A 63,709-nucleotide genomic window follows, 5' to 3' on the forward strand; every position below is an offset into this window, starting at 1 on the left:
AGTTGATGGTATACATCATCTCTGTTCTCTCCATGGTACGGGCCCCTTCGTTACACTGACGCACCACCTAACACACACACACACACACACACACACACACACACACACACACACACACACACACACACACACACACACACACACACACACACACACACACACACACACACACACACACACAGCATGTGACTGTACTTACATGCAGGCTCACATACATAGACCAAAGGGAAACACAGGCTCTTCATGGAGCTCATGTTGAGATGGGCTTTGACATGGCATCAGTTTGGGTTTGACCCCCCAGTTGACCTCTTACCTTGCTGACTGATTGGAGGGCTTTCTTACAGGTCTCATACTGGGCAGAGTCCTTAGGAGCCTTCTGACAAATGACCTGGAACAGAGAGAGGGGTCAGGGGTCAGAGCAGATCACACACCCAGGAAAGAGTGTACTTTATCAAATGTAATAAAGTATTCTGTGTACACAGAGTATGATGAAGAAAGGCTGTGAGACAAGCTAGGGTTAACCACTTCGTTAATCTTGGGAGAGGCTTCTAGAACACATCTCTCTCACGCTAATGTCACGCACAAGTACACACACACATAGTGTGGTTGGAAGCAGTAAGTATCAACAAAACTTTCTCAGGACTCAAAAGCCCCCTACTTCATGGCCTAATATCCTGCCTTAAACCTCAGCCTCAAGGGAACATCTAAACTAGAGAACTAGAGAGAAGAGCAGAGAGATAGAACTGTAAGTGAAACCAACAACAACAAAGTAATTCTCCTTCCACAATAACTATAAATGAAGGCTAGTACAGTAGATGAAGGCTATTATAAATTAAGGCTACAGTAGTGTGTGTGTGTGTGTGTGTGTGTGTGTGTCTGTGTGTGTCTGTGTGTGTGTGTGTGTGTGTGTGTGTGTGTGTGTGTGTGTGTGTGTGTGTGTGTGTGTGTGTGTGTGTGTGTGTGTGTGTGTGTGTGTGTGTGTGTGTTGTGTGTGTGTGTGTGTGTGTGTGTGTGTGTGTGTGTGTGTGTGTGTGTGTGTGTGTGTGTGTGTGTGTGTGTGTGTGTGTGTGTGTGTGTGTGTGTGTGTGAGTGAGTGAGCTATAATAAAACGTATTAAAAGATTAGAGATCAGTAACACATGACAAGCTATTCCAGTTCAGCAAGACTGGAGGAGAGAGAGGAGAGGGGGAGAGAGAGGAGAGAGCAGTGGGAGGAGAGAGGAGAGGGAGGAGAGAGAGAGAGAGGAGGAGAGAGAGAGAGAGAGGGAGAGAGAGAGAGAGGAGACGGTGGAGAGAGAGGAGACGGTGGAGAGAGAGAGAGGAGAGAGGAGAGGGAGGAGAGAGGGTGAGAGAGAGAGGGAGGAAGAGAGGGAGAGAGGGGGAGAGAGGAGAGAGAGTAGAGAGAGGAGAGACAGAGATGAGATAGAGGAGAGGGAGGGGAGAGAGAGGAGAGGGGGAGAGAGAGGAGAGGGAGGGGAGAGAGAGAGAGGGGGAGGAGAGGGGGAGAGAGGAGAGAGAGGAGAGAGGAGAGAGAGGAGAGAGGGAGAGAGGAGAGAGAGAGAGGAGAGGAGAGGAAAGAGAGGAGAGGAGAGAGAGGAGAGGGAGGAGAGCGAGAGAGGAGAGAGAGAGCAGAGGGGGACTAACAGTGTGAGAACGAAAGTAATAGAAATAATAAACGCATGAGAGAATGAAGGGGGAGGGAGAAAGGAGGAAACAAGAGGCTGGTTTAGTGTAATCAATCTTCAGTGTTATGTAAGAGACAAAGTCCTTCAGAGAGTGAGAGTCATAAACAGACAAGGTGTGTGTGTATGTTCCTGCATGGTTATATACAGTACATTCAGACAGTATTCTGACCCCTCGACCTTTTCACACATTTTGTTACATTACAGCCTTATTCTAAAATGGATTATATTGCTTTTTTCCCCCTCCTCAATCTACACACAATACCTCATAATAACAAAGCAATAACCATGTTTTTTGAATTGTTCACCTCCCTGACCAAGGCCCTTCTCCCCTGATTTCTCTGTTTGGCCGGGTGGCCAGCTCTAGGAAGAGACTTGGTGGTTCCAAACTTCTTCCATTTAAGAATGATGGAGGACACTGTGTTCTTGGGGACCTTCAATGCTGCAGAAATGTTTTGGTACCCTTCCCCAGATCTGTGCCTCAACACAATCCTGTCTCAGAGCTCTACTGACAATTCCTTCTACCTCATGGCTTGGTTTTTGCTCTGACATGCACTGTCAACTGTGGGACCTCATATAGACAGGTGTGTGCCTTTACAAATCATGTCCAATAAAATTAATTTTACCACAGGTGAACTCCAATCAAGTTGTAGAAACATCTCAAGGATGATCAATGGAGACAGGATGGACCTGAGCTCAATTTAGAGTCTCATAGCAAAAGGTCTGAATACTTACATACATAAGGTATTTGTTTTATTATATTTAATATATTTGCAAAGTGTTCAGTATATGAGTGTCCAGTATATGAGTGTCCAGTATATGAGTGTCCAGTATATGAGTGTCCAGTATATGAGTGTCCAGTATATGAGTGTTCAGTATATGAGTGTCCAGTATATGAGTGTTCCGTATATGAGTGTTCAGTATATGAGTGTTCAGTATATGAGTGTTCAGTATATGAGTGTCCAGTATATGAGTGTGTTAGATGAGTGTCCAGTATATGAGCATTAGATGTGTCCAGTATACGAGTGTTAAATGAGTGTCCCATATACAAATGTTCAGTATACGAGTGTTAAATGAGTGTCCCAAAAATGAGTGTCCAGTATACGAGTGTTAAATGAGTGTCCCATAGATGAGTGTCCAGTATGAGTGCATTAAATGTGTCCAGCATATGAGTGTCCAGCATATGAGTGTGTTAGATGTGCGTCTAGTGTATGAGTGTCCAGTATATGAGTGTCCAGGATATGAGTGTCCAGGATATGAGTGTCCAGGATATGAGTGTCCAGTATATGAGTGTCCAGTATATGAGTGTCCAGTGTATGAGTGTCCAGTGTATGAGTGTCCAGTGTATGAGTGTCCAGTGTATGAGTGTCCAGTATATGAGTGCCCAGGATATGAGTGTCCAGTATATGAGTGCTGTCTTACGTCCATCAGCAGAGGCAGGCGTGTGACTCTCTGCATCGGCAGGATCAGGAAGGAAATCATTGGGAGGTTCCTGCAGTCTGGGTGGCCCTCAATACGAGTCAACACCTCCTTAAACACTGGACTCTTACTACTTCTGCGACACACAGACAGAGAGACATAGAGAGAGACAGGCAGACACAGTGAGACAGACAGAGAGACAGAGGTCAGTCAGTCACAGTTCAAAGTTGACTTGTGTGTGCACGCATGCATGCGTATACAGTGGGGCAAAAAATTATTTAGTCAGCCACCAATTGTGCAAGTTCTCCCACTTAAAAAGATGAGAGGCCTGTAATTTCCATCATAGGTACACTTCAACTATGACAGACAAAATGAGGAAATGAGGAAAAAAATCCAGAAAATCACAATGTAGGATTTTTAATGAATTTATTTGCAAATTATGGTGGAAAATAAGTATTTGGTCAAACAACAAACTACAAACAAGCAGGATTTCAAGCAGGATTTCTGGCTCTCACAGACCTGTAACTTCTTCTTTAAGAGGCTCCGCTGTCTTCCACTCGTTACCTGTATTAATGGCACCTGTTTGAACTTGTTATCAGTATAAAAGACACCTGTCCACAACCTCAAACAGTCACACTACAAACTCCAATATGACCAAGACCAAAGAGCTATCAAAGGACACCAGAAACAAAATTGTAGACCTGCACCAGGCTGGAAGACTGAATATGCAATAGGTAATCAGCTTGGTTTGAAGAAATCAACTGTGGGAGCAATTATTAGGAAATGAAAGACATACAAGACCACTGATAATCTTCCCCGATCTGGGGCTCCACGCAAGATCTCACCCCGTGGGGTCAAAATGATCACAAGAACGGTGAGCAAAAATCTCAGAATCACACGGGGGGACCTAGTGAATGACCTGCAGAGAGCTGTGACCAAAGTAACAAAGCCTACCATCAGTAACACACTACGCCGCCAGGGACTCAAATCCTGGGGTGCCAGACGTGTCCCCCTGCTTAAGCCAGTACATGTCCAAGGCCGTCTGAAGTTTGCTAGAGTGCATTTGGATGATCCAGAAGAAGATTGGGAGAATGTCATATGGTCAGATGAAACCAAAATATAACTTTTTGGTAAAAACTTTGGAGGACAAAGAATGCTGAGTTGCATCCAAAGAACACCATACCTACTGTGAAGCATGGGGGTGGAAACATCATGCTTTGGGGCTGTTTTTCTGCAAAGGGACCAGGACGACTGATCCATGTAAAGGAAAGAATGAATGGGGCCATGTATTGTGAGATTTTGAGTGAAAACCTCCTTCCATCAGCAAGGGCATTGAAGATGAAACGTGGCTGGGTCTTTCAGCATGACAATGATCCCAAACACACCACCCGGGCAACGAAGGAGTGGCTTCGTAAGAAGCATTTCAAGGTCCTGGAGTGGCCTAGCCAGTCTCCAGATCTCAACCCCATAGAAAATCTTTGGAGGGAGTTGAAAGTCTGTGTTGCCCAGCAACAGCCCCAAAACATCACTGCTCTAGAGGAGATCTGCATGGAGGAATGGGCCAAAATACCAGCAACAGTGTGTGAAAACCGTGTGAAGACTTACAGAAAACGTTTGACCTCTGTCATTGCCAACAAAGGGTATATAACAAAGTATTGAGATAAACTTTTGTTATTGACCAAATACTTATTTTCCACCATAATTTGCAAATCAATTCATAAAAAATCCTACAATGTGATTTTCTGGATGTTTTCTCTCATTTTGTCTGTCATAGTTGAAGTGTACCTATGATGAAAATTACAGGCCGCTCTCATCTTTTTAAGTGGGAGAACTTGCACAATTGGTGGCTGACTAAATACTTTTTTGCCCCACTGTATATATATATATATATATATATATATAAAAACAATGCCCCACTGTATGTATATATGTATGTATGTATGTATATATATATATATATATATATATATATATGATGTGTGTGTGTGTGTGTGTACACTCACACTAGCTTCTGTAGGGTCCTCTGCTGATAAACCTCATTGGAGCAGTAGGTGATGTAGGGGTCAAAGTTGGACTGGGCGTGTCTGAACACGACGTCACTGATGTCATCTATAACAATGTTCTGCTGGTGTATATCCTCTAACTCTTTAAAGAACCTAACGAGGGAGAGGGAGAGGGACAGAGAGAGACAGAGACAGAAAGGGAGAGTGATAAAGTGGAAGATGGAGGCGGGGAGAGATCGAGATTGAGTTTTGATAAGGCTTTGTGCAATCAAAGAGGTTTATTCTCATGTACACAGAGATCAGTGGGAAATCAACAAGCACACTAGACCAGGGTTGTCAAACTCATTCCATGAAGGGCCTAATGTCTGCTGGTTTTTGTTTTTTCCTTTCAATTAAGACCTAGACCACCAGGTGAGGGGAGCTCCTTACTAATTAATCAATCAAGTCCACTGGAGGAGTGAAAACCTGCAGACACTCTGTAGAATGAGTTGGATTCCTGATCTAGAGCAATGCTTTACAAACAGGTTTTTTTTAAGGAACTCAGTCCAGCTTTAAACTTACTCTTGAAAGTTGTAATAGTAGAATGCATGGCAAAATGTATAGAATTGCACAAAATTTTGCTTCAAAACTGAAAAATGTTATCTGGATGATCTGCCTGTTTTAGTCATCTCATACACTCTCACAAACACAAACACACGCACAAAGGCAGGAAGTGTCTCTGACACCTGTCCCAGCCTCACCATATCATCACAGGAGAGAAACTCCCGGACTGCCTAAATTAGCTCGGTGGAATCATTAGCAGGTAACACACAGGGCTTCCTCTTCCTGTCAGCCTGGGGCAGATGGCCTCTAACAGCAGACCTGGTTTCCACGGTGATACACAGGAAACTGTCATACAGCCACAGGAAGTTGACCTCAACCAGTTAGCCCTTGTTTCAACTCATCTGCAGATCCACCTACAGTGACCTACCCCAGCCGCTGACACATTTCACACACACGATAGGCATCTGAAATAATTTCACTATTCAAATAATCCCATGACATTTTATCGGATATCCAGATCATCGAAATACATGCAAAAACAAATAACTTGGTTTAAACTTGGGTACAGCCTGCCCTGCAGCCGGACCGGGGAGGGGGCCGGTCCGTGTGACACAAGGGAGGGGGCCGGTCCGTGTTCCAGAGGGGAGGGGGCCGGTCTGTGTGACACAAGGGAGGGGGCCGGTCTGTGTGACACAGGGGAGGGGGCCGGTCTGTGTGACACAAGTGAGGGGGCCGGTCTGTGTGACACAGGGGAGGGGCCGGTCCGTGTGCCACAGGGGAGGGGGCCGGTCTGTGTGACACAAGTGAGGGGGCCGGTCCGTGTGCCACAGGGGAGGGGGCCGGTCTGTGTGACACAAGTGAGGGGGCCGGTCTGTGTGACACAGGAGAGGGGGCCGGTCTGTGTGACACAGGAGAGGGGGCCGGTCTGTGTTCCAGAGGGGAGGGGGCCAGTCTGTGTGATACAGGGGAGGGGGCCGGTCTGTGTGACACAAGGGAGGGGGAGTAGCGCTGACTCGGACTAGTTAGACAAACTTGTAGATGCCAGAGGTTATCAAATCAAATCAAATTTTATTTGTCACATACACATGGTTAGCAGATGTTAATGCGAGTGTAGCGAAATGCTTGTGCTTCTAGTTCCGACAATGCAGTAATAACAAGTAATCTAGCTAACAATTCCAAAACTACTGTCTTGTACACAGTTTAAGGGGATAAAGAATATGTACATAAGGATATATGAATGAGTGATGGTACAGAGCAGCATAGGCAGGATACAGTAGATGGTATCGAGTACAGTATGTACAAATGAGATGAGTATGTAAACAAAGTGGCATAGTTTAAAGTGGCTAGTGATACATGTATTACATAAGGATACAGTCGATGATATAGAGTACAGTATATACGTATGCATATGAGATGAATAATGTAGGGTAAGTAACATTATATAAGGTAGCATTGTTTAAAGTGGCTAGTGATATATTTACATCATTTCCCATCAATTCCCATTATTAAAGTGGCTGGAGTTGAGTCAGTGTCAGTGTGTTGGCAGCAGCCACTCAGTGTTAGTGGTGGCTGTTTAACAGTCTGATGGCCTTGAGATAGAAGCTGTTTTTCAGTCTATCGGTCCCAGCTTTGATGCACCTGTACTGACCTCGCCTTCTGGATGATAGCGGGGTGAACAGGCAGTGGCTCGGGTGGTTGATGTCCTTGATGATCTTTATGGCCTTCCTGTGACATCGGGTGGTGTAGGTGTCCTGGAGGGCAGGTAGTTTGCCCCCGGTGATGCGTTGTGCAGACCTCACTACCCTCTGGAGAGCCTTACGGTTGAGGGCGGTGCAGTTGCCATACCAGGCGGTGATACAGCCCGCCAGGATGCTCTCGATTGTGCATCTGTAGAAGTTTGTGAGTGCTTTTGGTGACAAGCCGAATTTCTTCAGCCTCCTGAGGTTGAAGAGGCGCTGCTGCGCCTTCTTCACGATGCTGTCTGTGTGAGTGGACCAATTCAGTTTGTCTGTGATGTGTATGCCGAGGAACTTAAAACTTGCTACCCTCTCCACTACTGTTCCATCGATGTGGATAGGGGGGTGTTCCCTCTGCTGTTTCCTGAAGTCCACAATCATCTCCTTAGTTTTGTTAATGTTGAGTGTGAGGTTATTTTCCTGACACCACACTCCGAGGGCCCTCACCTCCTCCCTGTAGGCCGTCTCGTCGTTGTTGGTAATCAAGCCTACCACTGTTGTGTCGTCCGCAAACTTGATGATTGAGTTGGAGGCGTGCGTGGCCACGCAGTCGTGGGTGAACAGGGAGTACAGGAGAGGGCTCAGAACGCACCCTTGTGGGGCCCCAGTGTTGAGGATCAGCGGGGAGGAGATGTTGTTGCCTACCCTCACCACCTGGGGGCGGCCCGTCAGGAAGTCCAGTACCCAGTTGCACAGGGCGGGGTCGAGACCCAGGGTCTCGAGCTTGATGACGAGCTTGGAGGGTACTATGGTGTTGAATGCCGAGCTGTAGTCGATGAACAGCATTCTCACATAGGTATTCCTCTTGTCCAGATGGGTTAGGGCAGTGTGCAGTGTGGTTGAGATTGCATCGTCTGTGGACCTATTTGGGCGGTAAGCAAATTGGAGTGGGTCTAGGGTGTCAGGTAGGGTGGAGGTGATATGGTCCTTGACTAGTCTCTCAAAGCACTTCATGATGACGGATGTGAGTGCTACGGGGCGGTAGTCGTTTAGCTCAGTTACCTTAGCTTTCTTGGGAACAGGAACAATGGTGGCCCTCTTGAAGCATGTGGGAACAGCAGACTGGTATAGGGATTGATTGAATATGTCCGTAAACACACCGGCCAGCTGGTCTGCGCATGCTCTGAGGGCGCGGCTGGGGATGCCGTCTGGGCCTGCAGCCTTGCGAGGGTTAACACGTTTAAATGTCTTACTCACCTCGGCTGCAGTGAAGGAGAGACTGCATGTTTTCGTTGCAGGCCGTGTCAGTGGCACTGTATTGTCCTCAAAGCGGGCAAAAAAGTTATTTAGTCTGCCTGGGAGCAAGACATCCTGGTCCGTGACTGGGCTGGATTTCTTCCTGTAGTCCGTGATTGACTGTAGACCCTGTCACATGCCTCTTGTGTCTGAGCCGTTGAATTGAGATTCTACTTTGTCTCTGTACTGGCGCTTAGCTTGTTTGATAGCCTTGCGGAGGGAATAGCTGCACTGTTTGTATTCGGTCATGTTACCAGACACCTTGCCCTGATTAAAAGCAGTGGTTCGCGCTTTCAGTTTCACACGAATGCTGCCATCAATCCACGGTTTCTGGTTAGGGAATGTTTTAATCGTTGCTATGGGAACGACATCTTCAACGCACGTTCTAATGAACTCGCACACCGAATCAGCGTATTCGTCAATGATGTTATCTGACGCAATACGAAACATCTCCCAGTCCACGTGATGGAAGCAGTCTTGGAGTGTGGAGTCAGCTTGGTCGGACCAGCGTTGGACAGACCTCAGCGTGGGAGCCTCTTGTTTTAGTTTCTGTCTGTAGGCAGGGATCAACAAAATGGAGTCGTGGTCAGCTTTTCCGAAAGGGGGGCGGGGCAGGGCCTTATATGCGTTGCGGAAGTTAGAGTAACAATGATCCAAGGTCTTTCCACCCCTGGTTGCGCAATCGATATGCTGATAAAATTTAGGGAGTCTTGTTTTCAGATTAGCCTTGTTAAAATCCCCAGCTACAATGAATGCAGCCTCCGGATAAATCGTTTCCAGTTTGCAGAGAGTTAAATAAAGTTCGTTCAGAGCCATCGATGTGTCTGCTTGTGGGGGGATATATACGGCTGTGATTATAATCGAAGAGAATTCTCTTGGTAGATAATGCGGTCTACATTTGATTGTGAGGAATTCTAAATCAGGTGAACAGAAGGATTTGAGTTCCTGTATGTTTCTTTCATCACACCATGTCACGTTGGCCATGAGGCATACGCCCCCGCCCCTCTTATTAATCATCCCATCTGGTTGTGCCGGTCTGCTTGCTAAGACAGCCGGCTAGCAAGGCTAGTTCTGCTCTCCCCGTCCTCGTCTACAACAAGGCTAGCTTAGGCTGTGTTGCTGTGCTCCCCGTCCTCGTCTACAACAAGGCTAGTTCAGGCTGTGTTGCTGCGCTCCCCGTCCTCGTCTACAAGGCTAGTTCAGGCTGTGTTGCTGCGCTCCCCGTCCTCGTCTACAACAAGGCTAGTTCAGGCTGTGTTGCTGCGCTCCCCGTCCTCGTCTACAACAAGGCTAGTTCAGGCTGTGTTGCTGCGCTCCCCGTCCTCGTCTACAACAAGGCTAGTTCAGGCTGTGTTGCTGCGCTCCCCGTCCTCGTCAACAACAAGGCTAGTTCAGGCTGTGTTGCTGCGCTCCCAGTCCTAGTCTACAACAAGGCTAGTTCAGGCTGTGTTGCTGCGCTCCCCGTCCTCGTCTACAACAAGGCTAGTTCAGGCTGTGTTTCTGTGCTCCCTGTCCTCGTCTACAACAAGGCCAGTTCAGGCTGTGTTGCTGTGCTCCCCGTCCTCGTCTACAACAAGGCTAGTTCAGGCTGTGTTGCTGCACTACCCGTCCTCGTCTACAACAAGGCTAGTTCAGGCTGTGTTGCTGCGCTCCCCATCCTCGTCTACAACAAGGCTAGTTCAGGCTGTGTTGCTGCGCTCCCAGTCCTCGTCTACAACAAGGTTAGTTCAGGCTGTGTTGCTGCGCTCCCAGTCCTCGTCTACAACAAGGCTAGTTCAGGCTGTGTTGCTGCGCTCCCAGTCCTCGTATACAACAAGGCTAATTCAGGCTGTGTTGCTGCGCTCCCCGTCCTCATCTACAACAAGGCTAGTTCAGGCTGTGTTGCTGTGCTCCCCGTCCTCGTCTACAACAAGGCTAGTTCAGGCTGTGTTGCTGTGCTCCCCGTCCTCGTCTACAACAAGGCTAGTTCAGGCTGTGTTGCTGCGCTCCCCGTCCTCGTCTACAACAACTCCATTTAGATGAAACAACAGTCTACCTGTTGGTGGGTGTTGTCTAGTCCTTCTCATTAAGGTAATGTCATTCTGTCATTTTAATTCCATTTTGCATTGATTACAAACATCCCAGTTCACCTGCTGGGCTGTGGAGCCTCTGACTGTAGTGCCACTTTGATTGGCCGACAACAACAAGCTCCACGCGTGTGGAGGCTATGTATGGTACGTATTTTTATTGGGCCGCATGGAAAAAAAATAAATAACACAAAAAAAGACATTCAAAAGTTTGTTGTTTTATTAAATTAAGAATTTCAAATGTCATGGTATGTTGTAATTGATAAAATAGACCTATAATATACATTTCTTCAGAAAAAGTAGTCGACTAATCGAATACTAACGTCCGTTCAGATATTGGAATAAAGAAACATCTGAATAACCACAGCCATCCCTATACGCCTCTCTAACACAGCCATCCCTATACGCCTCTCTAACACAGCCATCCCTATACGCCTCTCTAACACAGCCATCCCTATACGCCTCTCTAACACAGCCATCCCTATACGCCTCTCTAACACAGCCATCCCTATACGCCTCTCTAACACAGCCATCCCTATACGCCTCTCTAACACAGCCATCCCTATACGCCTCTCTAACACAGCCATCCCTATACGCCTCTCTAACACAGCCATCCCTATACGCCTCTCTAACACAGCCATCCCTATACGCCTCTCTAACACAGCCATCCCTATACGCCTCTCTAACACAGCCATCCCTATACGCCTCTCTAACACAGCCATCCCTATACGCCTCTCTAACACAGCCATCCCTATACGCCTCTAACACAGCCATCCCTATACGCCTCTCTAACACAGCCATCCCTATACGCCTCTCTAACACAGCCATCCCTATACGCCTCTCTAACACAGCCATCCCTATACGCCTCTCTAACACAGCCATCCCTATACGCCTCTCTAACACAGCCATCCCTATACGCCTCTCTAACACAGCCATCCCTATACGCCTCTCTAACACAGCCATCCCTATACGCCTCTCTAACACAGCCTTCCCTATACGCCTCTCTAACACAGCCATCCCTATACGCCTCTCTAACACAGCCATCCCTATACGCCTCTCTAACACAGCCATCCCTATACGCCTCTCTAACACAGCCATCCCTATATAACACAGCCATCCCTATACGCCTCTCTAACACAGCCATCCCTATACGCCTCTCTAACACAGCCATCCCTATACGCCTCTCTAACACAGCCATCCCTATACGCCTCTCTAACACAGCCATCCCTATACGCCATCCCTATACGCCTCTCTAACACAGCCATCCCTATACGCCTCTCTAACACAGCCATCCCTATACGCCTCTCTAACACAGCCATCCCTATACGCCTCTCTAACACAGCCATCCCTATACGCCTCTCTAACACAGCCATCCCTATACGCCTCTCTAACACAGCCATCCCTATACGCCTCTCTAACACAGCCATCCCTATACGCCTCTCTAACACAGTATTCTGAGACCTGACTATTTCTAGCAAACATTGCTATGGTGGAAATGATGACGACCCTCATCAGGATAAAACCCAGGCACTATAACCCTTCCCAAACCCAGGCACTATAACCCTTCCCTAAACCCAGGCACTATAACCCTTCCCTAAACCCAGGCACTATAACCCTTCCCTAAACCCAGGCACTATAACCCTTCCCTAAACCCAGGCACTATAACCCTTCCCTAAACCCAGGCACTATAACCCTTCCCTAAACCCAGGCACTATAACCCTTCCCTAAACCCAGGCACTATAACCCTTCCCTAAACCCAGGCACTATAACCCTTCCCTAAACCCAGGCACTATAACCCTTCCCTAAACCCAGGCACTATAACCCTTCCCTAAACCCAGGCACTATAACCCTTCCCTAAACCCAGGCACTATAACCCTTCCCTAAACCCAGGCACTATAACCCTTCCCTAAACCCAGGCACTATAACCCTTCCCTAAACCCAGGCACTATAACCCTTCCCTAAACCCAGGCACTATAACCCTTCCCTAAACCCAGGCACTATAACCATTCCCTAAAGCCAGGCACTATAACCCTTCCCTAAAGCTGTCCTCTGCCCCACACTCTTCTCAATTTACATCAACAACATAGCTCAGGCCGTAGAAAGCTCTCTCATCCATTTATATGCAGATGATACAGTCTTATAATCAGCTGGCGCCTCCCCGGATTTTGTGTTAAATGATCTACAACAAAGCTTTCTTAGTGTCCAACAAGCTTTCTCTACCCTTAACCTTGTTCTGAATACCTCCAAAACAAATCATGTGATGTGGTTTGGTAAGAAGAATGCCCCTCCTCCCACAGGTGTGATTACTACCTCTGAGGGTTTAGAGCTTGAGGTAGTCAGCAGGCAAGGGTGCTCTCGAGCGACTAGATGTTCTTTACCATTCGGGCCATTAGATTTTCCACCAATGCTCCTTATAGGACACATCATTGCACTCTATACTCCTCTGTAGACTGGCCATCTCTGTATACCCGTCACAAGACCCACTGGTTGATGCTTATTTATAAAACCCTGTTAGGCCTCACTCCCCCCTATCTGAGATATCTACTGCAGCCCTCATCCTCCACATACAACACCCGTTCTGCCAGTCACATTCTGTTAAAGGTCCCCAATCACAGACATCTCTGAATCGCTCCTCTTTTCAGTTCGCTGCAGCTTGCGACTGGAACGAGCTGCAACAAACACTCAAACTGGACAGTTTTATCTCAGGCTCTTCACTCAAAGACTCAATCATGGACACTCTTACTGACAGTTGTGGCTGCTTTGCGTGACGTATTGTTGTCTCTACCTTCTTGCCTTTTGTGCTGTTGTCTGTGCTCAATGTTTGTACCATGTTTTTTGCTGCTACCATGTTGTGTTGCTACCATGTTGTTGCCATGTTGTGTCGTTACCATGCTGTTGTCATTTTGAGGTGCTACCATGTTGCCATGTTGAGGTGCTACCATGTTGTTGCCATGTTGTGGTGCTACCATGTTGTTGCCATGTTGTGTTGCTACCATGTTGTTGCCATGTTGTGTTGCTACCATGTTGTTGCCATGTTGTGTTGCTACCATGTTGTTGTCAAGTTGTGTTGCTACCATGTTGTTGCCATGTTGAGTTGCTACCATGTTGTTGCCATGTTGTGTTGCTACCATGTTGTTGCCATGTGTTGCTACCATGTTGTTGCCATGTTGTGTTGCTACCATGTTGTTGTCAAGTTGTGTTGCTACCATGTTGTTGTCATGTTGAGTTGCTACCATGTTGTTGTCAAGTTGTGTTGCTACCATGTTGTTGCCATGTTGAGGTGCTACCATGTTGTTATCAAGTTGTGTTGCTACCATGTTGTTGTCAAGTTGTGTTGCTACCATGTTGTTGTCAAGTTGTGTTGCTACCATGTTGTTACCATGTTGAGTTGCTACCATGTTGTTGTCAAGTTGTGTTGCTACCATGTTGTTGCCATGTTGAGTTGCTACCATGTTGTTGCCATGTTGAGTTGCTACCATGTTGTTGCCAAGTTGTGTTGCTACCATGTTGTTGCCATGTTGAGTTGCTACCATGTTGTTGCCATGTTGAGTTGCTACCATGTTGTTGTCATGTTGAGTTGCTACCATGTTGTTGTCAAGTTGTGTTGCTACCATGTTGTTGCCATGTTGTGTTGCTACCATGTTGTTGCCATGTTGAGTTGCTACCATGTTGTTGTCAAGTTGTGTTGCTACCATGTTGTTGCCATGTTGTGTTGCTACCATGTTGTTGCCATGTTGAGTTGCTACCATGTTGTTGTCAAGTTGTGTTGCTACCATGTTGTTGCCTTGTTGAGTTGCTACCATGTTGTTGTCAAGTTGTGTTGCTACTAGGGCTGGGCGATATGATATATATTGTGTGACGATAGACGTTTTTCTATCGTTTCATATTATGCTCATATTGTTTATTTCATTGTGTTGCAAATCACACTCTTTATGGCAAAATGTTTAGTCAATTGGACAACGCTTTGCAACACAAACCAACGTGGAAGAGAGTGAGAGTGTCACGACATGGAGCTCCTACCTAAAAGAGGGGCTACTTCGGTCGCATGGACGTGGTTAAGGTTTGAAGTCTGACACCGACCAGAAAACCGTCCTCTGTAAAACATGCCGCAGGCCGGTCCAGACAACACGCTCAAACACCACTAACTCTTTTACCACCTACGCAGGAGTCATGTGGAACAGGCCGGTCCTGACAACAGGCTCAAACACCACTAACTCTTTTACCACCTACGCAAGAATCATGTGGAACAGGCCGGTCCCGACAACAGGCTCAAACATCACTAACTCTTTTACCACCTACGCAAGAATCATGTGGAACAGGCCGGTCCCGACAACAGGCTCAAACATCACAAACTATTTTACCACCTACGCAAGAATCATGTGGAACAGGCCGGTCCCGACAACACGCTCAAACACCACTAACTCTTTTACCACCTACACAAGAATCATGTGGAACAGGCCGGTCCCGACAACACGCTCAAACACCACTAACTCTTTTACCACCTACGCAGGAGTCATGTGGAACAGTACGGAGAGAGTCTACGGGTGAGACCCAAAAAAGTAGAGTCGAGTGCTCAAAACAAACCCCCGACTCAGACGTTGAAGAGGCTTTTGTCCTTGTCACAGTATATAGGAGGGTCAAAGAACCATGAAGATGGAAGGAGATATATGGCAAAGAACCATGAAGATGGAAGGAGATAACAGCTGCAGTTACAACTTACATCTGCAAAGACATGGCCCCAATTTACACGGTCCAGAAACAGGGGTTTCGTGAGATGGTCCTAACACTCGACCCAAGGTACCAAATGCAAATTGACATGTGTATTAATGGCAAAATAACATGAAAAACAGGCAAGCCCCCCTAAAATATATATATTTCAAGGCCTATATTTATTTTGTTTGAAACTTTAGTTGAAGTGTTTTACATTTACCTTTAGGTTCTATAGATTAACATTTTATATTTTGTTACATGCTTAATTTAACATTTGCACAGGTTCTAAACAAAATAAATAATCAAATATGAGTAAACACTTTTTAATTTGTTGAGTATAATTAAAACTGTAATAAGAAATAGGCCTTTACATAAACTATTTATTCATTGAATTTACAAACAAATGTGTATATCGTGATATGTATCGCTATCGGGGATCTCAAGTGGTGCAGCGGTCTAAGACACTGCATCCCAGTGCAAAAGCTGTCCCTCCTAAAGATGTCCCCTGTCCCTCCTAAAGATATCCCCTGCCCCTCCTAAAGCTGTCCCCTGCCCCTCCTAAAGCTGTCCCCTGCCCCTCCTAAAGATGTCCCCTGTCCCTCCTAAAGATATCCCCTGCCCCTCCTAAAGCTGTCCCCTGCCCCTCCTAAAGCTGTCCCCTGCCCCTCCTAAAGCTGTCCCCTGCCCCTCCTAAAGCTGTCCCCTGCCCCTCCTACTAAAGCTGTCCCCTGCCCCTCCTACTAAAGCTGTCCCCTGCCCCTCCTACTAAAGCTGTCCCCTGCCCATCCTACTAAAGCTGTCCCCTGCCCCTCCTACTAAAGCTGTCCCCTGCCCCCCCTACTAAAGCTGTCCCCTGCCCCTCTTACTAAAGCTGTCCCCTGCCCATCCTACTAAAGCTGTCCCCTGCCCCTCCTCCTAAAGATGTCCCCTGCCCCTCCTAAAGATGTCCCCTGCCCCTCCTAAAGATGTCCCCTGCCCCTCCTAAAGATGTCCCCTGCCCCTCCTAAAGATGTCCCCTGACCCTCCTAAAGATGTCCCCTGACCCTCCTAAAGATGTCCCCTGACCCTCCTAAAGATGTCCCCTGACCCTCCTAAAGATGTCCCCTGACCCTCCTAAAGATGTCCCCTGACCCTCCTAAAGATGTCCCCTGACCCCCCTAAAGCTGTCCCCTGCCCCACCTAAAGATGTCCCCTGCCCCTCCTAACGATGTCCCCCGTCATTCCTAAAGCTGTCCCCTGCCCCTCCTACTAAAGCTGTCCCCTGCCCCTCCTAAAGCTGTCCCCCGTCATTCCTAAAGCTGTCCCCTGACAACTGGCCTGCCAGGACACACCAGTTACCAGGTTCAGATCACACACACTGTACTGGAGGACACTGCTGCAGGGGACGGTCTGACTGACCCAGATAAACACCAATCAGAGAGGAGACTGTGCTGCAGGGGACGGTCTGACTGACCCAGATAAACACCAATCAGAGAGGAGACTGTGATGCAGGGGACGGTCTGACTGACCCAGATAAACACCAATCAGAGAGGAGACTGTGCTGCAGGGGACGGTCTGCCTGACCCAGATAAACACCAGTCAGAGAGAACACTGTGGTGAAGAACAGGGGGAAGGGGTGATGAGGGAAGAGGAAGGAGAGGAGAGGGTGGAGGACAAGGTTTCCACTGGAGCCAGAGAGAGAGAGAGCCCAGAACAGAGAAGAGCTCATGGTTAGAGGTCAATTTGTTTTGTTTGTTTGAGTGCATGGAGAAGAGACATTAATATTGTTCAACCAGAGAGAGAAGACTGGTGGATCGAGGCAGGTTTAAACATTCTGTTCAACCAGAGAGAAGACTGGTGGATCGAGGCAGGTTTAAACACCCTGTTCAACCAGAGAGAAGACTGGTGGATCGAGGCAGGTTTAAACATCCTGTTCAACCAGAGAGAGAAGACTGGTGGATTGAGGCAGGTTTAAACACCCTGTTCAACCAGAGAGAAGACTGATGGATCGAGGCAGGTTTAAACATCCTGTTCAACCAGAGAGAGAAGACTGGTGGATCGAGGCAGGTTTAAACATCCTGTTCAACCAGAGAGAGAAGACTGGAGGATCGAGGCAGGTTTAAACATCCTGTTCAACCAGAGAGAAGACTGGTGGATCGAGGCAGGTTTAAACATCCTGTTCAACCAGAGAGAAGACTGGTGGATCGAGGCAGGTTTAAACATCCTGTTCAACCAGAGAGAAGACTGGTGGATCGAGGCAGGTTTAAACATCCTGTTCAACCAGAGAGAGAAGACTGGTGGATCGAGGCAGGTTTAAACATCCTGTTCAACCAGAGAGAAGACTGGAGGATCGAGGCAGGTTTAAACATCCTGTTCAACCAGAGAGAGAAGACTGGTGGATCGAGGCAGGTTTAAACATCCTGTTCAACCAGAGAGAGAAGACTGGAGGATCGAGGCAGGTTTAAACATCCTGTTCAACCAGAGAGAAGACTGGTGGATCGAGGCAGGTTTAAACATCCTGTTCAACCAGAGAGAAGACTGGTGGATCGAGGCAGGTTTAAACATCCTGTTCAACCAGAGAGAAGACTGGTGGATCGAGGCAGGTTTAAACATCCTGTTCAACCAGAGAGAGAAGACTGGTGGATCGAGGCAGGTTTAAACATCCTGTTCAACCAGAGAGAGAAGACTGGTGGATCGAGGCAGGTTTAAACATCCTGTTCAACCAGAGAGAAGACTGGAGGATCGAGGCAGGTTTAAACATCCTGTTCAACCAGAGAGAGAAGACTGGTGGATCGAGGCAGGTTTAAACATCCTGTTCAACCAGAGAGAGAAGACTGGAGGATCGAGGCAGGTTTAAACATCCTGTTCAACCAGAGAGAAGACTGGTGGATCGAGGCAGGTTTAAACATCCTGTTCAACCAGAGAGAAGACTGGTGGATCGAGGCAGGTTTAAACATCCTGTTCAACCAGAGAGAAGACTGGTGGATCGAGGCAGGTTTAAACATCCTGTTCAACCAGAGAGAGAAGACTGGTGGATCGAGGCAGGTTTAAACATCCTGTTCAACCAGAGAGAGAAGACTGGTGGATCGAGGCAGGTTTAAACATCCTGTTCAACCAGAGAGAAGACTGGTGGATCGAGGCAGGTTTAAACATCCTGTTCAACCAGAGAGAAGACTGGTGGATCGAGGCAGGTTTAAACATCCTGTTCAACCAGAGAGAGAAGACTGGTGGATCGAGGCAGGTTTAAACATCCTGTTCAACCAGAGAGAAGACTGGTGGATCGAGGCAGGTTTAAACATCCTGTTCAACCAGAGAGAGAAGACTGGTGGATCGAGGCAGGTTTAAACATCCTGTTCAACCAGAGAGAGAAGACTGGTGGATCGAGGCAGGTTTAAACATCCTGTTCAACCAGAGAGAGAAGACTGGTGGATCGAGGCAGGTTTAAACATCCTGTTCAACCAGAGAGAGAAGACTGGTGGATCGAGGCAGGTTTAAACATCCTGTTCAACCAGAGAGAAGACTGGTGGATCGAGGCAGGTTTAAACATCCTGTTCAACCAGAGAGAAGACTGGTGGATCGAGGCAGGTTTAAACATCCTGTTCAACCAGAGAGAAGACGGGTGGATCGAGGCAGGTTTAAACATCCTGTTCAACCAGAGAGAAGACTGATGGATCGAGGCAGGTTTAAACATTCTGTTCAACCAGAGAGAAGACTGGTGGATCGAGGCAGGTTTAAACATCCTGTTCAACCAGAGAGAGAAGACTGGTGGATCGAGGCAGGTTTAAACATTCTGTTCAACCAGAGAGAGAAGACTGGTGGATCGAGGCAGGTTTAAACATCCTGTTCAACCAGAGAGAAGACTGGTGGATCGAGGCAGGTTTAAACATCCTGTTCAACCAGAGAGAGAAGACTGGTGGATTGAGGCAGGTTTAAACATCCTGTTCAACCAGAGAGAGAAGACTGGTGGATCGAGGCAGGTTTAAACATCCTGTTCAACCAGAGAGAAGACTGGTGGATTGAGGCAGGTTTAAACATCCTGTTCAACCAGAGAGAGAAGACTGGTGGATCGAGGCAGGTTTAAACATCCTGTTCAACCAGAGAGAAGACTGGTGGATCGAGGCAGGTTTAAACATCCTGTTCAACCAGAGAGAGAAGACTGGTGGATCGAGGCAGGTTTAAACATCCTGTTCAACCAGAGAGAAGACTGGTGGATTGAGGCAGGTTTAAACATCCTGTTCAACCAGAGAGAGAAGACTGGTGGATCGAGGCAGGTTTAAACATCCTGTTCAACCAGAGAGAAGACTGGTGGATTACTTTTGTTTCTCTCAGTCACCTTCCTCTAGACCAGGGGTGTCAAACTCATTCCATGAAGGGCCTAGTGTCTGCTAGTTTTTCCTTTCAATTAAGACCTAGACCACCAGGTGAGGGGAGTTCCTTACCAATTAGTGACATTAATTAATCAATCAAGTCCAATGGAGGAGTGAAAACCTGCAGGCACTCGGCCCTCCATAGAATGAGTTTGACACCTGTGCTCTAGATCCTTCAAACGCAACTCTGGACCACCAAGCCAGTTCCACTGCATTGTTTCATTGTTCCCCTCTAACAAGGGACTGATTTAGTCTTGGGACACCAGGTTTCCCTCTAATCAGGGACTGATTTAGGCCTGGGACACCAGGTTTCCCTCTAATCAGGGACTGATTTAGACCTGGGACACCAGGTTCCCCTCTAATCAGGGACTGATTTAGACCTGGGATACCAGGTGGGTGCAATTATCAGGTAGAACAGAGAAACAGCAGGCTTTGGACCTCGTAGGGTAACAGGTGAATACCCATGTTCCAGACACTCAACACACCTGACACGTGAGATATGCAGTTTTAATAAAGGTTCTGTACTGATGTACTCCAAATACTAATGTGGTGGGGTTACCTGTAGGGTGGGGTTACCTGTAGGGGTTACCTGTAGGGTGGGGTTACCTGTAGGGGTTACCTGTAGGGTGGGGTTACCTTTAGAGTGGGGTTACCTGTAGGGGTTACCTGTAGGGTGGGGCTACCTGTAGGGGTTACATGTAGGGGTTACCTGTAGGGTGGAGTTACCTGTAGGGGTTACCTGTAGGGTGGGGCTACCTGTAGGGGTTACCTGTAGGGTGGGGTTACCTGTAGGGTGGGGCTACCTGTAGGGGTTACCTGTAGGGTGGGGCTACCTGTAGGGTGGGGCTACCTGTAGGGTGGGGCTACCTGTAGGGTGGGGTTACCTGTAGGGGTTACCTGTAGGGTGGGGTTACCTGTAGGGGTTACCTGTCGGGTGGGGTTACCTGTAGGGTGGGGTTACCTGTAGGGTGGGGTTACCTGTAGGGTGGGGCTACCTGTAGGGGTTACATGTAGGGGTTACCTGTAGGGTGGGGTTACCTGTAGGGGATACCTGTAGGGGTTACCTGTAGGGTGGGGTTACCTGTAGGGTGGGGCTACCTGTAGGGTGGGGCTACCTGTAGGGGTTACCTGTAGGGTGGGGCTACCTGTAGGGGTTACCTGTAGGGTGGGGTTACCTGTCGGGTGGGGTTACCTGTAGGGTGGGGTTACCTGTAGGGGTTACCTGTAGGGTGGGGTTACCTGTAGGGTGGGGCTACCTGTAGGGTGGGGCTACCTGTAGGGGTTACCTGTAGGGTGGGGCTACCTGTCGGGTGGGGTTACCTGTCGGGTGGGGTTACCTGTCGGGTGGGGTTACCTGTAGGGGTTACCTGTAGGGTGGGGTTACCTGTCGGGTGGGGTTACCTGTCGGGTGGGGTTACCTGTAGGGTGGGGTTACCTGTAGGGTGGGGTTACCTGTAGGGTGGGGTTACCTGTAGAGTGGGGTTACCTGTAGGGGTTACCTGTAGGGTGGGGCTACCTGTCGGGTGGGGTTACCTGTAGGGGTTACCTGTAGGGTGGGGCTACCTGTCGGGTGGGGGTAGGGGTTACCTGTAGGGGTTACCTGTAGGGTGGGGCTACCTGTAGGGTGGGGTTACCTGTAGGGGTTACCTGTAGGGTGGGGTTACCTGTCGGGTGGGGTTACCTGTAGGGGTTACTTGTAGGGTGGGGCTACCTGTCAGGTGGGGTTACCTGTAGGGGTTACCTGTAGGGTGGGGCTACCTGTAGGGGTTACCTGTAGGGTGGGGCTACCTGTAGGGGTTACCTGTAGGGTGGGGCTACCTGTCGGGTGGGGTTACCTGTAGGGTGGGGTTACCTGTAGGGGTTACCTGTAGGGTGGGGTTACCTGTAGGGTGGGGCTACCTGTAGGGTGGGGCTACCTGTCGGGTGGGGTTACCTGTAGGGTGGGGTTACCTGTAGGGTGGGGTTACCTGTAGGGTGGGGCTACCTGTAGGGTTGGGCTACCTGTAGGGTGGGGCTACCTGTAGGGGTTACCTGTAGGGTGGGGTTACCTGTCGGGTGGGGTTACCTGTAGGGGTTACCTGTAGGGTGGGGTTACCTGTCGGGTGGGGGGGGGGGATTACCTGTCGTATGGGGGGAGGATTACCTGTCGTATGGGGGGGAGTTACCTGTCGGGTGAGGGGGGGGGTTACCTGTAGGGTGGGGGGGGTTTCCTGTCGTATGGGGGGGTTACCTGTCGGGTGGGGGAGGGGTTACCTGTCAGGTGGGGTTACCTTTAGGGTGGGGGTTACCTGTCGGGTGGGGGAGGGGTTACCTGTCGGGTGGGGTTACCTGTCAGGTGGGGGGGTTACCTGTCGTATTGGGGGGCGGGGGTTACCTGTGAGGTGGGGGAGGGGCTACCTGTGTCACACACAAGTTCGGACCTCAGGAATGAGAGGGGGATGGGAAGATCACACACACACAGAAACAGACATGCACACAGCTGCCAGCATGAGCTAACCCAGGAGACTGTCACAGACATGAACACACTGTTCCAGAGAAACAGAGGGTTGTGTGTGTTTATGAGAGAGCAGTCAGCCACAGCTCTCACACACACAGGTCACACACACACACACACAGGTCACACACACACAGGTCTCTCACACACACACACACACACACACACAGGTCTCTCACACACACACACAGGTCTCTCACACACACACACAGGTCTCTCACACACACACACACACACAGGTCTCTCACACACACACAGATCTCTCACACACACACAGGTCTCTTACACACAGGTTTGGGTTGTGGTGTATTAAGCCGGGCATGATGACAGGAAGAGGATCCAGGGGTCAAGGAACACACACACGGTCGGGTCGGGTCTGGTCTGGTCTGGTCTGGTCTGTCTGTCTGTCTGTCTGTCTGTGTTCTCCAGTTACATAAGCTGTGAGGACCATTGAACACAACCATGTTCAGCAGTCTCCATGCTCTAATGACAAACTTGCATCACCTCTAGTCCAGCCACACCGATGTTCTCTACAGAAAACTCACAATTGTATGCACACACAGACGCTCATAGATCACTGGGTGAAATCTAGTCAGGGAGGGCCACTGTTGACTCTCTCTGTTCAAACACACACAGCCCTGCCTCTGTTTTCAAGCCCACAGACTACACAGCATGTTTGTGCTCATAAAGGAACAGGGACTATGATACAGTGTGAAGTTTGTGTTCTGTTTGTAGTTTAGCTGCAGTTTCTCTCTCTCTTTCATTAGCTATGTGTCTGTCTGGAACATCAATTACAATACCTACAATACCCCTTTCTCTAGCTAAGGCAAGCGTACACTCTCACACACACACACACACACACACACACACACACACACACACACACACACACACACACACACACACACACACACACACAGGACCTACTTCTTGCTGGCCTCACACACGTCTGTGATGTTGGAGAAGAGGTGGTGGTGCTCGGTCTTGGTCATGGTGTCACTGAGCTCTGCTGAGTTCTGAAACATCCGGATCAGAACCTCCAGACTGTGGAGGTAGGAGTGTTCTGACGATATCAACTCAAATATGGCCTGACAGAGAGAACGAGAGAGAGAGAGAGAGAGAGAGACAGAGAGAGAGAGAGAGAGAGAGAGAGAGAGAGAGAGAGAGAGAGAGAGACAGAGAGACAGAGACAGAGAGAGAGACAGAGAGAGAGAGAGAGAGAGAGAGAGAGAGAGACAGAGAGACACAGAGAGAGACAGAGAGACAGAGAGAGAGAGAGAGACAGAGAGAGAGAGAGAGACAGAGAGAGAGAGAGAGACAGAGAGAGAGAGAGAGAGAGAGAGAGAGAGAGAGAGAGACAGAGAGAGAGAGAGAGACAGAGAGACAGAGAGAGAGAGAGAGAGACAGAGAGAGAGAGAGAGAGAGAGACAGAGAGAGAGAGTGAGAGAAAGAGAGAGAGAGACAGAGACAGAGAGAGAGACAGAGAGAGAGACAGAGAGAGAGACAGAGAGAGAGAGACAGAGAGAGAGAGAGAACACGATAGAGAGAGAACGAGAATGATAGAGAGAGAGACAGAACGAGAGAACGATAGAGAGAGAGAATAAGAGAACGATAGAGAGAGAGAATGAGAGAACGATAGAGAGAGAACGAGAGAACGATAGAGAGAGAGAACGAGAGAACGATAGAGAGAGAGAACGAGAGAACGATAGAGAGAGAACGAAAAAGAGAGAGAGAACGAGAGAACAAAAGAACGAGAGAGAACAAGAGAACAAAAGAACGAGAGAGAACAAGAGAACAAAAGAACGAGAGAGAGAGAGAACGAGAGAGAGAGAGAGTAATTACAGGGATGCTAACTGGTGAGGGCTCAAAAATGACACACTTTTTTTTGCACAGAAGCAAGTGAAAAATCTATGTAAACTGCCAGAAAATGTGGCTATTTTCAACTGGTATGATCAACATTGTGATACCAGGCCTAATATCAGGATATCAAGAAGTATCGTGACAGCACTGTGTCTTCCCTGCCATTGGGCTCGTTTTTCTCCTCTATGGCAGTGGTACTCAGAGGCTGAATGACAGAGAAGCCAAGTCCCATCTGGAGAGAATAAACATACCTATCCACTCCAATAACTAAACACATGTAACAACAGAAACCTCATCCCTGTCTGCTCACCTCATCCCTGTCTACACCCCAGCTCCTCATCCCTGTCTACAACCCAGCTCCTCATCCCGGTCTACACCCCAGCTCCTCATCCCTGTCTGCTCACTTCATCCCGGTCTACACCCCAGCTCCTCATCCCGGTCTACACCCCAGCTCCTCATCCCTGTCTGCTCACCTCATCCCGGTCTACACCCCAGCTCCTCATCCCTGTCTGCTCACCCCAGCTCCTCATCCCTGTCTGCTCACCTCATCCCGGTCTACACCCCAGCTCCTCATCCCTGTCTACTCACCTCATCCCTGTCTACACCCCAGCTCCTCCTCCCTGTCTACAACCCAGCTCCTCATCCCTGTCTACACCCCAGCTCCTCATCCCTGTCTGCTCACCCCAGCTCCTCATCCCTGTCTACACCCCAGCTCCTCATCCCTGTCTACACCCCAGCTCCTCATCCCTGTCTACAACCCAGCTCCTCATCCCAGTCTACAACCCAGCTCCTCATCCCAGTCTACACCCCAGCTCCTCCTCCCTGTCTACAACCCAGCTCCTCATTCCTGTCTGCTCACCCCAGCTCCTCATCCCTGTCTACACCCAAGCTCCTCATCCCTGTCTACACCCAAGCTCCTCATCCCTGTCTACACCCCAGCTCCTCATCCCTGTCTACAACCCAGCTCCTTATCCCTGTCTGCTCACCTCATCCCGGTCTACACCCCAGCTCCTCATCCCGGTCTACACCCCAGCTCCTTATCCCTGTCTGCTCACCTCATCCCGGTCTACACCCCAGCTCCTCATCCTGGTCTACACCCCAGCTCCTCATCCCTGTCTGCTCACCCCAGCTCCTCATCCCCGTCTGCTCACCTCATCCCTGTCTACACCCCAGCTCCTCATCCCGGTCTACTCACCTCATCCCGGTCTACAACCCAGCTCCTCATCCCTGTCTACACCCCAGCTCCTCATCCCTGTCTACACCCCAGCTCCTCATCCCTGTCTGCTCACCCTAGCTCCTCATCCCTGTCTACACCCCAGCTCCTCATCCCTGTCTACAACCCAGCTCCTCATCCCTATCTACACCCCAGCTCCTCATCCCTGTCTACAACCCAGCTCCTCATCCCTATCTACACCCCAGCTCCTCATCCCTGTCTGCTCACCCCAGCTCCTCATCCCTGTCTGCTCACCCCAGCTCCTCATCCCTGTCTGCTCACCCCAGCTCCTCATCCCTGTCTGCTCACCCCAGCTCCTCATCCCTGTCTGATCACCCCAGCTCCTCATCCCTGTCTGATCACCCCAGCTCCTCATCCCTGTCTGCTCACCCCAGCTCCTCATCCCTGTCTGCTCACCCCAGCTCCTCATCCCTGTCTACAACCCAGCTCCTCATCCCTGTCCACACCCCAGCTCCTCATCCCTGTCTACACCCCAGCTCCTCATCCCTGTCCACACCCCAGCTCCTCATCCCTGTCCACACCCCAGCTCCTCATCCCTGTCTACACCTCAGCTCCTCATCCCTGTCTACACCCCAGCTCCTCATCCCTGTCCACACCCCAGCTCCTCATACCTGTCTACACCCCAGCTCCTCATCCCTGTCCACACCCCAGCTCCTCATCCCTGTCTACAACCCAGCTCCTCATCCCGGTCTACACCCCAGCTCCTCATACCTGTCTACACCCCAGCTCCTCATCCCAGTCTGCTCACCTCATCCCTGTCTACACCCCAGCTCCTCATCCCTGTCTACACCCCAGCTCCTCATCCCTGTCTACACCCCAGCTCCTCATCCCTGTCCACACCCCAGCTCCTCATCCCTGTCTACACCCCAGCTCCTCATCATGGTCTACACCCCAGCTCCTCATCACGGCTAAATAACATTTTAAAACTGATGGAGATATGCAGAAAGAACAGAGAGAGAAGCCCCTGAGTGGGGTAATGGCTGGTTAGAGGATGAGGCTACTCACAGCTGGCACACATGATATTGGGTAAAACACTCATTCTGATGTGACATTTCTGCCATCACTCTGAACTCTGATATTCTATTAGTAGGACATGTAGACAATAATTATGTGCTCAGTCATTCATTTAGAGAGAGAAGGTAGTGATCACACCGGGAGAAGAGCTGTTCACACCTCTTATAGCTCCATTTTGATTTATTTTACCTTTATTTAACTAGGCAAGTCAGTTTCAGAACAAATTCTTATTTACAATGACAGCCTACCCCCGGCCAAACCCGGACGACGCTGGGCCAATTGTGCGCCGCCCTATGGGACTCCCAAATCGGTGATACTCTCCATCTGCACACTTCTCTAGACACGTATTTGCTGAGACATCCATGCTATGAATTCATATGTCCCTCAACATCAACTGGTTAACTTGTCTATGGTCCATATTTTCAAGCCCTCCCCTTTAAGAAGGGTTTACTGTTTGCTATGGAAAAGGTTACGGGGAGAGGAGTTTAGGCATGGTTTGTTAGAGTGCAACGGGGGGCTACAGTAAGTGACCTGTCTGTGTGTGTGTCTGTGTGTGTGCATGCATCCTAACCATTCTGGGTCCAGTCTGCTTGACCCTTTGTTGAAACTGTCTCTGTATGAAGGGGTCACACACACACACACTAAGGCTGTTGTTACCTCTTGTCTCTTCCGCTCCTCCTGGCTGAGTTTATCAGAAACACCACTCTTCTTTACCTGCAGGACAAACACAGGTTTCAGTAACAACATCAGGAAGAAAACACACACAAACACACACACACACACACACACACACACACACACACACACACACACACACACACACACACACACACACACACACACACACACACACACACACACACACACACTGGCTATATTTGCCAACTGTTAGCAAAACAAAACAGTCGCACAACTTTACGAATGAAAGGAATTGTTTAGAGGTGAGGCATACCTCTGTATCCATCACAGTGTAAACTCTCAGGTGTCTGCTTTTAGAGGAATTAGGGCTAATGTGTGTTCAGCTGTCTGTGGCAGCACACACACATTTTCTGTCTGTGAAAGCAGCAAGACAGACACACACTGTCCATGACTCCACCACAGGAGTAGTTCTCATAACAGACCTGTAGACCTGTATGAGCTGAATAAAGACCTGTAGGAGCTGAATAAAGACCTGTAGACCTGTAGGAGCTGAATAAAGACCTATAGACCTGTATGAGCTGAATAAAGACCTGTAGGAGCTGAATAAAGACCTGTAGACCTGTAGGAGCTGAATAAAGACCTGTAGGAGCTGAATAAAGACCTGTAGACCTGTAGGAGCTGAATAAAGACCTGTAGACCTGCAGGAGCTGAATAAAGACCTGTAGGAGCTGAATAAAGACCTGTAGACCTGTAGGAGCTGAATAAAGACCTATAGACCTGTAGGAGCTGAATAAAGACCTGTAGACCTGTAGGAGCTGAATAAAGACCTGTAGGAGCTGAATAAAGACCTGTAGACCTGTAGGAGCTGAATAAAGACCTGTAGACCTGCAGGAGCTGAATAAAGACCCGTAGACCTGTAGGAGCTGAATAAAGACCTGTAGGAGCTGAATAAAGACCTGTAGACCTATAGGAGCAGAATAAAGACCTGTAGACCTGTAGGAGCTGAATAAAGACCTGTAGGAGCAGAATAAAGACCTGTAGACCTGTATGAGCTGAATAAAGACCCGTAGGAGCTGAATAAAGACCTATAGGAGCTGAATAAAGACCTGTAGAGCTGTAGGAGCAGAATAAAGACCTGTAGACCTGTAGGAGCTGAATAAAGACCTGTAGACCTGTAGGAGCTGAATAAAGACCTGTAGGAGCTGAATAAAGACCTGTAGACCTGTAGGAGCTGAATAAAGACCTGTATGAGCTGAATAAAGACCTGTAGACCTGTAGGAGCTGAATAAAGCCATGTAGACCTGTAGGAGCTGAATAAAGACCTGTAGGAGCTGAATAAAGACCTGTAGACTTGTAGGAGCTGAATAAAGACCTGTAGGAGCTGAATAAAGACCTGTAGGAGCTGAATAAAGCCATGTAGACCTGTAGGAGCTGAATAAAGACCTGTAGGAGCTGAATAAAGACCTGTAGACCTGTAGGAGCTGAATAAAGACCTGTAGGAGCTGAATAAAGACCTATAGGAGCTGAATTAAGACCTGTAGGAGCTGAATAAAGACCTATAGGAGCTGAATAAAGACCTGTAGAGCTGTAGGAGCTGAATAAAGAGCTGTAGGAGCTGAATAAAGACCTGTAGGAGCTGAATAAAGACCTGTAGACCTGTAGGAGCTGAATAAAGACCTGTAGGAGCTGAATAAAGACCTATAGGAGCTGAATTAAGACCTGTAGGAGCTGAATAAAGACCTATAGGAGCTGAATAAAGACCTGTAGAGCTGTAGGAGCTGAATAAAGAGCTGTAGGAGCTGAATAAAGACCTGTAGGAGCTGAATAAAGACCTGTAGACCTGTAGGAGCTGAATAAAGACCTGTAGGAGCTGAATAAAGACCTATAGGAGCTGAATTAAGACCTATAGGAGCTGAATTAAGACCTGTAGGAGCTGAATAAAGACCTATAGGAGCTGAATAAAGACCTATAGGAGCTGAATTAAGACCTGTAGGAGCTGAATAAAGACCTATAGGAGCTGAATAAAGACCTGTAGAGCTGTAGGAGCTGAATAAAGAGCTGTAGGAGCTGAATAAAGACCTGTAGGAGCTGAATAAAGACCTGTAGACCTGTAGGAGCTGAATAAAGACCTGTAGGAGCTGAATAAAGACCTATAGGAGCTGAATTAAGACCTGTAGGAGCTGAATAAAGACCTATAGGAGCTGAATAAAGACCTGTAGAGCTGTAGGAGCTGAATAAAGAGCTGTAGGAGCTGAATAAAGACCTGTAGGAGCTGAATAAAGACCTGTAGACCTGTAGGAGCTGAATAAAGACCTGTAGGAGCTGAATAAAGACCTATAGGAGCTGAATTAAGACCTATAGGAGCTGAATTAAGACCTGTAGGAGCTGAATAAAGACCTATAGGAGCTGAATAAAGACCTGTAGAGCTGTAGGAGCTGAATAAAGACCTGTAGGAGCTGAATAAAGACATGTAGACCTGTAGGAGCTGAATAAAGACCTGTAGGAGCTGAATAAAGACCTGTAGGAACTGAATAAAGCCATGTAGACCTGTAGGAGCTGAATAAAGACCTGTAGGAGCGGAATAAAGACCTGTAGAGCTGTAGGAGCTGAATAAAGACCTGTAGGAGCTGAATAAAGACCTGTAGACCTGTAGAGCTGTAGGAGCTGAATAAAGACCTGTAGACCTGTATGAGCTGAATAAAGCCCTGTAGGAGCTGAATAAAGCCCTGTAGGAGCTGAATAAAGCCCTGTGGGAGCTGAATAAAGCCCTGTGGGAGCTGAATAAAGCCCTGTGGGAGCTGAATAAAGCCCTGTAGGAGCTGAATAAAGCCCTGTGGGAGCTGAATAAAGCCCTGTGGGAGCTTAATAAAGACCTGTAGGAGCTGAATAAAGACCTGTAGAGCTGTAGGAGCTGAATAAAGACCTGTAGGAGCTGAATAAAGACCTGTGGGAGCTGAATAAAGACCTGTAGACCTGTAGGAGCTGAATAAAGACCTGTAGGAGCTGAATAAAGACCTGTAGAGCTGTAGGAGCTGAATAAAGACCTGTAGACCTGTATGAGCTGAATAAAGACCTGTAGGAGCTGAATAAAGACCTGTAGGAGCAGAATAAAGACCTGTAGACCTGTATGAGCTGAATAAAGACCTGTAGGAGCAGAATAAAGACCTGTAGACCTGTATGAGCTGAATAAAGACCTGTAGGAGCTGAATAAAGACCTGTAGGAGCTGGATAAAGACCTGTAGGAGCTGAATAAAGACCTGTAGGAGCTGAATAAAGCCCTGTAGGAGCTGAATAAAGCCCTGTAGGGGCTGAATAAAGCCCTGTAGGAGCTGAATAAAGCCCTGTGGGAGCTGAATAAAGCCCTGTAGGAGCTGAATAAAGACCCCAGTGTGCTAGTTTAGAGAAAGAAAGGTTCCTTTCAGGGGAGTCTGGGTGTATGCACAGGATAGCTTACATGGTTGTGTGTGTGTGTGTGTGTGTGTGTGTGTGTGTGTGTGTGTGTGTGTGTGTGTGTGTGTGTGTGTGTGTGTGTAGTATCCCCCCTCCTCTAGAAACATCTGCCACTGACACAAGGCAGCATTAGAGCCAACATGTCTCCATCGCCCACTGCTTCAATCCCTGCTCCCTACCAATACTTCTCCACACCCGGTTCTTTGTCATCTTCCCCAAGCACCCTTCCACTCCTCCATGAATCAATCATTACAAGCAACCTGAATGGGAGAGAGCTGGAAATATTTTTCAAATACATTGAGGAACTATTGTAATTCAGGAATTGAGGAACTATTGTAATTCAGGAATTGAGGAACTATTGTAATTCAGGAACTATTGTAATTCAGGAATTGAGGAACTATTGTAATTCAGGAATTGAGGAACTATTGTAATTTAGGAATTGAGGAACTATTGTAATTTAGGAATTGAGGAACTATTGTAATTTAGGAATTGAGGAACTATTGTAATTTAGGAATTGAGGAACTATTGTAATTTAGGAATTGAGGAACTATTGTAATTTAGGAATTGAAGAACTATTGTAATTTAGGAATTGAATAACTATTGTAATTCAGGAATTGAGGAACTATTGTATACAGTACCAGTCAGTAGTTTGGACACACCTACTCATTCAAGGGTTTTTCTTTATTTTTACTATTTTCTACATTGTAGAATAATAGTGAAGACATGAAAACTATGAAATAACACATATGGAATCATGTAGCAACCAAAAAAAGTGTTAAACAAATCTCTCAACCATCTTCATGAGGTAGTCACCTGTAATGCATTTCAATTAACAGGTGTGAATTTCTTTCCTTCTTAATGCGTTTTAGCCAATCAGTTGTGTTGTGACAAGGTAGGTGTGGTATACAGAAGATGGTCTATTACCAAATAGGGCTAAGTCCATATTATGGCAAGAAGAGCTCAAAAAAGAAAAGAGAAACAACAGTCCATCATTACTTTAAGTCATGGTCAGAAAATATGGTCAGAAAATATGGTCAGACGCAAAAACCATCAAGCGCCATGATGAAACTGGCTCTCATGAGGACCAACACAGGAAAGGAAGACCCAGAGTTACCTCTGCTGCAGAGGAGAAGTTAGAGTTACCAGCATCAGAAATTACAGCCCAAATAAATGTTAGATTAGAGTTCAAGTAACAGACACATGTCAACATCAACTGTTCAGAGGAGACTGTGCGAATCAGGCCTACATGGTCGAATTGCTGCAAAGAAACCACTACAAAAGGACACCAATAAGAAGAAGAGACTTGCTTTGGCCAAGAAACATGAGCAATGGACATTAGACCGGGGGAAATCTGTCCTTTGAGTCCAAATTTGAGATTTTTTGTTCCAACCACCATGTCTTAGTGAGACGAAGAGTAGGTGAACGGATGATCTCTGCATGTGTGGTTCCCACCATGAAGCATGGAGGAGGAGGTGTAATGGTGTGGGTGTGCTTTGCTGGTGACAATGTCTGTGATTTATTTTGCATTCAAGGCACACTTAACCAGCATGGCTACAACAGTATTGTACGCTTAATGGAACTATAATTGAATTATCAACAGGACAATGACCCAACACACCTCCAGGCTGTGTAAGGGCTATTTGTCCAAGAAGGAGAGTGATGAGTGCTGCATCAGATGACCTGGCCTCCACAATCACCCAACCTCAACCCATTTGAGATGGTTTGGGATGAGTTGGACCGCAGACTGAAGGAAAAGCAGCCAACAAGTGCTCAGCATATGTGGGAACTCCTTCAAGACTGTTGGAAAAGCATTCCAGGTGAAGCTGGTTGAGAGAATGCCAAATAGGACTATCTTCTGAATACCACCCCTACCTTGTCACGACACAACTGATTGGCTCAAATGCATTAAGGAAAGAAATTCCACAAATTAACAAGGCACACCTGTTAATTGAAATGCATTCCAGTTGACTACCTCATGAAGCTGGTTGTCAGAATGCCAAGAGTGTGTGAAGCTGTCATCAAGGCAAAGGGTGGCTACTTTGAAGAATCTCAAATATATTTTAATTTGTTTAACACTTTTTTTGGTGACTACATGATTCCATGTGTTATTTCATAGTGTTGATGTCTGCATTATTATTGTACAATGTAGAAAATAGTAAAAATAAAGAAAAACCCTTGAATGAGTAGGTGTGTCCAAACTTTTGACTTGTACTGTTTATGTTACTGCTCGACTAAAACAATCTCAGTCGACCAACAGCCTAAAGACCAAACAATGGACCAGTCGACTAAATGGGGTCAGGCCGACTAGGGTTGTCATGATACCAGGATGGCGATACTACAATACCTGATTTTCCATGGCAACAAGGAAAACACGATGCAGACTATACTCTCTGGTCCTTTTACACCTGCATTGCCTGCTGTTTGGGGTTTTAGGCTGGGTTTCTGTACAGCACTTTGAGATATCAGCTGATGTACGAAGGGCTATATAAATTAATTTGATTTGATTTGATTTTAAACCCTGCTGTAAGTAACATATAGTGGGTTAAAGCAAGCAAAACAAACGTGATTTGGGGTGAAACACTTCAGGCTGCTTGTTACTAACATTATGACTGTTTTCCTCAGGAAACGGAGTCTGCTTCATCTTTTCTTTCCTTGCTGCGATACCTCGGAGTATTGTGATACTGGTATCGTGACAAACCTAATGGAGACCTTTGCAAACACATCCAGACTAGGATACAAAACACACAAGCCAACAGCCAAACCAATACAGCCAAAATGCCAACAGCTTGCCAAGTTTGTGCTATTGTGCAAGATAAATTCCCTTTAAAAGGCAATCAACTTCTATTTATCTATCTACGGCCTTGCAGGTCCTTAGTGTCCTAGCAACCACCTTCCCGCCACGACAACTGAACTTTGCCCTGCTTTTGGAGTTTCCCTGAGAACACAGAGGGACAGGTGTAACCGTGACAACAGAAACGCAGTATTCACTCAAAAGGGAGTGGTTGAGGTAAGAGGTTGACCGTAGGCATAAATCTATCATTGTCTTACCCTTACTCCCCTGTCCTACCCTTAACCGGGGGGGTTAAGCCTCTCATCTAAGAGTATGGTGTCAACACTCTTAGATACACCACTTCCCCCTGTCCCTACGGTTACTGGAAACTAGAGACTTCTAGGAAACAGAGTCTGACCTTACAGGTGTTACTGGAAACTAGAGACTTCTAGGAAACAGAGTCTGACCTTACAGGTGTTACTGGAAACTACAGACTTCTAGGAAACAGAGTCTGACCTTACAGGTGTTACTGGAAACTACAGACTTCTAGGAAACAGAGTCTGACCTTACAGGTGTTACTGGAAACTAGAGACCTCTAGGAAACAGAGTCTGACCTTACAGGTGTTACTGGAAACTAGAGACCTCTAGGAAACAGAGAGTCTGAACCAAAGCGGTAGCTGTCAGTCTGGGAAGGGAAGTGTGATAGTAGGAACAGGTTCTGTCAGTTTGGGAAGGGAAGTGTGATAGTAGGAACAGGTTCTGTCAGTTTGGGAAGGGAAGTGTGATGGTAGGAACAGGTTCTGTCAGTTTGGGAAGGGAAGTGTGATAGTAGGAACAGGTTCTGTCAGTTTGGGAAGGGAAGTGTGATAGTAGGAACAGGGTATGTCAGTCTGGGAAGGGAAGTGTGATAGTAGGAAAAGGTTCTGTCAGTTTGGGAAGGGAAGTGTGATAGTAGGAACAGGTTCTGTCAGTTTGGGAAGGGAAGTGTGATAGTAGGAACAGGTTCTGTCAGTTTGGTAAGGGAAGTGTGATAGTAGGAACAGGTTCTGTCAGTCTGGGAAGGGAAGTGTGATAGTAGGAACAGGTTCTGTCAGTTTGGGAAGGGAAGTGTGATAGTAGGAACAGGTTCTGTCAGTTTGGGAAGGGAAGTGTGATAGTAGGAACAGGTTCTGTCAGTTTGGGAAGGGAAGGGTGATAGTAGGAACAGGTTCTGTCAGTCTGGGAAGGGAAGTGTGATAGTAGGAACAGGTTCTGTCAGTTTGGGAAGGGAAGTGTGATAGTAGGAACAGGTTCTGTCAGTTTGGGAAGGGAAGGGTGATAGTAGGAACAGGTTCTGTCAGTCTGGGAAGGGAAGTGTGATAGTAGGAACAGGTTCTGTCAGTCTGGGAAGGGAAGTGTGATAGTAGGAACAGGTTCTGTCAGTCTGGGAAGAGAAGTGTGATAGTAGGAACAGGTTCTGTCAGTTTGGGAAGGGAAGTGTGATAGTAGGAACAGGTTCTGTCAGTTTGGGAAGGGAAGTGTGATAGTAGGAACAGGTTCTGTCAGTTTGGGAAGGGAAGTGTGATAGTAGGAACAGGTTCTGTCAGTTTGGGAAGGGAAGTGTGATAGTAGGAACAGGTTCTGTCAGTCTGGGAAGGGAAGTGTGATAGTAGGAACAGGTTCTGTCAGTTTGGGAAGGGAAGTGTGATAGTAGGAACAGGTTCTGTCAGTTTGGGAAGGGAAGTGTGATAGTAGGAACAGGTTCTGTCAGTCTGGGAAGGGAAGTGTGATAGTAGGAACAGGTTCTGTCAGTTTAGGAAGGGAAGTGTGATAGTAGGAACAGGTTATGTCAGTTTGGGAAGGGAAGTGTGATAGTAGGAACAGGTTCTGTCAGTCTGGGAAGGGAAGTGTGATAGTAGGAACAGGTTCTGTCAGTTTGGGAAGGGAAGTGTGATAGTAGGAACAGGTTCTGTCAGTCTGGGAAGGGAAGTGTGATAGTAGGAACAGGTTCTGTCAGTTTGGGAAGGGAAGTGTGATAGTAGGAACAGGTCCTGTCAGTTTGGACATTGATGCCACTTTTGTCCATCCGTTAAACATCAGATCATTCTCTCATTTCCAGGAGGGTGGATTTTTCTGCTCCTTCAGAGAATGAAGATACGGAAACCTCCAGGTTACTTACCATCAGTTACTGACCAGGAGAAACAGCAGAACATCCAACTACTATAAAACACTACAGCCTGCCCTGTCACAGTGTAAACAGCAGAACATCCAACTACTATAAAACACTACAGCCTGCCCTGTCACATGTTATGGCCCATAGACCTTCCATCTGGCATCAAACACAGGACTGGGACAGGACTCCTCTCATTGGAAATATCTGGATAAGTCAACTTTGTTTGAATATTTTGATCAGAACTAACTGTCCCCTACAGTACTGTCCCCCACCGTCTCTACAGTACTGTCCCCTACAGTACTGTCCCCTACAGTACTGTCCCCCACCGTCTCTACAGTACTGTCCCCTACAGTACTGTCCCCTACAGTACTATTCCCTACAGTCTCTACAGTACTATTCCCTACAGTACTATTCTCTACAGTACTATTCCCTACAGTACTATTCCCTACAGTACTGTCCCCTACAGTCTCTACAGTACTATTCTCTACAGTACTATTCCCTACAGTACTATTCCCTACAGTACTGTCCCCTACAGTCTCTACAGTACTATTCTCTACAGTACTATTCCCTACAGTACTATTCCCTACAGTACTGTCCCCTACAGTCTCTACAGTACTGTCCCCTACAGTACTATTCCCTACTGTACTGTCTCCTACTGTACTGTCTCCTACAGTACTGTCCCCTACAGTACTATTCCCTACAGTACTGTCCCCCACTGTCTCTACAGTACTGTCCCCTACAGTACTGTCCCCCACTGTCTCTACAGTACTGGTCTCTACAGTACTGGTCTCTACAGTACTGGTCTCTACAGTCTCTACAGTACTGGTCTCTACAGTCTCTACAGTACTGGTCTCTACAGTCTCTACAATACTGGTCCCTATAGTACTAGTCCCTACAGTACTGGTCTCTACAGTGCTGGTCTCTAGAGTACTGGTCTCTACAGTCTCTACAGTACTGGTCTCTACAGTACTGGTCTCTACAGTCTCTACAATACTGGTCCCTTCAGTACTGGTCTCTACAGTACTGGTCTCCTACAGTACTGGTCTCCTACAGTACTGGTCTCCTACAGTACTGGACTCCTACAGTACTGGTCTCCTACAGTACTGGTCTACTACAGTACTGTCTCCTACAGTCTCTACAGTACTGGTCTCCTACAGTACTGGTCTCCTACAGTACTGGTCTCCTACAGTACTGGTCTCTCTCTCCCTCAGCCCTTCTTGAGCAGCTCCAGATAAGAGTAAACATCAACAAGGAGAACAGAACACCTAAGTGGAAAACAGCATTTGCCCCCCTCCTTTCCCCCCGTTCCTCTCCTACCATTCTGGTCTCTACAGTACTGTTCCCTCCTTTCCCCGTTCCTCTCTCCTACCATTCTGGTCTCTACAGTACTGTCCCCTCCTTTCCCCCGTTCCTCTCCTACCACTCTGGTCTCTACAGTACTGTTCCCTCCTTTCCCCCCGTTCCTCTCCTACCATTCTGGGCCCAAACTGGATCCCGTCACAACGTACTCCAGGGAGAACATATTGTCGCCATGCCGGGTGGTGCTCTCAGTCTGCTGCCCCAGATCTTTCTCCCTTCCTCTCCTCCTCTCAGTCTGCTGTCCCAGATCTTTCTCCCTTCCTCTCAGTCTGCTGTCCCAGATCTTTCTCCCTTCCTCTCCTCCTCTCAGTCTGCTGCCCCAAATCTTTCTCCCTTCCTCAGTCTGCTGCCCCAGATCTTTCTCCCTTCCTCTCCTCCTCTCAGTCTGCTGCCCCAGATCTTTCTCCCTTCCTCTCCTCCTCTCAGTCTGCTGCCCCAGATCTTTCTCCCTTCCTCTCCTCCTCTCAGTCTGCTGCCCCAGATCTTTCTCCCTTCCTCTCAGTCTGCTGTCCCAGATCTTTCTCCCTTCCTCTCCTCCTCTCAGTCTGCTGCCCCAGATCTTTCTCCCTTCCTCTCCTCCTCTCAGTCTGCTGCCCCAGATCTTTCTCCCTTCCTCTCCTCCTCTCAGTCTGCTGCCCCAGATCTTTCTCCCTTCCTCTCAGTCTGCTGTCCCAGATCTTTCTCCCTTCCTCTCCTCCTCTCAGTCTGCTGCCCCAGATCTTTCTCCCTTCCTCTCCTCCTCTCAGTCTGCTGCCCCAGATCTTTCTCCCTTCCTCTCCTCCTCTCAGTCTGCTGCCCCAGATCTTTCTCCCTTCCTCTCCTCCTCTCAGTCTGCTGCCCCAGATATTTCTCCCTTCCTCTCCTCTTCTCAGTCTGCTGCCCCAGATCTTTCTCCCTTCCTCTCCTCCTCTCAGTCTGCTGCCCCAGATCTTTTTCCCTTCCTCTCCTCTCAGTCTGCTGCCCCAGATCTTTCTCCCTTCCTCTCAGTCTGCTGTCCCAGATCTTTCTCCCTTCCTCTCAGTCTGCTGCCCCAGATCTTTCTCCCTTCCTCTCCTCCTCTCAGTCTGCTGCCCCAGATCTTTCTCCCTTCCTCTCCTCCTCTCATTCTGCTGCCCAAAATCTTTCTCCCTTCCTCTCCTCCTCTTAGTCTGCTGCCCCAGATCTTTCTCCCTTCCTCTCCTGCTGTCCCAGATCTTTCTTCCTTCTTCTCCTGCTCCCTCCCTCACCCCCCCTTCCTCTCCTGATCCCTCTCTCACCCTCCCCTTCCTTTCATGCTCCCTCCCTCACCCTCCCAAACCTGCTCCCTCACCCTCCCCTTCATTTCCTGCTCCCTCACCCTCCCTCTTCCCTCCCTATCCCTGTTTTAATTCCCTATCTAGACCAAGAGTAATGAAGAGACAGAGAGAGACATAAAGAGACAGAGAGAGAGAGAGAGACAGACAGTCACAGACAGAGTAGGAGAAGGAGAGAGAGAGATGGAGGATGGGTAAGGATCGCAGCCAGACCAGATGTGACAACATCCCTCACAGCCCTGGCAGTCCATTTCCCAACAAGGCCCTGTGTTTGTCTCTGTACTCTATGAGAGGCACTGCACCACAATTCACTGTGTGCGTGTGCGTGTGTGTCTCACCACACTGAGTTGGCTCCAGGAGGTGCGTATGGGTCTGTACTGCATCACGATGCGGTCATCAGGTTTGGCCTCTCTGGACTGGTCCTCATCAGAGTCATTGTGAAGAGCTTTCTCCTGGTAGTTCTGATACAGTTCCTCCTCTGGATCACACCACAGACAGACAGGTTGAGGGTGGATCACACCACAGACAGACAGACACAGGTTGAGGGTGGATCACACCACAGACAGACAGACAGGTTGAGGGTGGATCACACCACAGACAGACAGACAGGCTGAGCGTGGATCACACCACAGACAGACAGACACAGGTTGAGGGTGGATCACACCACAGACAGACAGACAGGTTGAGGGTGGATCACACCACAGACAGACAGACAGGTTGAGGGTGGATCACACCACAGACAGACAGACAGGTTGAGGGTGGATCACACCACAGACAGACAGACAGGTTGAGGGTGGATCACACCACAGACAGACAGACACGTTGAGGGTGGATCACACCACAGACAGACAGACACAGGTTGAGGGTGGATCACACCACAGACAGACAGACACAGGTTGAGGGTGGATCACACCACAGACAGACAGGTTGAGGGTGGATCACACCACAGACAGACAGACAGGTTGAGGGTGGATCACACCACAGACAGACAGACAGGTTGAGGGTGGATCACACCACAGACAGACAAACAGGTTGAGGGTGGATCACAATAGTACAGTCCCCATTGACAGCAAGACCTCAACCATGTGTACAGAAAGTCACAGTCATCACCAGTTCATATACATGACTAAGACAGAGAAGTGGCACTCACCTTCACTGTCAAATGTCCTCTGTGTGATCAGTCCTGGCTTCTTATCAGGACTCTGGGAGACAGAACAAGACCCCATGTCACTATTAATAACAGACCCAGGATCAGCTCTCCCTGCCCCAGCCATACTACTATATCAACACTATGAACTGAAACTGTCACTAGATCTGTTATCATGAGCAGTCAGCACAATATCCGAAATGATGCTTTATTAGGCAAATCTGGTTATGAATGACATTATAAACACACATCTGTCAGGTTCTAAATGACAAGTGTTAGTAGGTCTCCCCTGGGACCTGCTCTTGACCCCTGACCTGCCTAATTACAGAGCAGTGGACTGAAGTGTGTTGTAATCATAGGCCTTCACTATTAGTAGGACTTCAACACAAGCGTCTCCTGACAATGTTCCAACTTCAAGCTAGCTGTGTACTTTGGTCCTGATCTGAACTTCAGGAGAATAATTAATCAAACATGAATCCATAAGGCAGATGAGTGTTAATTAAAGTAAGAGACAGTAATATCCAGGCACATGGGGCAAAGCATGGAGAGAATGGTATCATGACATAGCAGTTAATAGGAATGACAATTTCCTGGACAATAATGGGTGAATACATGTCTTCCTACCTTGTTCTTCTTCCCAGGGCTGGTCGGTCTCTCCTTGACCTCCTGTAGTCCTTTGAGCACAGGTTGGGACAGATGATGGCTCTTTGGGTCTACAGGTTGGGACAGACGATGGCTCTTTGGGTCTACAGGTTGGGACAGACGATGGCTCTTTGGGTCTACAGGTTGGGACAGACGATGGCTCTTTGGGTCTACAGGTTGGGACAGACGATGGGTCTTGAGGTCATCAGATGGTATTTCCATTTCCACTCCACTTACCACTGCTCTCCTGTACGAGGTAGACCTCAACCCTCTCTTCAGAGTCTCAGTGCTCTCATCCTGGTCTGTCCCCCCTCCCCCGGACCCTACGCCAGTGGAGAAGAAGGATCCAGTCTCCACCATGCTGAGGGCTCGCAGGGCCCGCTTGGTAGGATCCAGGCCCAGCAGACCCCCCATGCCGTGGCTCTGTACCCCAGCAGGAGAGGCCTTGCTCAGGGACGCTAGCCCTTTGGGGATCAGCTGCTGTGTGCCCTTCTTCAGGGCAGCTGCACTGTGGGTGCTGAGGACAATGGAGGGAGGAGGAGATAGAGAGATGTAGGGAGAGAGGGTGGGAGTGGGGGAATGAGAGGGGGAAGGAGAGGGGGCAGACATGTCAGCAGAGGAGGGGCTGTGGGGTGTGGGGAGGTCAGAAGGGGTGGAGATGAGGGAAGAGAGGGAGTTGATACTGGAGGTGGAGCTGTGGGATGGGGTAGGGGTGTTGAGACTAGGGGTGGAGGGGCTGGGGTTAGGGGGAGAGGGGCTGGGGTTACGGGGAGAGGGGACAGGAGTTAAGGGGTGGTAGGAAGAAGGGGAGGTCAGGTCATGTTGGTGGTGGTTATTGGGGGAGGCAGGGGGAGAGGGGTGTTTGGAGGAGGCAGAGTCCAGCGGTGAAGGGCTCGTCCCAAACACTATCTGGTCCCTGTGAGCGGTGAGGGTGAACGGGCTGGATAGTCGATTCTGGGTGTCCAGCAGAGGCTTGTCTGACCACACATTATCAACACTCCCACCGTGGCATGCCTTACTGTTCAACGACAGCGACTTATCATCCTCCGACTTGAACTTGGACAGAGAGAAACGTCCTTTGGACAGATGTCCAATACTTATACTCCTGACTACCCGTGTTTTCCTGGTGGGTTGGTTGAGAACGTGCTTCAGAATGACCGTCCCTCCTCCCGGCGTGGCCACCAGTCTCTCTGCAGGCTGGCTCAGGGTAAAGCTGCACTTGTTGTCCTCTACGGGGAAGTCAGTCATGTGGACTCCGTCTATCTGGTAGCTGAGGGGCCGGGCCTTTAGCTTGCTGGGGCCAGTGTGATTGGCTGAGCGCCGCTTCCATAGCGGGGTGATGTTACTGTTGGACAGATCCACATCGTTCCCGCCCTCCATGGTGCGTCAATCACTCGTCTTTTCTTTGTCACTGAGGAGTCTCTCGTCTGACCCAACTGGTCCAACCCAGAAGAGAACTGCAATAACCCCTGGTTGTAAACACACAGAGAGCGAGATCTATCAAAATCAAAGCTGGAGGGTTATTAGGATAAGTCCTGACTTTTCAGGGTTAGGTCTGTCTGTGAGGTCACAAGTTGGGTCATTCCTTAGCTCTTGAAAACTCTAGGCAGCATTCTGCCTTACAGTTCTCAGCCATTCGCTTTGCCCATGACAGCCTCCTGTGAACTACAATTCCGACTCTGTTTTAACGTTTCGAAACGTTGTTAATTAATAATCGCTTGCCTATGGATTTCGAAACATTTATCTTTAATCAGCGAGAAGGAATCCTTAAAATATATTTTTTTAAATACACGTTTTGCACAGATCCATACAGCAATGGGCGTCTCCATCCAATGAAACGACACTTTCCACGTTATGCTTACACACAGGTGGTCGCCTCGTCTTCCGGTTGTTTTCCGCAAACAAGCGCTGTAACGCGGAGACATGTCAGCGTGGGAACCAGTGCTTGACCTGGGCCAGAGCGACCTACCAGCACTTCTCATTTTGGGGGAATTGCGTACCGGCTCCTCTTTAAAACAAAGTAGCCTAAATTAGCCCAGATTGACGCGCAAAAAACATTGAAGGCGAGAACTGCACTGAATAGCAATTGAGAGTGGGCATTAATAGTCTGATTCCGCTTTGTTCACGTTTATTTGCCGCTAGTCTGTGAGTGACCGTAGCCTGTTCCAGATTGCGCAGATTGAAAATATACCAGACTGAATGCTCATGATGCACTATTCCAAATTGTCAAACGAGGGTTTATAAAGTCATGGAAATTGGTTTCATAATGTTTGTTAATGTAATTTATGAAGGCACACTTAAATAGTATCAATCACTTAAAAATCGACATATCAGCCATTATCATAAACGGTGCGTGTCTGTGCGCGCCAGTGAGATGTTGCCTGAGGGGAGAGAACTGGACATTTCACAGCAGGTATAAAATAATGACAGACAGCAGACTAACTAGATAGCCAATTCAAAACATAACTTGTTGGCAGTTATCTTGCTAGTTAACTATAGCTAACTAAGCATTCATGTCTTTGTCGCCTTTCCACCGGTACTGTAGAGCCTAAATAAATCTGCACCGTTGGCAACCTGGGATTCACCTCTATTAAATAGCAGCCATGTCATTGCGAGATCGTTAGAAACAGCATAAATGACAAATAACTTGCTGTGCCTAGATCTCCCCTAAAACACGAATATTAGAGCCATATATATATAAACATGTCTAGTTAGATACCTTGCTTTGATCCATGATTAATTGAATGAGGGAATAATTGTATAAAGACAAAAGTATTTGGTTGTGATGTTGCAATATTTTATATCAAGGATGGCAACCATCCTCCAGGATAGCTACTGGGTGTGCAGGCATTTGTTCATGTCTTGGTCTAATCACATCTTAGCCTAAACATTAGCTGCTCAAGGAACTTGATAAGCAGACTCGGGTCTGGATAAAAAGCCTGCACACACCCAGGAGCTCTCCAGATGGAGGGTTGACCACGGTGACAAACAGCAGTGGTGTAAAGTACTGAAGTAGTTGTTTTTTGGGGTATCTGTACTTTACCATTTATATATATTTTTTGACAAATTTTACTCCACTACATCTCATATGTATATACTGTATTCTATACTATGCTGTCATTCACTTTAATAATGTTTACATATCTTGCATTACTCATCTCATATGTATAATCTCCTTTTCTATACTATTCTACTGTATTTTAGTCCATTCCACCCAGACATCACTTGTTCATATGTATATAGTCTTAATTCACGTCTACTTAGATGTGTGTGTATTGGGTATATGCTGTGTAATTTGTTAGATATTACCTGTTAGATATTACTGCACTGTCGGAGCTAGAAACACGAGCATTTCGCTACACCTGCAATAACATGTGCTAATGACATGTATGTGACCAATACAATTGGATCTACATTCCTAAAGAAAATAATGTACTTTTTACTCCTTACATTTTCCCTGAAACCCAAAAGTACTCATTACATGTTTAATGCTTAGCAGGACAGGAAATTGTCTAAATCACACACTTATCAAGAGAACATCCCTGGTCATCCCTACTGCTTCTGATCTGACAGACTCACTAAACAGAGAACCTCCCTGGTCATCCCTACTGCTTCTGATCTGACAGACTCACTAAACAGAGAACATCCCTGGTCAAACCTACTGCTTCTGATCTGACAGACTCACTAAACAGAGAACCTCCCTGGTCAAACCTACTGCTTCTGATCTGACAGACTCACTAAACAGAGAACCTCCCTGGTCAAACCTACTGCTTCTGATCTGACAGACTCACTAAACAGAGAACCTCCCTGGTCAAACCTACTGCTTCTGATCTGGAGGACTCACTAAACAGAGAACCTCCCTGGTCATACCTACTGCTTCTGATCTGACAGACTCACTAAACAGAGAACATCCCTGGTCAAACCTACTGCTTCTGATCTGACAGACTCACTAAACAGAGAACCTCCCTGGTCAAACCTACTGCTTCTGATCTGGAGGACTCACTAAACAGAGAACCTCCCTGGTCATACCTACTGCTTCTGATCTGACAGACTCACTAAACAGAGAACATCCCTGGTCATACCTACTGCTTCTGATCTGACAGACTCACTAAACACAAATGCTTCATTTGTGAATTTTGTCTGAGTGTTTAACTGTGCCCCTGTCAATCTGTAAATTTAAAAAACTAGAAAATCATGTTGTCTGTTTTGCTTAATATAAAGAATTTGAAACTATTTGTACATTTACTTTTGAAACTTAAGTATATTTAAAACCAAATACTTTTACACTTTTACTCAAATAGTATTTTACTGGGTGACTTTCACTTTTACTTGAGTCATTTTCTATTAAGGTATCTTTACTTTCCCCCAGGTATGACAATTGGGTACTTTTCCACCACTGATTAACAGTGGATTTGTACTTTGTGGGGAGTTAAGTGCCTCGATCGAGGCAACAATGGCAGGAGATGGTAGGTCTACATAGGGTCAGTCACTGCAGCATTCCAGTGTCAATAATGCTTACTTTTCCCATCTAGGCTATAATAATAGTCATGAACAATTGATTAAAAGTCAAGGTAAATTTGTATAACCCCTTAATTGAATAATCAGAGGTCTCTATAGCATAATGTTATTTGTGAATTTCGGTGAACATAGTCTAATGGACTGAATTGGAAAAAGACACCTGCACTTATTTCATCCCAAACCAAGCGCTGGTGGGAACACTACCCCTAACTCTATCAATGTGTGTGGATCAATTTAACTTATTACTAAATTATTTCTCACTGATATGAAAGACAAGGTCCTAATTCTTCCGAAACCATACCGCAAGCGATGCAAGTTAATGTTCAGACCGAGCGTCGGGGGGTCTTAACGCTCCCCCTACAGAACAAGCCTTCATCCACTGACTCTAACTGTAATGGAACTGGGTCAAGGGCTATGTCGTTCCTTTACCACTGCACCACTAGCCGAATAACCATGAAAAGTATCGGACCACATGAACCCTGATACAGTATGGTTAGAGGACCAGTGACAGACATGCATGTCGTCAGCGGAGTTTGTCCTAAATTATTTAAAAAAGGTCCAAAACGAGTTAAGGTCTAGTTAAAAACTATGCATCAGAACACGTTCAGACAACACATTGGAAAAGTGTCTATGCAGAGAAGTGGCTACAGGGAGAAACAATGTTGCCAGCGAGTTCCCACATTGAGCTATAAAAGAACTGCTCCTTCAGCGCACCGAGTCTTCCAGTAACCCGTGATGGATAACACTTACTTTCTATTGATTCGTGGTTTCCCTGTAAAACCTCGCCATGGTGCCTGTGTCCTGGAGTTCTCAATATAATAAGGCAACGTTTTCCTGTTGTTTGAAAGTTTATGCTTGAGGTAAACGGTTAATTTTGTGCAAAAAATCGTTGCCCCATCAGTAGTCCGGTGACCATCGGCTGTCTTCACCGTGTCTCGAACTCCGATATGTCATTGTGTTCTCTCCGGGAGTGTTGTGTGTTTAGCAGGAGACTAATAGAGAGGAGGAGGAATGCCGATTGCCAAACAGCACAGAAGCCTACCCAAATTCACGTGACGTTAAGCGCACTACAATTCAACCGAGTTGAACTTTTCACCATGTCAACTACAGAGAAGCAATAGCCCTGCGCCTAAACATTCTAGGACAAAAAAAAGGACAAGAAAACGTCCTAAATGATGTAGACTTGTGGCTCAACAAAATCAGTGTCCATTTGGAGAAAAAATGATCTACATTTGGGAGTAGTTTGTAAAGTGAAGTGTGGGACTAGTTCACAATCTGGCGCCTCCCCGTGGTTCTTTAGTGACGCCACAGTAGACTACAAGATGTCTAGAGTAGACATGTTTTTTATTTATTTTTATTTTATTTCACCTTTATTTAACCAGGTAGGAAAGTTGAGAACAAGTTCTCATTTACAATTGCGACCTGGCCAAGATAAAGCAAAGCAGTTCTACAGATACAACGACACAGAGTTACATGGAGTAAAACAAACATACAGTCAATAATACAGTATAAACAAGTCTATATACGATGTGAGCAAATGAGGTGAGATAAGGGAGGTAAAGGCAAAAAAAGGCCATGGTGGCAAAGTAAATACAATATAGCAAGTAAAACACTGGAATGGTAGATTTGCAGTGGAAGAATGTGCAAAGTAGAAATAGAAATAATGGGGAATGTGCATGTGTTTCTACTACTACAAAACTACACAACTTTGTCTACACAGATTCCAATGACAATGGTAACTCAATACTTCTGAGTGACAAATATATGTTAAATCTTATCTAATATGCGTTTGAAATAGTGTAGGCAAGACCTATACTAGCTCTCGAGAACCCAAGGGGGGCTGTCATGCCAAATTGTGTCCCCCTCTTAATTAAAGGGAAAGGGGGATGCCTAGTCTGTTGTACAACTGAATGCCTTCAACTGAAATGTGTCTTCCTGTTTAACCCAACCCCTCTATCACGTTTTATTTGCCATTTCCCGAAACGTAGCAGCGTGGATTTAACAAGATACCAGTTGAATAAGTTTATTTTATTTTCATGTTTACCAATACCTGTTACAGTTTGGGTCCTGTGTAATTCTTTCTGCAAGCGTTTCAATAGCCAGTGCAAACAAGAGGGAGAGAGGGAACATCCCGGTCTTGTGCCCCTTTCCAACGCAATTTAATCAGATAATGTATTATTTGTGTATATTTTTGCTTTACAGTTTGGGTCCTGTGAAGTTACTTCAGCTGGAATGTTTAAAGCTTCCACAGTTTTGAATATATTGCATATTGTATTAAACTGAAACATGTTTTTGTATTTGTTTAAGTGTCTTGTTTTTAATAAAACCCTATTTGATTGATATGTACCAAGTCTGGTAAGACTTTTGCCATTCTAGTGGTAATAAGTGTCACGCCCTGGCCAAAGAGAGGCTTTTATTCTCTATTTTGGTTAGGTCAGGGTGTGACTAGGTTGGGCATTCTATGTTCATTTTCTATGTTTTGTATTTCTTTATTGTTTGGCCGGTGTGGTTCTCAATCAGAGCTGTCTATCGTTGTCTCTGATTGAGAACCATACTTAGGTAGCTTTTTCCCACATGGGTTTTTGTGGGTTGTTGATTTCTGTTTAGTTTTTTTTTCAACTTTCAGGACTGTTTCGGTTATTACCTTTGTTATGTTTGTATTTAGTGTTCAGTGTCATTAAACAAACATGAACACGTACCACGCTGCACCTAGGTCCTCACCTTCTTCCACCAACAGTAAGATTTATTATTTTACTGTCACAATGGGTCTGTAATCAGCAGGGGATTTTCCTGGTTTTAATAGAACTGAAATAGCTGTTTGATACATGGAACTAGGAGGTATTGAAAAGAGTGACATGTTTGTTGTCATTACAGTAAAGAGTGGGGCTACTTTGTCCCAAAATGTTGAATAGAATTCTGTGTCACACCCTGATCTGTTTCACCTGTCTTTGTGATTGTCTCCAACCCCCTCCAGGTGTCACCTATCTTCCCCATTATCCCCTGTGTATTTAGACCTGTGTACTCTGTCTGTTGCCAGTTTGTCTTGTTTGTCAAGTCAACCAGCGTTTTAGGTCTCAGCTCCTGCTTTTCCCAGTTTCTCTTTTTCTCACCCTCCTGGTTTTGACCCTTGCCTGTCCTGACTCTGAGCCCGCCTCCCTGAACACTCTGCTTGCCTGCCGACCTGTACCTTTGCCACATTTCTGGATTATTGACCTCTGCCTGCCTGCTGTCCGGTAGCGTTGCCCCACCTCTGGTTTACTGACCCCTGGCTGCCTTGACCTGTCTATTGCCTGCCCCTGTTGGACTATTAAATCATTGTTAACGCGACGTTGTCTGCATCTGGGTCTTACCTTCATACCTGATAGTATGAACTGGCCATGACTAACCCAGCAGACCTGGACCAGCTGTGCAACGCCATCTCCTCCCAAGCAGCCTCCAGCACAAAAAATTGCTTTGTGGTCTGATGGAGAGGGTCCAAATGTTGGCTGAGCGCCATGACCTGGCGTTGAATATGCTGCTTGATCAATTCCGCGGGTTGTCTAGGGGGCAGCCTGCCACGGTGGTAACCCCATCGCCCCTTCAGTAACTTGGCGGTTAGCAGCACCGGCCACTCCACCTTCCCGGGAGCCCAGTTTACCTCCCCGGAACACTTTAATGGAGAGCCACGCACCTGTCGGGCATTTTTTAAACTCCGTGTGCCTCATTTTCGAGCTTCAGCCCTCCTCCTTCCCCTCGGATCGCTCCAAGATAGCCTACCACATAATTCCGGATGTCTGGGAGGGCCTTCACCTGGGCTACCACCGTATGGAAACAACAGCCAATGTGCGTGAGTCTGGAGGGGTTTGTGGAAGAGGTGAGGAAAGTTTTTGATGCCCCGTTCTGCGGGAGAGAAGCAGCCCGGAAGCTAATCCAGCGCCGGCAGGATGCCCACAGTATGGCAAGTATGTTGGAAGCGGAGAGTGCATGGAACCAGGAAGCACTGTTCGACATGTTCCTGTACTGCGTCTCGGAGGAGGTTAAGAACGAGCTTGCTGCTCGGGAGTTACCCAGGGATCTGGACTCCCTCATCGCTTTGACCATCCGCATCGATGGGCGATTGCTGGAATGACGGATGGAGAGGATATTTGATATTGCTCATATGGGCAGGGATTCCAACTTGCCTCCGCGTCATCCCGGGAAGTCCCCGACGGTCCCATTCCCAAAAGCACCCAAGGTTCCCGACCTTCCTTGTGAGTCACCGAAGACGGCTGAGGCACTGTTTCCCGAGACTATGCAACTAGGCAGAGCTGGGCTGTCGCCAGCTGAACGGCAACACAGGATCAACACGAGGAGCTGTCTCTATTGCGGGACTTTTGGTCATTTTGTGTCCTCATTGACTCTGGGGCCGACGAGAGCTTTTTGGACGCCACACTGGCTTCTGAGCTGAACATCGCCACTCAGCCTCTCTCCATTCCCATGGATGTTAGAGTGCTGGACGGGCGCTCTACAGGTTGGGTCACCCATAACACCACTCCCATCAACCTACGTGTGTCAGGGAATCACAGCAAGACAATTCAATTCCTGCTCATCAAGTCCCCACAGATTCCTGTGGTTTTGGGATTCTCCTGGCTCCAGCGACACAATCCCCTCATTAACTAGTCTACGGGCGCTATCATGGGCTGGAGTCCGTTCTGCCGCGCACATTGTCTGAAGTTGGCGCAAACCGCCCCGGAATGTCTTCCTGGGGGCTGGAAATTGGCGGAGTACCAGGACCTCCGGGAGGTGTTCAACAATTTCCTGGCCACTTCCCTTCCACCGCACCACCCTTATGACAGCGGGATTGATCTTCTCCCTAGCACCACGCCGCCCCGGGGACGTCTGTACTCTGTCGGGACCAGAGACCAAGGCTATGGAGACCTACATGGGGGACTCCCTAGCTGCAGAACTTATCTGTCCCTCTCCCGGTGACGCAGGTTTCTTCTTCTTGGAGAAAAAGAACAAGACCCTGTGCATTGACTACTGGGGACTCAATGACATTACTGTGAAGAACCGTTATCCGCTACCACTCATTTCCTCGTCCTTCGAGCCGCTCCAGGGGGCCACTGTTTTCTCCAAGCCTGATCTACGATATGCCTACCACCTGGTGTGGATCCGAGAGGGGGACGAGTGGAGGGTAAAACTAACCTGTCTCACGACGGTCTAACCCCAGCTCACGTTCCCTATTAGTGGGTGAGGGTAAAACTAACCTGTCTCACGACGGTCTAACCCCAGCTCACGTTCCCTATTAGTGGGTGAACAATCCAACGCTCGGCTTCTACGAATATCTCGTCATGCCCTTTTGGCCTCACCAACGCACCTGCCGTGTTCCAGGCTCTGGAGAATGATATTCTCTGCGACATGCTGAGCCGGTTCGGCTTCATCTATATTGATGACATCCTCGTTTTCTCCGCTCTTCCTCGAGCAAGAGGAGGAAGTCAGCGATCCCTCTGCCCAGAATTTCATCCGCCGCTGTCGCCGTACCTGGAAGACGGCCCGGGCCGCTCTGTGGAAAACCTCTTCCCGGGCCGCTCTGTGGAAAACCTCTTCCCGGGCCGCTCTGTGGAAAACCTCTTCCCGGGCCGCTCTGTGGAAACCTCTTCCAGGTATAGGTGACAAACTGATCGCTATTGGGAAAGCCCTCTGCAGAGGGTGGTGCGGTCTGCACAACGTATCACCGGGGGCAAACTACCTGCCCTCCATGACACCTATAGCACCGATGTCACAGGAAGGAAAAAAAGATCATCAAGGACAACAACCACCTGAGCCACTGCCTGTTCACCCCGCTACCATCCAGAAGGCGAGGTCAGTACAGGTGCATCAAAGCGGGGACCGAGGGACAGAAGCTGTTTTTCAATCTCAAGGCCATCAGACTGTTAAACAGCCATCCCTAACATTGAGTGGCTTCTGCCAACCTACAGACTCAACTCCAGCCACTTTAATAATTAGTAATTGGATGTAATAATTAGTAATTGGATGTAATAAATGTATCACTAGTCACTTAAACAATGCCACTTTAAATCATGTTTACATAAAATACATTACTCATCTCATATGTATATACTGCACTCTATACCATCTACTGCATCTTGTCTATGCTGTTCGTCCATCGCTCATCCATATATTTATATGTACATATTCTTAATCATTCCTTTACACTTGTGTGTGTATAAGGTAGTTGTTGTGAAATTGTTAGATTACTTGTTAGATATTACTGCACGGTCGGAACTAGAAGCACAAGCATTTCGCTACACTCACATTAACATCTGCTAACCATGTGTATGTGACAAATACAATTTGATTTGATTTGAGAACACCAGATGTGCCTCTGGTGAGATATACATTGAAATCAATGTATATTTTTCACCATGTAAGGTACAATTCAACATTTAGAAAACTGCCTTCATAGTCCATGTGCTGGAATATAATGGGAAATGGTGTATTCTTATTTATCAGGATGCCTACACCTCTGCTGTTACTACAGTAGGTGGCAGCATATGCCTCTCCAACTCAGCTCCTCTTTAAATGATTTTTTTAAAATAAATGTAACTCTTGCCAGAAATCCACATCTGCTGACCATCTCTAAGTGTTTGAGAACCATATGCTCCCCCACCCTCCATGGAGCTAGTGGACATTCCATGTCTGTAGTTTACTTGTATAGAATCAAAGTTAGACAGAACATATAAGGTTATCGTTAAAGAACCAAGTAGCACATTTTAGCAGATATGACATATGAGGGGGGTGGGCATTCCATAGAATGGGAGGATCATAGTATAAATATATATTTATTGTATACATTACATATATAGAATATGTGAGCAGACATTTAACAATAAAACACATTGACATTCCTACATTGTACGTACATGTCTACATGCATTGTACCTATATTTCTACGTTGTACATGCATTGTACCTATATTTCTACGTTGTACATGCATTGTACCTATTTCTACATTGTACCTATATTTCTACATTGTACCTATATTTCTACATTGTACCTATATTTCTACATTGTGCATACATTTGAAGAAAGACTGCCTCTTAAGTATTGTGGATGTTTGTATTACCTTATCAATGAAATGAAAGTATAGTGGCTGGTGGGTGTCTACTTGGGGTGGGTCCCTCCAAGAGACTGAAATGGGATGAGTGGAGGATCCTCTCACCTCAGATAAGTGTCTGAGGGCCTCCCATCATATCGCCCTTCTCATTTCTCACCAATAAGCACCATTTAAATCTTAGTTGTAAACGACAAACAAGGATTAATAATGATTCAACATTCTTTCCTACTCATTTTACAACCGATTTTACAAGTCATAAAAAATATAAATACAATTACATTGTAGTATATTTAATTCCTTCCCTCTCTCTCTCTCTCTCTCCACCCCCTCCCTTATTCTCTAAGACATTTACACCCCTCTATATATTTATATATAGTTCCTCATCCATTCTCCTTCATGAACACATATTTACCCTATCCTCCACACACTCATTCACTCCCGCCCTTCTATACACATTCATATTCACACCCCCCACCCACATATACACCCCCCCACACACACAAACAATTATTGTCTTACACAATATATTTCGTCTTTTATATTCGCAGTTTAAATTGCGTGAATATTAGTCCATGACAAAGTGTTGTGGAAAACAAAACATTCCTCCCATACCAGCCGCCCTACAGCAGTGGTCCTACAGCAGTGGTCCTACAGCAGTGGCCCTACAGCAGTGGCCCTACAGCAGTGGTCCTACAGCAGTGGCCCTACAGCAGTGGTCCTACAGCAGTGGCCCTACAGCAGTGGTCCTACAGCAGTGGTCCTACAGCAGTGGTCCTACAGCAGTGGCCCTACAGCAGTGGTCCTACAGCAGTGGTCCTACAGCAGCCGCCCTACAGCAGTGGTCCTACAGCAGTGGTCCTACAGCAGCCGCCCTACAGCAGTGGTCCTACAGCAGTGGTCCTACAGCAGCAGCCCTACAGCAGTGGCCCTACAGCAGTGGTCCTACAGCAGTGGTCCTACAGCAGCAGCCCTACAGCAGTGGTCCTACAGCAGCAACCCTACAGCAGTGGTCCTACAGCAGTGGTCCTACAGCAGCAGCCCTACAGCAGTGGTCCTAGAGCAGTGGTCCTACAGCAGCAGCCCTACAGCAGTGGCCCTACAGCAGCGGCCCTACAGCAGTGGCCCTACAGCAGTGGCCCTACAGCAGTGGTCCTACAGCAGTGGTCCTACAGCAGTGGTCCTACAGCAGCCGCCCTACAGCAGTGGTCCTACAGCAGTGGTCCTACAGCAGTGGCCCTACAGCAGCAGCCCTACAGCAGTGGCCCTACAGCAGCAGCCCTACAGCAGTGGCCCTACAGCAGTGGCCCTACAGCAGTGGCCCTACAGCAGTGGCCCTACAGCAGTGGCCCTACAGAAGTGACCCTACAGCAGTGGCCCTACAGCAGTGGCCCTACAGAAGTGACCCTACAGCAGTGGCCCTACAGCAGTGGCCCTACAGAAGTGGCCCTACAGCAGTGGCCCTACAGCAGTGGCCCTACAGCAGCCACCCTACAGCAGTGGCCCTACAGCAGTGGCCCTACAGCAGCCGCTCTACAGCAGTGGCCCTACAGCAGTGGCCCTACAGCAGTGGCCCTACAGCAGTGGCCCTACAGCAGTGGCCCTACAGCAGCCTCCCTACAGCAGCCGCCCTACAGCAGCCGCCCTACAACAGCCACCCTACAGCAGCCACCCTACAGCAGTGGCCCTACAGCAGTGGCCCTACAGCAGTGGCCCTACAGCAGCCGCCCTACAGCAGTGGCCCTACAGCAGTGGCCCTACAGCAGCCTCCCTACAGCAGTGGCCCTACAGCAGCCGCCCTACAGCAGCCACCCTACAGCAGTGGCCCTACAGCAGTGGCCCTACAGCAGTGGCCCTACAGCAGCCGCCCTACAGCAGTGGCCCTACAGCATTGGCCCTACAGCAGCCGCCCTACAGCAGTGGCCCTACAGCAGCCACCCTACAGCAGCCGCCCTACAGCAGTGGCCCTACAGCAGCGCCCTACAGCAGTTGCCCTACAGCAGTTGCCCTACAGCAGCTGCCCTACAGCAGCCACCCTACAGCAGCCGCCCTACAGCAGTGGCCCTACAGCAGCCGCCCTACAGCAGTGGCCCTACAGCAGTGGCCCTACAGCAGCCTCCCTACAGCAGTGGCCCTACAGCAGCCGCCCTACAGCAGCCACCCTACAGCAGTGGCCCTACAGCAGTGGCCCTACAGCAGTGGCCCTACAGCAGCCGCCCTACAGCAGTGGCCCTACAGCATTGGCCCTACAGCAGCCGCCCTACAGCAGTGGCCCTACAGCAGCCACCCTACAGCAGCCGCCCTACAGCAGTGGCCCTACAGCAGCGCCCTACAGCAGTTGCCCTACAGCAGTTGCCCTACAGCAGCTGCCCTACAGCAGCCACCCTACAGCAGCCGCCCTACAGCAGTGGCCCTACAGCAGTGGCCCTACAGCAGCCACCCTACAGCAGTGGCCCTACAGCAGCCACCCTACAGCAGCCACCCTACAGCAGTGGCCCTACAGCAGTGGCCCTACAGCAGTGGCCCTACAGCAGTGGCCCTACAGCAGTGGCCCTACAGCAGCCGCCCTTTCAGCAGTGGCCCTACAGCAGCCGCTCTACAGCAGTGGCCCTACAGCAGTGGCCCTACAGCAGTGGCCCTACAGCAGTGGCCCTACAGCAGCCGCCCTACAGCAGTGGCCCTACAGCAGCCTCCCTACAGCAGTGGCCCTACAGCAGCCGCCCTACAGCAGCCACCCTACAGCAGCCACCCTACAGCAGTGGCCCTACAGCAGTGGCCCTACAGCAGTGGCCCTACAGCAGTGGCCCTACAGCAGCCGCCCTACAGCAGTGGCCCTACAGCAGTGGCCCTACAGCAGCCTCCCTACAGCAGTGGCCCTACAGCAGCCGCCCTACAGCAGCCACCCTACAGCAGTGGCCCTACAGCAGTGGCCCTACAGCAGTGGCCCTACAGCAGTGGCCCTACAGCAGCCGCCCTACAGCAGTGGCCCTACAGCAGTGGCCCTACAGCAGCCGCCCTACAGCAGTGGCCCTACAGCAGCCACCCTACAGCAGCCGCCCTACAGCAGTGGCCCTACAGCAGCGCCCTACAGCAGTTGCCCTACAGCAGTTGCCCTACAGCAGCTGCCCTACAGCAGCCACCCTACAGCAGCCGCCCTACAGCAGTGGCCCTACAGCAGTGGCCCTACAGCAGCCACCCTACAGCAGTGGCCCTACAGCAGCCACCCTACAGCAGCCACCCTACAGCAGTGGCCCTACAGCAGTGGCCCTACAGCAGTGACCCTACAGCAGTGGCCCTACAGCAGTGGCCCTACAGCAGTGGCCCTACAGCAGCCGCCCTACAGCAGCCGCCCTACAGCAGTGGCCCTACAGCAGCCGCCCTACAGCAGTGGCCCTACAGCAGTGGCCCTACAGCAGCCGCCCTACAGCAGCCGCCCTACAGCAGCCGCCCTACAGCAGCCGCCCTACAGCAGTGGCCCTACAGCAGCCGCCCTACAGCAGTGGCCCTACAGCAGCCACCCTACAGCAGTGCCCCTACAGCAGTGGCCCTACAGCAGTGGCCCTACATCAGCCGCCCTACACCAGTGACCCTACAGCAGTGCCCTACACCAGTGACCCTACAGCAGTGGCCCTACAGCAGCTGCCCTACAGCAGTGGCCCTACAGCAGCCGCCCTACAGCAGTGACCCATTGCAAGCAAGCTCTCTTCAGCTCCCCAGCTTGTTGCGATTGTGGTCTAAATTCATGGAATGCTTCTGCGTAATCATATTGCACAATGTGTTCCGCTCCCATGCTTTAACACTCCCTTTCAAAACAGACTCAAAACAAAACAATCCAATTTTTATGGATTTCAATTAAGCTGACCGCTTGACAACAAAACATATTTTGTCGCCCTCTTAAGTAATTTTTCTGCTTCCCAGTCCCGTTACAATATGCCGTTTTAGAATGTGAAACCCTACCAGGGCCACGTTCAGTTTCCAAACGTTATCGAAGTTGCAAATATAAAAGCTATGCATGCAGCCGATGTAGTTCATTATTCGAGGTGTGTATCTGAACGTTCCAAAACGTTGCATCCTGCTGAACCCGCCCAAGTTGAATTGTATTTGACCCTACATGCCTGACAGTTTGCTGTAGCCTCCACTAAGTGGCGCCATTTGTCTTGTCTATTGCTAAACATCACATGCACCTCTCAATTGGGTGATAGGTGGACCCGCAGGAGCATGCTAAACAACAATCGTTTAAAAAACATATCCAGACAAAATAATTGACATTAATTATAATACAAAAAATGTATAATTAATTTCCATGTATTGTGATAAACACTTGTCACTCCCTCTTCAACCCAGCTACCCAACAACCACCCCAGGGCCAGTACACCTGCCTTCCTCCAGCAGTCACCCTCAGGACAGGCCGGGGCTTTAGATGTGGTGGGGTGCAGGAGGGGCAGAGGGAAGGTATCTGATCTGGGAAGAAGAGGAGATGGGGGGACAGAGGGTAGATATCTAGGAAGAGGAGAGGGGACAGGGGAGACAGATGGAGGGGTAATTGAGACAAATGATCCCACACACACTTTGATGAATGCAAGGTCGTGAGTCTTCATTGTGAGAGAGGGGGATCAAAAGGAATCATAAGGGGACGGGTTGAGAAGAGAAGCCTGCCCCCCTCCTCCCTTTAGGGGACGAGTTGAGGAGACAAGCCTGCCCCCCCCCCCCCCTCCTATAAGGGGACGGGTTGAGGAGACAAGCCTGCACCCCCCCCTCCCATTAGATGACGAGTTGAGGGGAGAAGCCCCCCCCCCCCTCCCATAAGGGAACAAGCTGTAGAGAGAGGCCTGTCCCCCCCCCTCCCTTTAGGGGACGAGTTGAGGGGAGAAGCCCCCCTCCCATAAGGGGATGAGTTGAGGGGAGAAGCACCCCCCCCTCCCTTTAGAGGACGAGTTGAACGGAGCAGCCCCCCCCCCCTCCCATAAGGGGACGAGTTGAGGGGAGATGGCTGTGAAGTGGGCTGTAAAGAGTGGCATGTTTATTTATAGGTGTGTGACAGAGCAAAAGGTCAGGCCGTGAATGAGAGACGAGAGGCAGCTCCCACAACTTCCACAGCTCCCACAACTTCCACAGCTCCCACAACTTCCACAGCTTCCACAGCTCCCACAACTCCCACAACTTCCACAGCTCCCACAACTTCCACAGCTCCCACAGCTTCCACAGCTCCCACAACTTCCACAGCTTCCACAGCTTCCACAGCTCCCACAACTTCCACAAATCCCACAGCTTCCACAGCTCCCACAGCTTCCACAGCTTCCACAGCTCCCACAACTTCCACAGCTCCCACAGCTCCCACAGCTTCCACAGCTCCCACAGCTCCCACAGCTTCCACAGCTCCTACAACTTCCACAGCTTCCACAGCTCTCACAACTTCCACAGCTTCCACAGCTCCCACATCCACAGCTTCCACAGCTCCCACAGATTCTACAGCTCTGATTGTTAAACAATGTCAAGGTTATTGTTCAGCTGACAGCTTTTCTAAAGAGCCAAAAGTCAGGGAATTTTAAAGAGATAAAACATCTATATTGTTTTCCTACCGTCACAGGAGCTAGAGAGGGAAAAGAAACCCTGCCAAGTGAGACACAGGAGAGGAGCCGGAAACAGAGAGGAGCCGGATACAGAGAGGAGACAGTTACAGAGAGGAGACAGAGGAGATGGATACAGAGAGGAGACAAATACAGAGAGGAGACGGATACAGAGAGGAGCCGGAAACAGAGGGGAGACAGATACAGAGAGGAGACAGAGGAGACGGATACAGAGAGGAGACGGATACAGAGAGGAGCCAGATACAGAGAGGAGCGGTATACAGAGAGGAGATGGACACAGTGAGGAGACAGAGAGGAGACAGATACAGAGAGGAGCCGGATACAGAGAGGAGACAGAGAAGACGGATACAGAGAGGAGACGGATACAAAGAGGAGCCAGATACATAGAGGAGCGGTATACAGAGAGGAGATGGACACAGTGAGGAGACAGAGAGGAGCCAGATACAGATAGGAGCCAGATACAGAGAGGAGACAGAGGAGACGGATACAGAGCGGAGACGGATACAGTGAGGAGACAGATACAGAGAGGAGACGGATACAGAGAGGAGACAGATACAGAGAGGAGACACATACAGAGAGAAGACAGATACAGAGAGAAGACAGATACAGAGAGGAGACAGAGGAGACGGATAGAGAGGAGACAGAGGAGACGGATACAGAGAGGAGACGGATACAGTGAGGAGACAGATACAGAGAGGAGACGGATACAGTGAGGAGACAGATACAGAGAGGAGACAGATACAGAGAGGAGACAGATACAGAGAGGAGACAGAGGAGACGGATACAGAGAGGAAACTGATACAGTGTGGAGACAGATACAGTGAGGAGACAGATACAGTGAGGAGACGGATACAGTGAGGAAACAGATACAGTGAGGAAACAGATACAGAGAGGAGACGGATTCAGTGAGGAGACAAATACAGAGAGGAGACAGATACAGAGAGGAGACAGAGGAGACGGATACAGAGAGGAGACAGATACAGTGAGGAGACAGATACAGTGAGGAGACAGATACAGAGAGGAGACGGATACAGTGAGGAGACAGAGGAGACTGACACAGAGAGGAGACGGATACAGAGAGGAGACGGATACAGAGAGGAGACTGATACAGTGAGGAGACAGATACAGAGAGGAGACAGAGGAGATGGATACAGAGAGGAGACGGATACAGTGAGGAGACGGATACAGAGAGGAGACAGAGAAGACCGATACAGAGAGGAGACAGATACAGAGAGGAGACAGATACTAAGAGGAGACAGATACAGAGAGGAGACAGAGAAGACAGATACAGAGAGGAGACAGATACAGTGAGGAGACAGATACAGTGAGGAGACAGATACAGTGAGGAGACAGAGAAGACAGATACAGAGAGGAGACAGATACAGTGAGGAGACAGATACAGAGGGGAGAGAGATACAGAGAGGAGACGGATATAGTGAGGAGCCAGATACAGAGGGGAGACAGATACAGAGAGTAGATGGACACAGGGAGGAGACAGTGAGGAGACAGATACAGAGAGGAGACAGATACAGAGAGGAGACAGATACAGTGAGGAGACAGATATAGAGAGGAGATGGATACAGAGAGGAGACAGATACAGAGAGGAGCCGGATACAGAGAGGAGCCGGATACAGAGAGGAGACGGACACAGAGAGGAGACAGATACAGAGAGGAGACAGAGGAGACGGATACAGAGAGGAGACGGATACAGTGAGGAGACTGATACAGTGAGGAGACAGAGGAGACGGATACAGAGAGGAGACGGATACAGTGAGGAGACAGATACAGTGAGGAGACGGATACAGAGAGGAGACGGATACAGAGAGGAGACGGATACAGAGAGGAGACAGATACAGAGAGGAGACGGATACAGTGAGGAGACAGAGGAGACGGATACAGAGAGGAGACGGATACAGAGAGGAGACGGATACAGAGAGGAGACGGATACAGAGAGGAGACAGAGGAGACGGATACAGAGCGGAGACGGATACAGTGAGGAGACTGATACAGTGAGGAGACAGAGGAGACGGATACAGAGAGGAGACGGATACAGTGAGGAGACAGATACAGTGAGGAGACGGATACAGAGAGGAGACGGATACAGAGAGGAGACGGATACAGAGAGGAGACAGATACAGAGAGGAGACGGATACAGTGAGGAGACAGAGGAGACGGATACAGAGAGGAGACGGATACAGAGAGGAGACGGATACAGAGAGGAGACGGATACAGAGATGTTTGATGCTGAGGGAAGTGTTTTACAGTTGCTTTATTTAGTCTTTCTAATGTCAACGCTCTTTCAGTGTACTCTTCATACATTGGACAATCACAATGCCAGTTCTCTCAATCAACCTTGTTATGACTTTGTGTAATAATGTTTTCATTGTCCAAATAAATAATCAGTGTTTAATCATCATTATAAAATACAGCAGCACCACCTGATATTCATCATCATCATAATTTACCAGACACTCCAGAGCAATTAGGTTAATCGCCTTGCTCTAGTCAGCTTGGGGATTCGAACCAACAACCTTTCGGTTACTGGCACAACACTCTTAACCGCTAGGCTATCAATGATTTCCATGTGTTGATAATGTGATCATTTGTGTTGATAATGTGATCATGTGTTGATAATGTGATAATGTGTTGATAATGTGATAATGTGTTGATAATGTGATAATGTGTTGATAATGTGATAATGCGTTGATAATAATGTGATAATGTGTTGATAATGTGATAATGTGATAATGTGTTGATAATGACCATATGCTGTACAGTTCCATCAGTGTGAGTCACCAGTGTACCCCATGCAGAGGGAACTCCAGTGTTGATACTGTGATAATGTATTGATAATGTGATAATGTGATGATAATGTGATAATGTGTTGATAATGACCATATGCTGTACAGTTCCATCAGTGTGAGTCACCAGTGTACCCCATGCAGAGGGGAGTCCAGTGTTCTCCCTCCTGTCCTGCTCTATGGGCTAAAGCCTTATACTGTACATGTCCTCTGCTTTAATACAGGAAACATCTCCTCCTCATACGACTCCTTCCTGCCGATGTGAGAGCACTGCGTGTTGATACAGGAGAATCGCACACACATCAGGCACTCATGTACGAGCACACACTAAATCCTTTTTCTACATCTTTACCCGGTTAATAAACCCAACTAAACCTGCTACCTCTATTCTCTGTCACCACAGAAGAAGATAAATCGACTTTCATCACTGCCGTGCTCCATATGAAGAGGAGCTTCATGTGTGTGATCAGGCAGTCAGCGACGGCTGCTATCTGAAAGGTGGATGAAACAAAGTCTTCTTCTCAGGAAAAACGTTGAGAGTAAAAGAACATTTGGAGAGGAGGCAGAGTTAATTTAAGCAATAAGGCAAGAGAGGGTGTGGTATATGGCCAATATACCACGTCTAAGGGCTATTCTCAGGCACGACACAACGCAGAGTGCCTGGATACAGCGATTAGCCGTGGTATATTAGCCATATACCACAAACCCCTGAGGTGCCTTATTGCTATTATAAACTGGTTACCAATGTAACTAGAGCAGTTAAAAGACAAGTTCAGTTGAAGACGGAAGTTTACCTGTGGATGTAGTTCAAGACCTACCTTCAAACTCAGTTTCTCTTTGCTCGGCATCATGGGAAAATCAAAAGTAATCACCCAAGACCTCAGCAACAAACAAAAAAAGTCTGGTTCATCCTTTGGAGCAATTTCCAAATGTCTGAAGGTACCACATTAATCTGTACAAACAATAGTACGCAGGTATAACACCATGGGACCAGGCAGCCGTCATACCGCTCAGGAAGGAGACGTATTCTGTCTCCTAGAGATGAAGGTACTTTGGTTCTGGTCAATCCCAGAACAACCACAAAGGAACTTGTGTCAGGAATTGTGAAAACTGAGGTTAAATGTATTTGGCTAAAGTGTATTTAAACTTCAGACTTCACCTGTATACCCGTGGTATACGGTCTGATATACCACGGCTGTCAGCCAACCAGCATTCAGGGCTTGAACCACCCAGTTTAACATGTACTATAATATCACTGCAGAGACTGGGGGGGGATAAGGTGGTCTACAGTCTGTAGTGGTAGTGATATATTACGTTACAAAACAGTAACATATTCTGTAGTAGAGAACTTAGTCTCAGTGATTTACAGGACAGATGATCAGAGAGTCATTATCATTCAAACTAAAGAAGCAGGGGTAGAGTCTCTCAGTGATTTACAGGACAGATGATCAGAGAGTCATTATCATTCAAACTAAAGAAGCAGGGGGTAGAGTCCCTCAGTGATTTACAGGACAGATGATCAGAGAGTCATTATCATTAAAACTAAAGAAGTGAGGGTAGAGTCCCTCAGTCATTTACAGGACAGATGATCAGAGAGTCATTATCATTCAAACTAAAGAAGCAGGGGGTAGAGTCCCTCAGTCATTTACAGGACAGATGATCAGAGAGTCATTGTCATTCAAACTAAAGAAGCAGGGGGTAGAGTCCCTCAGTGATTTACAGGACAGATGATCAGAGAGTCATTGTCATTCAAACTAAAGAAGCAGGGGGTAGAGTCCCTCATTGATTTACAGGACATATGATCAGAGAGTCATTATCATTCAAACTAAAGAAGCAGGGGGTAGAGTCCCTCAGTGATTTACAGGACAGATGATCAGAGAGTCATTATCATTAAAACTAAAGAAGCAGGGGTAGAGTCCCTCAGTGATTTACAGGACAGATGATCAGAGAGTCATTATCATTAAAACTAAAGAAGTGAGGGTAGAGTCCCTCAGTCATTTACAGGACAGATGATCAGAGAGTCATTATCATTAAAACTAAAGAAGTAAGGGTAGAGTCTCACAGTGAAAGAGTAGATACGGGACCTGGCCTCCACATTGTAAAATGAGACCTCCCCTTCTCCATAATCCGCATAATCCACAAACACCCCCACCTTCTGGTGCTTCTCTCTCAGGTAGAGATTCATCCAAAACGCTGTAGTCATCCCCATTCCACAGGCCTACAGCTCAGTGTCCATTCTCAGAACCTCTTGTAAGAATTCCACTCCTGTTGATGGACCTTCTTCTCACCCCATAGAATCCATCCATCCAGCCTTCTCCTTCACCTGCACCTCACAGTAGAATCTCCATGAGGAGAAGCCCTTCTGTCCTCACACACTGCCAGAACTATTGAACGTTTATATCACTGTCTCACCTGTTTCCCGTCCTCAGACAGGATGAGTTTGGGGGGTGTGTTGTGTTAGGATCCAGAGTCACATCTACTGCACTCTGCTGCATCTCCTCCTAAGTTCATCGTCACACAACTTCATCTCTTAATTGGGTGTCTCCTTCATATAAAACACAGCTCACCTCCAAGTCCCCACACACAGACTTCTGTGAACACTGATCCCAGACATGTCCTTGGTGTGTGGAAGAGGTGGAGGTGGTCATTAGTGAGAGAGAACTGCTCCAGCTCAGTGATTTCTTGCTACAGCTCTCTGATCAGACATACAGCACGTCTCTCAGCTGCTCTCTGCTTCTCCTCAATCACCTCAATAAGATCACCCTGGCTTGTCTGAGTTGAGCACACTAGAGCTGTGGAGACCTCCACACTCTCTGCTATCTCCTGCTCTGCATCTCTCTTGCTGAGCTCTATCGAGTGCTCTATCTCCTTAACCTTCTGTAGTCTATGACTTGGGTGACTGAAGTCTTTGACAAGTTTTTGGGTCTTCCTCTGACACCGCCTGGTATAAAGGTCCTGGATGGCAGGAAGTTTGGCCCCAGTGAAGTACTGGGCCTTACGCACTACCCTCTGCAGCGCCATACGGTCGATGTCGAGCAGTTTCCATACCAGGCGGTGATGCAACCGGTCAGGATGCTCTCACTGGTGCAGCTGTATAACTTTTTGAGGATCTGAGTACCCATGACAAATATGTTCAGTCTCCTGAGGGGGAAAAGGTGTTGTAGTACCCTCTTTACGACCGTCTTGGTGTGTTTGGACCATGATAGTTTGTTGGTGATGTGGACACCAAGGAACTTGAAGCTCTCGACCCGCTCCACTACAGATGAGACCGTCCCTATAGATGGTCTCATCGTTGTCGGAGGTGAGAGGTGTTGGGATAGAGCCTGAATTTTATGTGATGTTAACTTTCCTATACCTTCTGTGTCACTGTATTGTTGACGTTATGGTATGAAATACCTTCTTAATCACTGCCATCTTGAAAACACATCTCTCTTGTAAAATAGATGTTTAAACCCCAGGAAGAGTAGCTGCTGCCTTGGCAGGAACTAACGGGGATCGATAATAAATACACATACGAATTAAAGCAAGTCCAGCAGATATTGTCATTTAATCCAGTGACATCTCATTGAAAATGATGTTTCTCTGATGTTCTAATAATGAACATGTTTTGTCTCTTAGGAAAAACAGCAAGTGTTTATGATCCACACATACACTACCGTTCAAAAGTTTGGAGTCACTTAGAAATGTCCTTGTTTTTGAAAGAAAAGCTATTTTTTGTCCATTAAAATAACAACACATTGATCAGAAATACAGTGTAGACAATGTTAATGTAGTAAATTACTATTGTAGCTGGAAACGGCAGATTTTTAATGTAATATCTACATAGGCGTACAGAGACCCATTATCAGCAACCATCACTCCTGGCACATTGTGTTAGCTAATCCAAGTTTATAATTTTAAAAGGCTAATGGATCATTAGAAAACTGTTTTATGTTAG

At 47.9% G+C, this 63,709-nt stretch overlaps 1 protein-coding gene across 1 annotated transcript; it reads right to left on the reverse strand.

Annotated features, from left to right (window-relative positions):
- Positions 1-4: 4 nt before the first annotated feature.
- Positions 5-41,670, reverse strand: LOC139397644 (rho guanine nucleotide exchange factor 26-like; the record flags this gene model as incomplete). Its single annotated transcript, XM_071144201.1, has 10 exons — positions 41,656-41,670; positions 39,776-41,262; positions 39,155-39,206; positions 38,343-38,482; positions 27,000-27,056; positions 23,162-23,322; positions 5,104-5,256; positions 3,104-3,236; positions 314-388; positions 5-67 (listed from the first exon to the last, which is right to left on the reverse strand). Coding segments are annotated over exons 2-10 (2,232 nt in total), but the record flags the coding sequence as incomplete, so codon positions are not given.
- Between the last annotated feature and the right edge of the window lie 22,039 nt (positions 41,671-63,709).

Source organism: Oncorhynchus clarkii, unplaced genomic scaffold (genome assembly GCF_045791955.1).
Source record: "Oncorhynchus clarkii lewisi isolate Uvic-CL-2024 unplaced genomic scaffold, UVic_Ocla_1.0 unplaced_contig_1876_pilon_pilon, whole genome shotgun sequence".
NCBI classification, from domain to species: Eukaryota; Metazoa; Chordata; class Actinopteri; order Salmoniformes; family Salmonidae; genus Oncorhynchus; species Oncorhynchus clarkii.